Below are 72,089 nucleotides of genomic sequence, written 5' to 3'. Positions count from 1 at the left end.
CACTGAAGATCTATGAGAACAAGATTCTTTGTTCGTCTCACTGACTGGTCTATTTGTTTTCTGCACCTAAAAATGTGCCTAAACTGTAACAGGCATTCCAAGATCATACATCCCATAAATGAAGGAGTAGTTATGCTGTGCCAGGCCCTGTGTCACACATCTGTGTGTATAATCACTAATTTTTATTGCAACTGTCTGAGGTGCACCACCATCCTCCCCCACCATCAAGGAGGTTCTCGACTCAGAACAGACAGGATTCTAAGACTGTAACTCTTTACAGGAGCAGAAAGCCCAATCTTTCTCCTGAGGGGCAGCTGGTGGTTTCAAACAGTTGGCCTTGCGGTTGGCAACCCAGCAAGCAACCCATTAGGCCACCAGGACAAGGCCATCACAAACCTCCCATGTTTAAACAAAACACAAATGCCATATATGGCAAGTACAATTGAGTGAAGCACTGTAAAACCATGTGTACCTATATTCGTTGTAGAAAACCCGAAAGGTTCAAATGAAAGTCACCCAGTAGAAACCCATTTTGATCTTGGCCCTTTCAAATATGCTGGTAGAGAAATGTTTTTAAAACAAAAATCCAGCATAGAAAATAAGCTCAGCTAGTCTTAGGATGCACCCGTGGCTGGGACAACTGGTAAGCATGCTAACTGAAAACTTGTAGTTTTGAGTCCACCCAGAGGTGCCTCACAAGAAAGATCTGGTGATCTACTTCCAAATCGTCAGCCATGAAAAGCCCTGTGGAACACAGTGCTACACTAACACACGTGGGGCTCCATGGGTCAGAATCGATTTCACAGTAACTTTAGTGCTGTGGCTGATTTCTTTTAAAATCCCGAGTCTGTGGTGCAGTGTGGGACTAGAGTTCTTTCCGAGCCCTGAGTTTGCAATATCCTACCTCGGAAGTGCTATATTGTTTGGAGACTGTGCCACAAACACACCTCTCAGATAAAGTCAGATTTGTATCCTCTTCCTACCTTGTGCCTCAAAAGCAGCTCACTGCCATCTTCTCGAACTGTAATTCTCTAGGGGAGTCGAAGTCCTCTTTCTTCCCTATCCATCTCCTGAGTGGAAACTGAGGAAAATGAAGATAAGCCCACGAGAGCACAAACACCACCTTGAGTACTTCCAACTTGAGTTCAGAGAGCGTCTCAAGGACAGATTTGACATCTTGGACACCAATGACACAAAGCCAGATTCTCTGGGCAAATTACTGAAGGGTGCAGGAAGCGTCAAAAGAAGATAGAAAGAATGCACAAAATCACTTTACCAAAAATAACTAGTTGATGTCCAACCTTCTCAAGAAGTAGCATGTGATCAAGAACCACTGGTACAGAAGGAAGAAGTCCAAGCGGCACTGAAGGCTTTGTGGGGGGAGGGAGGGAGGAAGTCTCCAGTGACTAGGGAACACCAATTGCTCTCCTTTTTCCAACAAGGAGATGAAGTACTGGAAGCACTCACTCATTTTTGTCAAGGAATTTGGAAGTCAACTACTTGGCCAACCGACAGAAGAGATACATACATATTTGTTCCCATTCCAAAGAAAGGTGACTCAACAGAATAAATAAATTATAAAATATCGTTACTATCACATTCAAGCAAAATTTTGCTGAAGATGGTTTTAAAATAACTGGATCATTCTATCGACAGGGAGCTACTAGATATTCAAGCCAGTTTCTGAAGGTATGAGGGATATCATGTTGATATCAGATGGATCTTAACTGAAAGCAGAGAATCTCTGGAAGATGTTGACTTGCATTTACAGACTTTGCAAAAACATTTGACTCTGTGAAGTATAATAAATGAAAGATAACATTGAGAAGATTGGGCATTCCAAAACCTTTCACTGTGGTCATGTGAAATCTGTACTTGGGCCAAAAGGCAGTTGTTCATTCGAATAGAACAAGGGAATCACTGTGTGGTTGAAAATCAGGAAAGGTATGTGTCAGAGTTGTATTCTTTCACCATCCTTGTTCAGTCATCAAAAGAAGATGGAAACATACACAAGAGTCACTGTCTCCAAAGAATTGGTCTGCTTTTAACCACTTCAGGAGACTGCACATGATCAAGAACCAGTGGGACCGAAGGAAGAAGTCCATGCTGCATATGCGGCATTAGGGAAAGCAAGGCCCACAGAATTGATGGAATGCCAATTGAAATGTTTCAACAAGCTGATGCAGCATTGGACACACTGATTTGTGTATGCCTAGTAATTTGGAAGATGCCTACCTGGGCAGCCTATTGGAAGAGATCCATATTTTCACTCATTCCAAAGAGAGGTGTCTCAACATAATGCAAAAATTATTGAACAATATCATTAATATTATACACATGAAAAGTTTTGCTGGAGATTATTTTTTTAAAAGATGCAGCATAACATCCATAAAGAGCTGCCAAAAATTCAAGGCAGATTCAGAAAGGGACAAAGAAGGAGCGATATCATTGCTGATGTCAGGTGGGTCTTGGCTGGAAATCAGAGAATAGCAGAGATGTTTCCTTGTTCCTTGTTTTTCATTGACAATGAAAATGCATTCAACTGTAGGAATCATAACAAATTATGAACAACATTGCAAAAGAATGGGGATTCCAGAACACTTAATTGTGCTCATTCAGAACCTGTATATGGGCCAAGAGGCCGTCATTTGAACAGGATGAGGGAGTGCTGAATGGTTTAAAATGAAGAAAGGGGCGCACAGGGGTTCTATCTTTCACCATATGTATTCCATCTGGATGCCGAGCAATAGTCCGAGAAACTGGACTCTGTGAAGAAGAATGTGGGACCAGGATTGGAGTGAGGCTCATTAACGACCTGAGACATGCAGGTGACCCAAGCTTGCTTGCTGAAAGATGATCAAAGACTTCAGTATGGACCACAATTCAATATAAAGAAAACAAAAATCTTCACAACTGGATCAACAGGCAACATCATGATGACTGTAGAAAGATGGGATTTGTCAAGGGATTCATATTGCTTGGACGCACAGTCAACACCCGCGGAAGCAACAGCCAAGAAGTCAAAGGACAAATTGCCTGGGCCATAACTGCGGCCCAAGACATCTTTAAATTACTGCAGTTCCAGGATGTCACTTTGAGAACTAAGGTGCACCCAACCCAAGTCATGATGTTTTGACCCACATGCATGTGAAGGCTAGACAATGAACACGGAATTCTGCAGAAGAATTTATGCATTTGAATTATGGTGTTGGTGAAGATTATCAAAAGTGTCTTGCACTGCCAGGAGGATAAATCAATCTGTCTGGGAGGAAGTACAACTAGGATCTTCCTTAGAAATGAGGGTGATGAGATTTCATCTCATGTACTTTGGACATGTTACCAGGAGAGACCAGTCCATGAAAAAGGCTACCATTCTTGATAAAGGAAAAGGTATGTAAAAAAGAGGAAGGCCTTCAACCAATGAGACAGATTGACCCACTGGCTGCAACAATGGGCTCAAACGTAGCAAGGTGTGAGGATGGCACAGGACCAGGCAGTGGTTTGTTTTGTTGTGCACAGAGTTGCTATGAGTCTGAACCTATGTAATGGGCACCTAACAAGCAACAAGGAGTCATGATGTTGGATACCTTTGCATGGCCTTACTTGCCATCTGTATAGTTCTCTGGAGAAAGTCTGTTAAAGCTTATTGCCAATGTTTAATGGTTAAGTTAGAATTCTTTACATATTATGACTATGATTCCTTGTTGCACTTAGGATTTGCAAACATTTGATCATCTTGTTTAACTCATCTCTTCATTGCTTAACAGTGTCTTTGACAGAGAAAAGACTTCTACTTTGATAAGGGTCCAATCATCCAGTTTTTTCTTGCATGGAATGTGTTTTGTTCTCACGTCTAAGAACTTTTCATCTAACCTCAGGTCGCCTGCGTTTTCCTCTAAAAACATGAAGCTTTTCATTAGGATCCATAGTCATTTTGAGTTAACTTTTGTAAAAGATACAAAGTATAGGTTGAAGTTTACATTTTTGTGTATGATTACCAACACCACTTGTTGAAAAAGACAGTCATTTCTCTGTTGAATTGCCTATTCATGCTTGCCAAGCCTCAGTTGTTCTTTATTTTATCCTATTTTTGATCATCCATTCTGTCCCAGTGACTATATATCTGTTGCTTTGCAAACACCACACTGTCATGATTTTTGTGGTTTTATAAAAAGTCTTAAAGTTGGTAATATAATTTTACCAGTTATTTTATATATAAAAAATGTATGTGTTTTTCTAGTTTCTTTGCATTTCTCTATAAATGTTAGAATCAGTTTAACTATACTTACAGAAATAGGGTTTGATTGAATTTGCTTTATATTCATAGATTAATTCAGGGAGAAGTGGCATCTTTACTATGTTGAACCTTCCAATCCATTGCATTGAATGTTTTCTATATATTTAGGTCTTCTTTGATTTATTTTATTTGCATCTTAGTGTTTCAGTACATAGATTCTATGTATGTTTTGTTAGAATCATACATATAATTTCCTTTTGAGGTAGAGCTGTTATGCACAATATTTTGTTTTTAATAATTAATTAGTGGTATAAAGAAATATGATTAAGTTTTATGTATTTATCTTGTATCCCAGAACTTGACTAAACTCACTTACTATTTATAAGAATCCCCCACATCATATTTCTTAGGATTTTCTATATAAATAACTGTCATCTGCAAGCAGAAAAGTTTTTTCTGTCCTTCTAAAGGGAATACCTTTTATTATTCATGTTTCTTGCCATATCGCAGAGCCTAGAACATCAGTGATATGCTGTATAAGTGTGGTGAGTCTGAACCTCTATTACCTTGCTTTTTTTCCTGATTGTAGGGGGACATCCACTGCTCAAAGTCAGGTTGATGTAATTCTCCTCTTTTCATAACTTGTTAGGCATTTTTATGAACAGTTTTAAAATTTATTAAATGCTTTCTGTCAAGTGATATTCTTACATACTATTGCTTCTTTCATTTACTGATATATCGAAATAATTCTAATATGGAATTTTTGAATGAAAATTCAGTCATATACATGTAAATTACTTGGTTGTTGTGCATAATTCTTTTTATACACTGTTGGATTCTATTTGTTAACATTTTGGTGAGTATTTCTGAATTTGAGTTCATGTGAGAGATTGATCTGTAGCTTTATTGATTTTCATAATTTTTCTGGCTTTGATATCAGGGTCAAATGGACTTCGTAGATTGTGTTGGGAACTGTTCTCTCCTCCTCTAACTTTGGAAGACATTGTATATATTTACTGCTAGTTCTCCTTTATGTGAAGTAGATTTGCCAGTGAAGCAATCTGTGCCGTGTCATTTCCTTAGAGGAAGCTTTGAAACTAAAAATGCAATCTATTTTATAGTTGTAGGACAATTCAGGCTATCTGCTTCACCCTGGGTGAGTTTTGGCAGTTTGTGACTTTCAAGAAATTGATCCATTTCATCTACGCTATTGAATTTGTGTGTGTGGAGTTGTTCACTGTATTTTTTGTTACCTCTTTGATACCTGTAGGTCTGTGGTGGTTGTTTTTTGTTTGTTTGTTTTAAAGCATGCTCCACAAAAAAAGCACCTTGCATTGATTCTGACAACTCCCCCAAATATCCTTTCCTGGTCTTTGGATTTTGCCTGACTTTAGACGTGGCAGTGGGGTTTTCTAGAAGGGCCTGGATCCTACAGCCGGTTCCACAGGGATGGGGGCTGTTGGCTCCCCAGTCAGGTTGGCTCTGCCCCCTCCCTCCCAGGAGCGGATTGACATGTGCTGAATCATTTCTCTGCAGTTTACCTTCCAGGCTCTCATTTTGAAGAGAAAAAAAGATGGAAGCACAGGCGTCGTCCCTTAGAAAGCCTTCCATTCCCCCGTCATGTTACTCTCGGGCTCTCGCCTCTCATTTTGGAGGAAGCTTAGAATAAATTAGCAGTTTTGTTCTCTGCTACTAGTTCTTTCAGGGAGTTGATTATCAAACTAATTAAGCTCCTTCATTCCCTAGAATGAAGAAGGGGCTCAGTCCTTACACGTCAAGAAGCTGTGTTCTTCTCAAATGGGTTTCATTTATAAATTGCATGCAATGCCCCTAGCTGTTACCCCTATCACCTCGATGGGTAATAACATCAGGGTAGGGATTGCTATTCCCGTTTCATACACAAGAAATGGAAGCGCAGAAATGTTCAGTTCAAGATCTTTTTGTGTTTCTGTCTAGTTGTGTGACCTGAAAAATATCCCTTAATTAGTAATGAAGTCTCAGGCTCTCTGTCTATAAAATGCGAATGCGAACATAAGCTCCCTCATAGGTTTGGGGTATGTTAATATGCCTGGCACATAGGAAGAGGCTGTAAAAGTTGTCATTAGCCTTGCTGCTAATATCATAACATGCACAATTTCTTTGAAGCTTTTAATAAGAAAACCTGTTCTACATCTGTCCCAAATATTTTAATAAACTCTTAGTTACTGAATGAGGATTAAAAAATAAATAAAAGCCACTTGATAGTAATCATGGAGGTCTCTCACACCAATCCAATCAATCCTACCGGGCAAGGAAAAACTGCCTCGGTGACTTTCTGAGTGTATACTTCTTTATGGGAACAGAAGGCCTCGTCTTTCTCCCCACAGTGCCTGGTGGTTTTGAACTGCTAACCTTGTGGTTCAACGCCCAACACATAACCATGGCCCCTGGGCTCCTTTCTGTCAGTCCTTGAGTGGTGCAAATGGTTTGCACTTGACTTCTCGCTGTCAGGCTGGCAGTTCACACTTGCCACTGAAGAAAGGTCTGGGGTGGGTTTCTGTTAGGAGTACAGCAAAAGCAAACCCTCTTGAACAGCTCCACTCCACAGTGCATGTCATCTCCCCGAGTCACAACTGCGGGATGACAGCAAGCTGCAGGAGAAGGTTTGGTTTGTTGGCTTGCTTTTCAAGACCCCAAATCTTTACTAACCAGAACTTCACAAATGAGCTCCTCAATGAGCTGCCTTCAGAATAGAATAAGAAGACATGAGCAGGCTGTTTCCAATGACAGCACTACCATTCTTTGGGGAAGAGCCCTTTCTCCTCCCTGCCTGCGTTTTGGGTCCTGGGCAGCCTCTGGGGCACTCGACCCTCAGTGCATCAGGCAGTCAGTCTTACTTGGATTACTGAGATCGACAAAGGCAGGAAAGGAGGTTGGTGAGAGTCCTGTTCCATTCTTCCCTCTCCCACCCTTTGACCTTACACGCCCTCTCAGTCGAGCTGGTGGAGCGTTGGTCCACCAAGGTGGACTTGGACTTGGCCATGTGACTTGCGGTGACCAATGAAACGTGAGAAGACAGAATGCTAGTAGAGGCTGTGAAAAGCTTGCACGGTTTCCCTTGGCCTCTTAGCTTCTGTCATCTGCCAACTGCCGTGTGAAGAAAATGCCTAGGGTGGCTGCTGGTCTCACAACGAGGAGACGTGTGGAGCAGACATGAACTCAGCCTGTGGCCCCAAGCCAAGCCCAGCTGAGCACAGCAGAGTCACCAACAGCCTGCAGATTCATGAACAAGGGGGAAAACGCATGCATTGTTACACCGCTAAGATCTTGATATCGTTTGTTATGTACCAAGAAGTCACTAATTACATGAATGTTGGTGAGGCTTTCAATAATAAGAATTAAAACCTATTGTGCATGGTGATGGAAGGGGCTAGGCATTTCATGCTCAGCTTGTCAGGAAACTTATTTAACCAGGGAAAAGCTTTACATTTCCTCCATAGCACTGAGGTAAAAAAAGAAAACAAACAAAACATTGGATTTCTTTATGCTTTCTAAATATGCCGCACGTGGCTCAAAACAGCACCTTTAGAATCCGTGGGAAATCCCGTCATACTTTGAGGACCTCTCCCTCACTTGGGCTGTATGGAAACCTAGCCCTTGCACAGTGCTTACACACTCCAGAAAATCGGGCCGATGAGGAGTGCTCTTACCCCAGGATCCTGCCCATGCCTAGTGTAGACCATTTGAATGTTGAGGACCACTTTCTTCTCCCGGGGCCATGTGTGTGTGGGCATCTGTACTGCGTCTCCCAAGCAGCAAATCCTCGAGAAGTGCTTCTCTAACTGCAATGTGTGCCTGAATCGCTGGGTAACCGTGTTCACGAGCAGATTTTGATTCAGTGGATCTAGGGCGGGACTCGGCTTCTATATTTCTAACGAACGCCCAGGGGATGCTGGTGTGGACCATACTTTTGAGCAGCAAGACGCTAGAGTTCAGCACCCCCCAAGAAGCCATTACTCCAAAGGGGACACGTTGACCAATTGAGGGTTAGGCCTCTAGGACAAAGGACACCCTCTCTAATTGAGTGACTTAGTCCCACCTGGAAGGCCGTGCCAGACCTGCCCTTCTGTGCTGCAACCTTTCTCTGTTTAGACAAAGAGCCTCGCTTCTCTCTGAGCCTACACTCTAGAAAACAGAGGCTAGATCTTTCTCTTCCTTGGCAAGGGCAGCACAGATCTCTGGGGCTCAAAGGCCTACCTGTTTTTCCAGAAAAGAGGGGGAAGAGGAGAAAATGAACTGTGTCAGTGCTGGAATCAAGATAAACCATCCAGTCACAATTGTTGTGGTTACTGGTTATTGTCGAGTTGACTCTGCCTCACGGTGAGTCCCTATGTTAGAGTAGGACTGCGCCAACGGGTGGTGTTGGCCTTAATCTTCCCAGATGCAGGTGACGAGGCCTTTTCCTGCTGCAGTGCTGCTGGATGGATTCAAACCGCCAGCCCTTAGGCTAGCAAGCAAGAGCAAACTGTTTGCACTCCCTTAGGACCTCTGAGAGGAGTCCTGATGGCATAGCGATTACAGGTTGGGCTGCTAACAGCAAGGTCAGCAGTTCGAAACCACTAACATCACCATGGGAGAAAGATGGGGCTTTCTACTCGTGTAAAGAGCTGCAGTCTTGGAAAACTCACAGGGGCAGTTCTGCCCTGCCCTGTAGGGTTGGCTGTAAGTCAGGATCAACTCAATGGTAGTGACTTTGATCGGGGCTTGTTTTAGGGTCTTCTAAGGAGAAAGACGAGGCTTTTACTCCCATAAAGTTACAGTCTTGGAAACCCACAGGGGCAGTTCTACTCTGCCCTATAGGGTCGCTATGAATTAGCATTGACTTGATGGCACTGAGTTTGGTTTTTTGTTTGTTTGTTTTCCAGGGACCTTTGGCTAGAGTCCATTCCCTGGCCTACCCAGGGGCTTATTGTTCTGCGTCTTGCACTATCCATTGAGAATTCTTGGTCATTTCACTTTCAGGTGCCCTGGGGATCTGCTTTTTGTTTTGTTTTGTTACTTTCAATCCACAAACCTGCCAAGGAAAGCAAAATCTTCAGTCAACACCCGACATAATTAGCATACAAATCACATCTCAAGTCTGGAAGCCTGGCTGATAAGAACCCAGCCATCCAGGGCCGCCTTTCCAGTTCTGTAGGTTTATGGCTGGAAATCTATTTGAATTGGCTGGCTTACTGGGCAAAGGCTTTGAATTTAACAGGTTCCTTGGAAAGCTTGCATCTGCAATGTCTTTTCAGTCTCCTCTCATGCACATGGCAGCTGAACAATGAGAAAGGAAGACTGAAGGACTGATGTGTGCCAACTCTGGAGTTGTCGAGACTACTGAATATGCCACGACTCCCAGGCGACCGAACTCATTCTAAGACCACATGCCACCAGAATGCTCTTTTGACGAGAAGGTGGTGAGAGTTTGTCTTGCTTACTTTGGACCCATCATCAGGCGAGACAAATGACTAGAAAAAGGCATCATGCTTGATAGAGAAGAAAGTCAGGGGAAACGAGAGAGACCCTCAATGAGGTAATTGATACAGTAAACGCCGCAATGAATTCCAATGTGCTAGCAGATCTGTGGCAGTGGCACAGGACCCGACAGTGTTTCATTCTGCTATAAGAAAGTCAATATGATCTGACAGCAACTAACAATAGTTCTTACATATCCCTTTTCTATGACTTTCCAATGGATCATATTATTGATTAAACAAGAGTTTAAGAACCATCACTTTCCAATTATTGATCTAAGCATGAAAATATAATCTAGAAGCTTGCTAAAATGCAGGTTTGGGAGAGAGTGGATATCAAAACTCATAATGGATTAATTCCTAGGGAATCTGTAAGAATCACTTGGGGGATCTTCTTACTATGTATGTTCTGATTCAGTATATCTGTGGTGGAAAAGCAAATTCAGGTTGGAGATTGAATGGACTTAAAGCCCCTATAACAATCTTGCAGATAATTTTCTTTATCAATCTGAGGTGTGAGTGGATGCTGCTGTTTAAAATTCTAAATGAATTGAGTATATTTTTGTATCTTTTCCCTTATGTCTGAGGGAGAAAAGGGTGGGCTCTACCATCACAAATTTGCAGCTGGGTGTACGTTCTAGAGTATCATTTTTCACACCATGCTTAAAGACTTAATTCATCTTGCTACCTTCTTCCAAAGGAGCTCACCAACATTTGTTTGAGGGATCTAAGAAAGCACACCAAATTACGACAATGTAAGGACTAGTCTTTGTTAGATGACCACTTTTTGCCCCTAGGAGGAAAGCCAGCAAAGAAAGGATCTAGATCTTCATTTGATGCTGAAGGCCTTCATTTGTCCCTCTGTAATTTATGTGAACTAAATAAACCAGCAGCAACACACCCACACACATCTCTCAGCAAAATGATACCAATACATTCATAGCTATCAATAGTTATGTTGGATGTAAATGGATTCGATGCACTACTCAAGAGACAAAGAGTAGTGGAATGGATAAGAAGATGGGACCCAGCAGTACAGTGTCTGCAGGAGATACATGTTAGCCACAAGGACAAAATTAGATGAACAATGAAAGGATGGGAAAATATCAAGCTAATGGCAACCAAAAGAGAGCAGGAGTGGAACTTATTAACTTCTGATAAAATAAACTTTAAGACAAAATCTAGCATAAGAAGCAAAGAAGGCATTATATAATGATTAACGGCATTATATGATGATTAAGGGTCAATGGAAGCCTGACCCTGACGCACAACCAGGTAGAGACATCATTAAGAAAGAAAATCATAGACCGATGTCCCTCAAAAATACAAAATTCTAGTCAATAGAATCCAACAACATAGATAAAAGAATAACACATGACCAAGTGGGAGTCATACCAGGCACACAAGGATGGTTCAACATTAGGAAAACAATCAATGGAATCCATCACATAAATAAAACAAAAGGAAAGAAACGTCATGTCAATCAACACAGAAAAAGCCTTTGACAAAATCCAACACCCATTCCTGTTTAAAAACCAAATAAACACTCAACAAACAGAAATAGAGGGGAAATTCCTCAGTGTAATATAGTGTATGCATGTATACAAAACCAACAACCAATATTACTATCAACGGAAAGAAACTGAGAGCATTCCCCTTGTGAACCAGAACCAGACAAGGATGCCCTCATCACCTCTCCTATTCAATATTGGGCTGGAATATTGCCAGGACTAGAAGGGAAGAAAGGGAAACTAAAGGCCCAGATTGGCAAAAAAGAATTATAATTTCTCTATTTGCAGATGATATGATCTTACACATAGACAATCCCTGTGATGAAAAAAGGAGGGTTTAACACACACACACACACACACAAAATAAAATAACTTCATGAAAAAAAATCTCTCCAGATTTCTTCCCCTCACATCTAAATATTAGGCTGCATGGCTACCAAAAGGACAAGTGAACAAAAATGGACTTTGAGCCTTTAGTGACAAAGTAGATCATTTCATACACACACACACACACACACACACACACACACACACACGAAAGCCCCACTGACAATGAAAACAAGAAAAAGCTCACTGCCATCAATTGATGCCAATTCCTAATGACTCTATAGGATGGGGTAGAATTGTTCCCATGAGTTCTTGAGGCTGTGACTCTATGGGAATAGAGACTCATGTCTTTCTTCCTCAGAGCGGTTGGTGGTTTTGAACTGCCGACCTTGTGGATCACAGAACAATTTGTAACCCACTATGCCACCAGGACTCCTAAATCAGTCACTGAAATGTCAATACCAAAAGAAAGATCAGCAAGCTTTCTGCTTCCATAAAGATTTATAGGCTTAGAAACCCACAGGACAGTTCTACTTTGTCCATTAGGGTCCCAGGGTCACTATGAATTGAATAATGTCGCTGAGTTTCGTTTGGAGGCCAATTTCCTCGTCTATTACCCTGAAAGGGAAGTCTGGAGAATAAAGATCCACAGACAGGGCTACAGCAGCATACCCATCCGAGGTGACTCACCACCACACTAATATATTCGAATTGCAGATTATTTTCTCAATTTAACTGGTCCAGCAAATTCTGGATGGTGCTGCCATGGTTACTTCCCCAGGTGGAGCCCCACTGGAGAAAACTTCTTACTGCCTTCATTTAAGAACATGCACACTCTTCTCCAGAAAAGTGTTGAGATAGTTAGTTAGTTTATTGTGCCAGCCTGGCCGATAAACATAAGTGGGATTAATCGAAGGGCGGAGAGATAAATGGCTCCGCGAGCCTCGCCTTTCTTGTCTCTCACTCTTTGATTATCAGACCAGTGTGCAGCTGCCTTGCTTGTTCTGTGCTTCAATGTTCAGGCTACACTACCTGTGGGATGCCTAGCCTGTGGACTGTGTTGCTGTAAGTTGAGGTTCCTTTAAGATCACATGATTGAAATTTACATCTCTTGAGCTGGGGGCTGACAGTTGGTGACCTAGCTGACGGGGACCTGGCTTGCTGTTTTGCTGCCTGTGCTGGGATAGCCTAGCTCTCTCTACAGAGGACTACCTGGTGGCGCTCAAGACTTGAAGGACTGCTAGTGTCTCACAACTCTCTCACAGGAGTGAGTTGCACTGAGCCATTTGTACTGCTTTATAATTTAACTGTTCATTTCTTGTATTATATATCTATCTATCTGTATATAATTTAACAGTTCATTTCTTGTGTTATCTATCTATCTACATATATAGAAATTATCAGCAATCTGGTTTTATCTCTCTCTAGAAAACCCTATCTAATACATTTTGGTACCAGAAGTGGGGTTCTATAAAAATAAAATCATAAATATGGGCTTCTTGAATTGACTCTCCAGCCTGACTAGTCTTAACACTAGTGATGCTACTTCAACATCCCAAAGCATGGGTAAGTCTGCTACTCTTCCTAATCCATGGTGTGAAATAGCAAAAATAATACCTGAAGTAGCACCACCGATAGATGAGGTGCTGGTTAAAGGAGAGGCTTTGAATGATCGTATGTTTGATATTTTCCAAGAGTTTTATAAGGATGACAAACATAGGGAAACTAGTTGGCTGGTCCTTCTTACCATGGAAACTGTGATTAAGGAGATGGATGACCTCAGGGCCTCAAAAGCTCGCCTCAGGTGCAGACTAACAGATTTGAAAACTTCCATCTGTGCTACAAAGGAGAGCCTTCTCTCCTCTAGTAAGAGAGCTGACATTACTGAGAACCAGGTCCAGAGTCACATTATGAGTAGCCGAATTACAACGGCAGCTGAATTGCAGATCTAGAGCAGTGTCTGAAACTAAAGTAAGGGCATTGATTGGGAAAAGTTGGAACCTGAAACATGGGATGGGAACATATGGGCTGATGATCCAGAAGAGGAGGATATTGAGCCCTTAGAAACAATTTATCTGTATGTAATTTAACAGTTCATTTCTTGTGTTATCTCTCTCTCTCTCTCTCTCTCTCTCTCTCTCTCTATATATATATATATATATATATATATATATATATATTTATCAGCAATCTTGTTTTATCTCTCTAGAGGACAGTGTCTAATACAAGTGTCTACACTTAAGCATTTGCAGAAATAGCAGTATAAATACTAAGCATTTTACACTTAGGGAGTTGTTTCTTTAGAGCAGTGACTGTCTGAGGAGGAGGAGTTGATGTTATGACCTATTGAGCCAATTCGAACTCATAGCCACACCACAGGGCAACATAGGGATTACTGGGCTGCGTCTTTATAGGAAGGACCCCGGTTGAGGTCATGGGTATGGGCTCGGTTGTAAACTGAAAGGTCGGCAGTTTGAACTCACCAGCCACTTAGCACTCCACTTCTGTATAGATTCACAGCTCTATTCTGTCCTCTGAGTTCCATTTTGTCTATTCTGCTATGAGTCAGAATCAACTGGATAGCTTGATTTGTTTAATCTTCTCAGAAACAGATGGCTAGACCTCTTCTGGGGAGCAACTGGGTCTTCAGGCCACCTTTGGTTAGCAGCTGCACACTTCACTACTGCGCCATCAGCGCTCCTTAGAAGGAGGGGCACCTGCCTGTAAACTGCCCAGACTGCAAGCACACATACTCAACAGCTTATAAAATGTTAGTATAACAAAGAAAAAATATTTATGTTTTGTTCATACAAATTAAACAAAGTAAGTTTCAACAGAAGGGTTTTGGACAAATAGAAAAAACAAGCGAAACACAAAACAAAACAAAAAACCTGAAGCTCACTATCATCGAATCAATTCCAATTCATAGTGAGTAGTGGGTAGAATTGCTCCAGTGGTTTCCAAGGCTGTAAATCTTCATGGTAGCAGAAAGCCTCACCTTTCTCTCAAGGAGCAGCTGGTGGTTTTGAACTGCTGTCCTTGCAGTTAGCAGCCCGGTGGGTAATCCATCTAGTGCCATTGAGTTGCCACCAATTCATAGCAATCATTCAGGACAGCAACTGCTTCCCTGGCTTTCTGATACTGTGAGTCTTGGTGAAAGCAGACAGCCTCATCTTTTTCCCGAGGATCAGCTAGTGGGTTCAACCTGCCTATCTTTCCATCAGCAGCCGATTGTGTCACACACTTTACCAAGGTCCCAGCTTTTGCCTACAGAATCCTTGACTCTCGCAACTGAGTTTTCCTTTCAGTCCTTTCAGCGTCGGGAATGCTGCATCCATTCTTCCCTTTTGGCTTTCCAACTCCAGGTCTTTACACATTTCATTGTCATAAGAAGGGCTTCAGAAAATCACACACAAAAAACACTCCATGATCTTTTCATTGCATTTTCCCACAAATGTTTTGAAACTCCTCCATACTTTGTCTCCTTGAGCCTCCCATTGAAACCTTCTGTTCAGCCATTTAACTTCAATGTATCTTCCATTCAAGGAGTTTTGGTGGCGCTGTGGGCTAAGCTTTGGGTTACTAACCACAAGTTGTCCATTGAAACCCAACCAACTTTCCATGGAAGGAAGATGGATCTGTCTGCTCCTATAAAGAGTTGTAGTCTTGGAAGCATTATGGAGAGTCGTTATGAGTCAGAATCGACTTTCTTCCGTTCACTTTCCTATGTTAAAGAGCAAGTTTCCGAATCAATTCTGACATCCATTTTGGGATTTCTTTCTTTCCTGTCTCATAAATGACCTTCTGCTATCTTCATCTGTTATGTCCCTAATGTTATCCCACAACTTTTCTGATCTTTGGTCACTAGAGTTTAATGTGTCAAATCCATCAGGTTGGATATGTTCAAGGTTGTATTTTGGCTCTAGCTAATTTATTTGAACTTGAACTTGCATATGAGCAGTTGATGGTCTATTTCACAGTGGCCTCTGACCCTGTTTTGACTAATGAGGTCGAGCTTCTCCATTGTCTCTTTCCACAGATATAATTTATTTAGTTCCCATGTGTTCAGTCCAGTGAAGTCCACCTGTATCTCATGGCCACTAAGCAATTTCGACTCTTAACTAGCACATAGGACTGAGCAGAGTTGCCCCAGAGGATTCCACAGTTTTACCTCTTCACAGCAGCAGACTGCCATATCTTTCTCCCACGGAGCAGCTGGTGGGTGGGTTTGAGCCACTGATCTTTCAGTTAGCAGCTTGAACACTCCACCACCAGGCTATTCTCCGTGTATACTGTGCTAGTCTGCGTAGACTAGAGAAACAAGTTCGTATCATAGACACTCCTCTTCAGACTCACGCAAAACACGTAATGATGCTGAGTGCAGAAAGATCACAGGCCCAGCGGTGGAAAGTCTTGTGGATCCAATAGCAGCGGAATCATCTCAACGTTGGCAGGGGTCTCCATGTGGCTCCTCTAGCTCCGGGGCTCTAGTGTAGCTCCCTGTGTCTTGTCAGTAGAGAGTGTCTTTGTGGGTCCTGCCTCCAGCGAGCTATTTATCTCCATAGCTCCTCCAAATGAGGTCATCAAGCTATGACCTGATTGACAGGCTAAACCCCACCCCTTCACAAGTTGACGGGATATTATGTAACTGCCACATGTACATCCACCATTTCTGTTGTTGAAAAAAGGAATTTGCAATGAATAATTCCGTGGTTTTGCAAAATTCCGGCATGTGATCTCTGGCATCACGGTAGTTCCAACTACTGACAGGGTCATTATGAGTCAGAGTAGACTCAATGGCAGTGAATTTACTGTGGTTGTGGATCCTTCTTTGTTTTCAACCTTTTCATTCCAATCGCCAGTGATTATCAACACATGTTGAGTGTATGTTTGGTCAATTTCAGACCATAGATGTTGGTAATAATCTTCCCTTTCTTCATCTTTGGCATAAGTGATTGGAACCTAAAATTCGAACTACCCATATTAACTATTTCTCCTGGTAAGCATGTAGCTATCTCATCACTGACAGCGGTGCCATTCAGGGTGGATCTTGCCATGTTCTTTTTGATGATGAATACCATGCCATTCCCGACATTGTGGACCCTATGGTTGTGCCATTCAAAATGGCTGATGCCAGTCCATTTCAGCTCATTCATGCCTGGAATACTGGTCTTTATGTACACCATGTCACTTTTGATGGCGTCCACTGTTCCTAGATCCTTACTTTGTACATTGCATGTGCTGAGTGCTCCTGGATGCAGCTGTGTCTTCTCATTTTCTAGTGCGCCATCAGCAAATGAGGGTCCTGGGAGCTTTATTCCATTCGCAGCAGTAACTGGACTCTACTGTGAGGCGGCAGCTCTTCTCCAGTTGTAATTTGATTGCTTTCCTACCTGGAGGGCCCATTTCAACACTATATCAGACCATAGTTGGCTGCTATTCATAAGGTACTCGCCGGCCAATCTTTGAAAAAGTAGAACACCAGCTTCCTTGTCTTAGTCTAGAAATTCTACTGAAACCCGGCCCACCAGGAGTGACACCACTGTGCTGGCATCTGATAGGCCAGTGGCACAGTTTCCAACATATGAGCTCTCTGAGTATGCAGGTCACCACAGTATCATAAAATGACAGGCAAGCTGTGCACAAGGACGCTGAGTGAGGTTGAATAATAGAAATAATGACTGTACCAGATATAACTTGTGGTTTCCATGAATCATAGCTCTTTCCCTTGGTGTAATAACAATACAAAAACGCTGCCCACATACTTGATTGCCCTGAACTCCATGGGAAAAAAAAAACTTTCTGAGATTCCTAACTAGAAACATTTTATTATAAGTTGGTAGATAAAATAAAGCTTAAAGCAAAAGCCAAAGTTAGGCCCAATTAGTCAAGTTCTTGGAACATAACTAGTGAGATTCTCTGAAATGGTCACATCATCACATCATGGAAATTAGAAATGCTTCCCACCCCGCTCCCACATCATACCCTGGACCACCAGCTGAACCGCTCCCAAGGCAAGGCCTTCATGATTGGAGGGGCCCAGCCAGTGACAACCAGCTAGGGAGCAAGTCTCTATAGCTGCCGAGTTTCTCATTAATTACCAGAGGTTTCAGTTGGAGCCTACCCCATAGGCCACTCTGCACAAGTAGCTAGAACGTGGTGAGGACGGGGCAAGGGAGAAGAAAACCATTCCTGACACCTAGAAGGAAAAATGGAAAGTACGTCAAGCTGTGTTTCTGAAAGGGGGCAGCAGGGAGAACGGATATCCACAGCCTATGATCCCTGGTGGCTATTTCCGGCAAAAATATACCAGATGCCCAAAGGGGCCGCACCATGCTGCTGGGGATGGTGAGAAGGATGTAGATGCGGCCACAGGGCTGCTTGCTAATGGACAAATGAACCCAACCAAACGCATTGATGGGGAGTAGCTTTCAACTCATGGCGACCCCGTGTCTTACAAACAGACCTGCCTCATTCCATAGTGTTTACCGACTGCAATTGCTACGGAAGCAGATGATAACCAGGCCTTTCTTCTGCAGTGCTACCAAGTGAATTCAACCCCTAATCTCTGGGTTAATAGTCAAGAGCAAACCCTTTGTACCACCTAAGGAGCTTGCTGATGGGCAGAGGGACACAATGTGGCACTAGGTCGGGGCAGACCTCGGGTCAATCAGATAATCTCAGGGCACCAGGCCATTTGGAGCTCATGCAGCCATATTTTCCGAGGCTGTTCCAACCCCATGGTGATGGTCAGAGGGAAAGACATCTGCCCCATACAAGCCCCCTGGGGCTGTTTCCTCAATTCTCAGCTCTGTGTGTCACTATGTGTTGCCACCTCCCTAACCTGGCTTCATTCTAGACTCACAGTGGGGCTCCAGGGATCTGTCTAGGTGGGAAAAGATAGATGAGAAGTGTGGGTCCTGGAACAAGTAATTGTGGAGGAGTGAAACCCAGAGTCTTTGGTCCATTCTCTGCAACTTGTCCTATATGAAGATACGCCTCCTCTCCTGTCTAGCTGGCCTGTCTGGTGTGCCCAGTTCACTCTAAAAGCAAGGCATCATACCTGCTGGCCTGCCTTCCTCAAGCTGCATTTCTCAGGCTGCTTCTCAGACTCCGCGGCCTACCCCCCAGCATCAACATGGCGCAAGTTGTTTTTCCTAGAGAGGGGTATCATTGAAGGACTTCCTGGTGGCACAGTGGTTACACGTGAGCCTGCAATGACAGTAGTTCAAACCCACCAGCCTTCCACTGGAGAAAGATGAGGCTTTCTACTCTTGTAAAGAGTCATACTTTTAGGGCAGGAGGAAAGTAAAAGAAAAGAGTGGAAACACCTAGGAAGCCAAGCTATGGATAGAGGTATAAGCATAGGTATGTCCATATGTAAATACATTAATTCATAAAAATAAAGGTATTGGCATATGTACATATATTTATATGGCAATACACTGAGGTAGTGGATGGACTTTGGGCCTCTGCTCAAATCCTCCCTCAATGCAAGAACACTTTGTTTTAACAACCTGGCATTCTGTGATGTTCACTCTCCTAGCATAATCGGTGAAGATAAAATGGGTGTCTAAGCAAATGTGGCAAAGAAAATTGATGGTGCCCGGCTATCAAAAGATATAGTGTCTGGGGTCTTAAAGGCCTGAAGTTAAACAAGTGAACATTTAGCAGAGAGGCAACAAGCCTACATGGAAGAAGCACACCAGTCTGTGTGATCATGAAGTGCTGATGGGATCGGGTAACAGGCATCAGAAGACCCCAAACCAACCAACCATATTGTTGAGAACAAGGAGGGGGCAGAGCAGAGACCCCAAAACCCATCTGTAGACAATGGGACATCTCCTCACAGAGGGGTGACAGGGAAGGGATTAGTCAATCAGAGTTCAGTAAAGCACTGATGAAACACACAATACTCCTCTCGTTCCTTCAGGCTTCCTCACCCCCGGCTATCATGACCCCAGTCGTGTCTTTCACTGGGGGCTAGACTGGAGCATGTGCACAGGTACACATGAGAGATAAGAGCTTACGACACACAAAATCCAGGAACAGGAATGGGAGTGGCGATACCAGGAGGGTATGGGGAAGGTGGGGAGAGGGGAGGAGTAAGGGGGAACCAATCACAATGATCAACACATAAACACACACACACACACACACACACACGCCCCAGGGGGATGAACAACAGAAACTGTGTGGGGGAAGGGAGACAGTGGTCAGTGTACCATATGAAAATAATAATTTATAATTCATCAAGAGATCATGAGGGTGGGGGGTAGAGGGGAAAAAAGAGGAGCTGATACCAAGGGATCAATAGAAAGTAAATATTTGGAAAATAATGATAACGGTAACATATGCACAAATATGCTTGATTCAGTTGACGTATGGATTGTGATCACAGCTGTAAGAGCCCCCAATAAAGTGATCATTTAATTTTTTTTAAAGAGTTACAGTTTTAGAAACCTACTGGGGGAGTTCTACCCTGTCCTTTAGAGTTGCTGTGAGTCAACTCCATGGCACTAAGTGAGTGAGTATGAGCAAATATGAGTGAGAGTGAGTGAGTGAGTGAGTGAGTGAGTGAATGGACAGTGACAGTGAGTATGTGAGAGTGAGTGAATGAGTGAGTGAGAGAGGAGTGTGAGTATGAGTGGGCGAGAGAGTAAGAGTGAGTGAGAGTAAGTGTAAGTGAATGAGTGAGAGTGAGTTCACAAATGAGAGTGAGTGTTTGAGAGTATGTGAGTGTGCGTAAGTATGTGAGTGTGAGTGAGTGAGTGAATGAGAGAGTGAGAGAGTGAGTGAGAGTGAGAGTGAGTGAGAAAGTGAGAGTGAGTGAGAGTGAGAGAGAGTGAGTGTGACTGTGAGTATGAGAGTGAGTCAGTGAGAGTGAGTGAGTGAGTGAGTGTCAGTGAGTGAGTGAGAGAGTGAGTGAGTGAGTGAAAGAGAAAGTGAGAGAGAGAGTGAGTGAAGTGAGAGAGAGAGTGAGAGAGTGGGAGTGAGAGAGAAGAGCAGATGGGCGCCCTGGTGGCATAGGGGTGTGGGGCTCCTGACACACAGCAAGGTGGTTCACAGATAAGGCTTCCGCTCCCATACAGGTTTACAGCCTCGGAAGCCCGCAGGGGTTGTTCTACCCTGCCTATGGGGTAGCTGTAAGGCAGCTTGTACTCCATGGCCGGGAGTTTGCTTGTTGGTTTTGTTTGTTTTCTGAGGAGTAGATGTTATCTGCTCTGCAGGAGAAAGAGGAAATGTGCACAGGGCTGCTGTGAGTCTATGGACCCCAACCTCCGCCCCCCAGAATGAGGTGGGCGGTGCCAATGGCTGAGCACTCAGCTACTACCTGAAATGCAAACTGCCAGTTCAAATCCTCCTAGAAGTACCTAGGAGGAAAGGCCTGGCCTGCTTCTGGAAGGTCACAGCCTTTGAAAACCCTAGCGATCACCATTCCCCTCTGACACACGAGGTCATCGCGAGTCAGAGCAGACTCGGTGGGAACATCTTAACGTCATCACTAGCATTCTGCAGCACAGTGGTTATGCACCGGGCTTCTAACCACAAGGTCAGCAGTTTGCAACAGCCAGCCGTTCCTTGGGAGAAAGATGAGGTTTCTTTAACTCCTGGAAAGAGTAGCATGGTCTCAGATACACACAGAGGCAGTTTTATGCTGTCCTGTAGGGTCTCTGTGAGTTGAGGGAGGGAAGGAATGAGTGAATAAGGGAGCAGGGCAATAAACCTCTTTGCGGGGGAACTGGGGGTGTAAGAGTCAATTAAGGTTAGAATGAGGAAGGATAAGGGAATTAGGATACTAGAAATGATTGTGAAGCATGAGATTCATTCATTCATCCAATATATATGTATATAAAACATCAACCACAAGCCAGGCCCGCTTTAGGACGCCGGGACAAAGAAGCTAAATTTAAATTTAGATTCAAATTTACATAAAAACGGGCCAGCACAGATAATTGGTACAAGGTCTGAAGATGTCCAAGCAGACGTTAAAGATGCCTCTGAGAAGGGAGGAAGCTGTGAGGGCGGGGGCGGGGGAGGGCGTGGACCACAGGCACCTTTGGCAGGGCTCTGAGAAGTTGCCTCTCTGTGGAAGGAGAGGGGCTGTGTATGGATCTCTGCGGGGACTGGTGTCTGAGTCTCTTCACTTGCCCTACTGGAGGCAAACATTCAGATTTCTTTCCCGGGCACCGCGTGCAGAATTGTTCCTGTTGCCAGCTCTGCATATATAGCTGATGAATTTTAACTCAAGCTCTATACCAAAGGCAAGTTCATTTACTCGGAGACCAGACAGAAGGCTTTCCAAGTCCCGAAACCTTGTTTCTTTTAAAGCTGCTTGAAGTCTTTTGGAAGAAAAGAACAGATTTTTGCATATTGTTCCCTTTCCTGCTTCGGAATTCTCTCTCCCCTCTTTTTTTTTTTTTTTTTTTTTAATCCAAGCAACTGTCCTAATTGGAAAAGATTCTTGATCTCTTTCATCGCCGTCTGTTTTTCTGGTAAGGGTCCAGAGTACTTGGGCCCTACCCCTGCTAAGGCATCTCCAACATTCCAACTTCATTCCAGAAGAGTAGAGACCTTCACAGCATCCTGGGAATCCCCACATCGAGCCCCAGTGACATGCGTGGGCAAGTGTCCTCTCCCCCGGCCTGCCCTCAGCCTTGCACGTAGGCTTACCTAGGCTGCTGTCACTCTGGCGCATGGAAGCATGTCTCTGAGGGTCTCCTCAGCTCAGTGAGCTCCAGGCAGGGCTGCCCTACTCTGTCTGCTCTCACCACACTCTGTGCTATGTAGGGAACTGGGACGGCCAAGTGGCAAAAATCTACCTCTGAAATCAACTAGAGTCCCTGGTGGGGTGCACAAAGCCAGGCTGAACAGAGTTGCTTTGGGGGAAGACCTTGTACTACAAGAGATCTCTTCAAGGGAAAATGATTGCCTTGGGACAGGGCCCAGTGTAGGGTTGTTGGGTACACTCAAAAAACAATATTTCTTCACACGGACGGAACTCTACAAACATCAAACTCAGTGCCATCGAGTTCATTCCGACTCTTAATGACTGTAGAGGACAGAGAAGAACTGCCCGGTGGGTCTTCAAGGCTGTAATTCTTTGAAGGAGCAAAACCCTCATCTTTTTCCTCAGAGCGGCTGGTGGGTTCAAACCACTGAACTTGTTAGCACCTCAACATTTAACCCAATACACCATCAGGTTCCTGATGATACAGATGAAGTTGGCTTTCGGAATTGGTGGATGGGGGGAGAAGCTCCTCAAACAGCCTGTAGCCAGGGAGGGAAAGGGTGCCTGACAGAGAAAGATCTTAGAGGTGAGCAAGAGCAAAAATCACACAAGGGGATATACGGCCTGCTGAGATTCTCTTATTGGTACATTGTGTGTGTGTGTGTGTGTGTGTGTGTGTGTCCTTAATTGATGTTGGATGCTTTAAGATGACCCATGTGCACTTGACTTTGCTACAGTCTCCACCACTCCTGGTTGTCTTCCGGGATCTTCTTCTTCACGGAGGTCTATCACCACATTAACTGATGAAACCACAGCCTAGGGACCAAAGAAAGGGGAGGAAATTGATGGAGGAAGAACATGCCTCCAGCATCCTTGAGACTGCGCCTTACTCAAAGTCCCTGGAAGGTTAGCTTGGAAGCTTGGCATCGATTGTCCTGAATGACCAGGTTTGGAAGGACTGTGTTTGGTAGTGACTTCTCCTCATGGGAATCACATCCAGAATCCAGGAGTTTCGTTTGCACTGACTCTTATAGAGATAGACATAACCTGAACTGCAAGCCAAGCATAAGGCTTGTCAAGAGAGGCAATCTCACAGGACAAGATTCATGGAATAGGTTGGGGGCCCAATGGCAGGAGAGCTTCAAGGGTGTCCACAAGCCTACACACTGGAGGCAGAAGTGCTCAGCTGTCCCTGTCTGCACTAACTTGCGAAGGAAGCTGAGGCCCTCGGAAGGCAGCCGAAACTCAGAAACTCCTGTGTTTGATTCCGAGAGGGCAAGGAGGCAGAGCTCTCTAAATAATCACACAGCATTTCAGACAGCAGTCTGTTTCTGAAAAGAGAGAGAGAGAATTTTAGAAGGGCAGAAAACCGGCATAGAACTGATCTAGGAGGATTCCACTCTTGGGTTCTATGACTAATTAAAAAGAAAATAGTCATTTTGATACAAAAATTTAATAGACACAAAGATTGATCATTTGAATCAGCAGAAGAAAATGCACCAGAAAAAGTGTGTCCTATAGGAGTGACTGCATGGACCAAACATTTCATCATGAGCTCGAGGCAAAGCATACAAGCAGAACGAACAAGATATCCCTAAAGAAACCATCTTCTTTCTGAAGAAATTCTCAAAATGCAACACAGGAATGCAAATACAAGGCAACAGTGTGGGAAAGGTGATGACATAGACCCGATCCTATGGGATTCAGGAAAGTAGAAGAAACTCTAAGGATCACATAAGTGAAGGCAAAAGCCGAAGCAGAAATGAAGAGAAGGCGAAATCATCTTAGAGAACATTGTAAGGGAAAGGAACGATACAAAATAAGCAATGCGACTGTGATGGAATAGAGATAAGCAGTTAAAACAACCGGAGAGAAAGTAATAGTGGCAGCAAGTAAAGACATACAAACTCACCGACATCAAACCAATTCTGATTCTGATTCTTAGCAACCCTATGGGACAGTCAAACTACCCCATGGGTTTCCAAGACTGTAACTCTCGACGGCAGTAGAAAGAAAATCCCAGAGTGGCCAGTGGGTTCAAACTGTTAACCTTGTAGTTAACACCCCAACTCAAAGTCATTACTCCACTAGGGCTCCAATGATAGCTGATAGCTATTTTGGTTTCTCAGAGGGGACTCCGATTTTGTATATGTTGATTTTCCTTTGCCTAGTGATAGCAGGTAAACAAAAACAAACAAACTCACTGCCATTGAGTCCATACTGACTCACAGCGACCCTGGGTGGGTTGCCAAGACTGTCGCTGTTTAAAGGAGTAGAAAGTCCAGTCTTTCTCCTGAGGAGCTGCTGGTGGTTTTGAACTGCCAACCATGAGGATTGCAGCCCAACATGTAACCATGACACCACCAGGACTCCTAGTGAAAACAAGTAGAGAAAGGAAAATCAACATGTGTAACATTGGAGTTCACTCTTAAGAAACCAAAGCCAAAGAATACACCAATTCCTCACCATTTTCATCATTCAACATTCTGCATTTACAAGAATGTGGTAGCAATTGTACAATTCTGCTTGATGTGATTGAACAATGGAAATATATGATAAATGTATTAATTCCCAATTAATACTAAAATTTAAAATTTCAAAACCCTCTAATATCTATTTTGTACATTAACAATGTAAGTCTGGCAGTAGCAAATACCAAGCTAGGAGTGAGAGTAATGGTTAAAATTATGTATCAACTTGGCTGAGCCATGATTCTCAGTGGTTTGGCAGTTAGGAAATGATATAACTTAGGTTACACAATGATATCTGTTGTACAGTGAGAGTCATTCTCCAGGTGATCTGCTGTTGCCATCTTCCATTTTCACAGAACAACCTGGTCCTTGGAACCAAGCCTGTTGATAAGTGAGGAGTGGATGTATAACAAATATTTTAAGTACGATTGAAAAAGGTCTCCTTAAAGAAAGTAAGACATACATCCACATATTGAATATTACCATTGATGACTTGGGAAACCTGATTCAGAACAGTGATCACATGAGACATAGTCTAGTAAAATTTATTAAACTTAAAGAAAATAACTTTTAGACAATAAAGCATAAAAGATTAAGTGACTGAATTGTGAAAATCTGTTAAACAGAGCTGAAGAACTTGAAAGAATGAGCCACCGAGCATGGAGACTCCGGATTATAGTCTCCAGGAAACCAAGGTCAATTGGTATAACATAGTCTTCGAAGACAGTGTACTGTATCTTGCTTTGGCGAGTAGTGACTAAGGTCTTAAGAGTTCATGAGCAACCATATAAGGTGCAAATATTGATCTCTCCCTATACAGAGGAAAGAAGAATGGTAGAAATCAAAGATACATGGAAACAATTAGTCATTGGACTAATGGATTGCTCAAAGCTCAGAATTTCTGACCCTGAGACCAGAAGAACTAGGTGGTGCCCGGCTATCACTATCAACTCTTCCCGTGAGAAGGTTCTGGGTAGAGTGGGAGAAAATGTGGACCCAAACTCAAACTCATGCAAGGAACCAGAGTGATGGCCAGATAGAAACTGGTGGGACCCCAAGACTGTGGCCCTTAATTACCCCTCAGGTCTAGAACTGAACTCACCTCCATGCCTCAATTTTCAGCCAACCCACACACCTGCCTCAATAAAGGGCATGATCATGGAATTTTTCCATGAACTTTTAAAAACTCCCTGTATAAAAGCATATCATTATGAAAATAGCCATCAGCACATTACAAATCCTTCTAAATATCAGTACCTCTTCCTCACTTTACCCTCCCCCTTCTGTCTCTCTCCCCACCCCCCTATTTTTCTCTCTTCTCTTTTCTTCTCTACCTGTGACTCCAAGAAAACAAGCAGGTCTTCTACTGAGAGATTTTTAAAACTATATTCAGAGAACAAAATCATGTGACAGCTCAATGATCAAACATGCCCCTTATATCAATAAATGCAAATGGACTTTTACCTATTTTAAAACGTTCACCTATCAAAAGAAATAATTTTTCACACTGCATAATGAAGCAGACTCCAGTTCCGTGCAGTTTAAAACAGACACCCCTAATCAAACAAGTGAATTATCAACGTTGAAAATGAACAGAATGAACAAAGGTTCTGGGGAAATGCAAATCAAAAGGAAATAAGTGTTGCCAGTTTGCTACCTGAGAAGGAGTCAAGGAGAAAAGCTATTAAATGAGACAAAGGAGAGAATGTTATAACAGCGCCAAAGGAAACGCTTCACAATGAAGATATAATAGTTAATGAATATCTATGGGTAAAATCCATAGCAACAATATTCATGAGGCCAAAGGATCTAAGGAGAGATAGAGACATGCCTGTAGTAGAAAACTTTTCAGTGCTTTTAATGCCAGGTCAGATCAAATTGACAGAAAATTTCTATTGGAAATTTAGAATTCTCCAATGGAAATTAAGAAGGTTGATCTGATGAACTTGTGTCAAAATCCATCTCCTGAACAGGGGGAAGTTGTCTTCTTTTCAGGGATCAGCAGAACAGCTTTGTGATCTGACTCCACAAAGGGCTGTAATGAAAATCTCAAGGCAATTCTTAAAGGTAGGACAGAAATAACACAGGCGCACTCTTCTAACCAAAGCCAGGCGGTGGCTCCCCATTGCCGACCTTGACCTCGCAGGTAGCAGCCCAATCTGTGAATGCACTATGCTACCTGGGGCCCTTTCATGGTGACATGGGGTCTGTGTTAGACAGGGTTCTCTAGAGAGACAAAACCAGGTTGCTAATAACTTTATAGATATAGATATACAGATAATATATATACAGATAATAGATAACACAAGAAATGAATAGTTAAATTATATACAGATAGATAGATATATAAGAAATGAACAGTTAAATTATAAAGCAGTACAAATGGCTCAGTGCAACTCACTCCCGTGAGACACGGGCAGTTCTTCAAGTCTTGAGGGCCACCAGGTAGTCCTCTGTAGAAAGAATTCTGGCTGTCTGAGCACAGGCAGCAAACAGCAAGGCAGGTCACCAACAGTCACCTAGGTCACCAACAGTCAGTCCCCAGCTCAAGAGATGTAAATTCCAATTCTCTGGCGAGGCAGGTCTTAAAGGGGACTCAAATTACAGTGACACAGTCCATAGGTTAGGTGTCCCACAGGTAGTGTAACTTGCAAATTGAGGCACAGAACAAGCAAGGAAGCCGTACACTGGTCCCATGATCAAAGAGCAAGAGACAAGGAAGGTGAGGCTAACCGAGCCATTCATCTCTCCACCCTTCAATTAATCCCACATGTGTTTATCAGCCAGGTTGGCACAGTAAACTAACTTCCTCAGGGTCATTCAAACTTAAAAGCACAGTGATGGTGGTAGCAGTTAACCGTGACAGGGAGACCACAGTGATTAGAGGTAGGAATGCACAGATGATTGTTACAATGGCTGTCATCGAGTCACCCCCACCCCCCACCTCTGGTAAAAATTGAATTGGCACAAATTGTGTGACAGATATGTTTACAACAGAGGTTCATGTACAACCAAAAATGTCATGGGATTTAATTTCATGGTTTTGAAGTTTAGGGTCCTGGCTTGTTCATAAGACAACCCAGTTTATAATATTCATAAGATAACCCAGTTATATTTGGGATCCTCAAATGACAGTGCTGGTAACATATTTAATGTTTATGTTCCACCTCTTGCAGAGGGAAAGAGGATGGTGTCTGCTCCAGGAAAGATGTAAAGTCTCATAAACCGTAAACAGGGTTGCTATGAGTGGAAATTGACTCAATGGCATCGGGCATGCATGTTCTACTTGGTAGTGTGTTGTGTAGTCCCCAGAGTCTTCAACGTTTGCAAGCCACCATCCAACACACAACAATTGACCTCTATTTGCCTGGAGCAAGAGAAGGAAGACAGAGATTCGGAACAGGAGAGGAATATGGGATGTGTAGCCAACTGCTTCCTTTGTCATCTGACCACCTCCTTTCTTAGTCTATTGATGCTGTTAGGAGACTATTGGGAAAGATGGACCTATTTGAGAGACTTTCTAATTGGGATCCTCAAATGACAGTGCTTTCTTGTTAAAGTTACTTAAAATTAAACCTAACTCACTGCCTTTGAGTCAATTCCGACTCGTAGTGACCCTATAAGACAGGGTTTCTGAGACTGTAACTCCATGGGAGTTGAAAGCCTCATGTTTCTCCCTCAGAGCAGCTGTCGGTTTCAATCTGCTGGCTTTGTGTTGAGCAGCCCAACGTGTAACCACTATGCCACCGGGACCCCTTGGCTGTCCGCTGGACACACGTCAAAATGTTGATGCTAGAGTGCTTATGAAGGCACCACCCACGTCGCAGTCGGTGACAGACGGTCTTATTGGTGCAACTTCCTCGGAAGGAAATCTGCTGATATCAACACCCACACCTTAAACAGTGGGACTTAATTACAAATAGATACACACACACAGAAACATACCCAGGCTTAAGGACATAGCAGACAATGTTCCTTGAAGCAGGGCCATGGGCAGAGAGAGCAAAGGCCAAGAGAATAAAAGCATGTACTGACTGCCCTGCGGTTTCCTCAGGGCAGTCACACCGGAGACAGTCACGACCACATAAATCCTTTCCCAAAGTGAGCGAACTTGTTCTAGCTCACCACAGTGGGTGCACCCAGACGCCCTCCCCCACCACACACACCATTTCCTGGGTGTGGGTGTGGTGGACAAATACCAGGTGTCAGAATTTGCCAGAAGGATAAGGCAGCAAGACGTTTGCTCATCAGAAATCCCCATTATTCCTGAAAGTGAGAGACAGCCACCTCCGGAGCTCTTATTGTGAATACCAGCATTTCCAGCTGAGTCCTTCTGGAAGCCGCTGTGGCCTTCTCCCTTAGAACTCTCGTCTTCACACTGGGCTTTGTACCTCAGCTTCCGATGTTGCCCTGAGCCCCGGGCGACAGCTCCTGCCAAATCCCTAAGGTTTTTTCCTCACAGGCTAATGTCAGTGCAATGGGGTGAGGGCTGGGGGACAGGTGGGGGGGCATTGATGGGGGCATGAGGGTGATGTGTACACACTGATGGGGAAATCTGGACTTTCACCAAGTATGTTCCAGGTTTGCTCTGTCCCCAGTGGAGACCAGTTCAAAGTAGAAAACTCTAGACCAGTGGCTGAACAGAGGCCACCCAGCCCTGCCCTCTGACCAGCTCTTCAGCATCTGCACAGTTCAGAGAATGAGATCATTCAGAAACGAATGGAAGGCTATTTTGGGTGAGAATAGAGCCAAACGGATGTTGGTAGACAAAGCAGGATGGACTTCCAGTAATCCATATATTTGGAGGATTTTGCTTAGCTTGGAAGCAGAGCCCTATTTTTAGTGTCTATTGTGAGAGGCTGTGGCGGAGATGTGCAGAGCTACTGTCCTTCTGACAATGACGACATGGTAAATAGGCAAGAAGGCAACCAGGACAAAAATAATAACTATTTTCATACCTCCAAAGTCAGGGTGTTTGAAACAAGGTCTTTCCTAAAATACCAGTTGAGTAGAAGCAGCGTTTCCTTTCCGGCCTCTCAACAGATGGCACTTGGTGGCGGAAAGACCATTGGCGTCACCATTGTCCTCCTTGCGCCCACTCAGGGTCCGGCTGTCTGGTCCCCACTGTTGACTCTGTCACCCCCACAGAGCCTCTCAGACGTCAACCTGTCTCTGGAGCGAGATAAAATGCTGATTCCCTGGCCTAGGGAATTCCATTCCACCAGCCCGGAGGGAAGCAGAAAGATTGCATTGTTTAAGTGTCATTTCAGGGTCTGGCTCTTGGGGGTCCTGCGGGACCCATGGGAGAATGTTTGCCTTCCACGTGGGACACCCAGACTTGAGTTTGGACCAAGGCATCTCGTGTGTGGTCCTCACTCTGCTCAGTCAGCGGAGGCTCAGCTGTCGCTATGATGCCAAATGAGCTTTAGTGGAGCCGTCAGATGAAGACAGAGAAGGAAGAGAAGCCTGGCAAGCCAGGGAGAACCCTGGGCACCACAGGAGCCTGGTCTACAGTGGACGAGGAGGAGGACAGAGGTTTGATGTCATCATGCATGGGGACACTATGAGGTGAGGGTGGTGGCGGGGGCAGCAACTCAGTGGTAGGTAATCACAGCACGATCACTGTTAGGTTGGCAATGGTCCTTGGACTCACGTTTGAGCAAGCCTGCCTTGAAGCAAGCGCCGTGTACGTTCTCAGAGACTGGTGGAGTTGAAGGAATCTGAGGCATTGGGAATGAGAAGGCACTGGGTGCAGGATTGGAGAAGGTTTCTGGGCACCTCAGTACAATCTGGGAGCCACAGGCTGGAGAAGTGAAAGAAAAGCCAAATGCCTCTAATTGAAAGAGTGCGCCTCCCCTGTCCATGTCTTACACTGTCCTCCCATAAACGGAACTCGCTTTCATCCTTCAAACATGAGAAAGGTTTGGGCTGGGGGGTGGGAACTATTTGGAGAAGAGAAGGGCCCAATTGGCTTGTGAGGCCCAGTGACCAATGTCTAGGGTCCAAGGAGAGCAGGTGCCCATCTCTGGAGCGGCAGAGGCAGAGCCAGTTGCGTGGTGGGAACGATGTGCCAAGGAAACAGCATAGCACAGCTGGACATGCGGAGAGAGTAAAACTTGCTGGAGCGGGGGCCGAGGTGGAGCAAATACCTCATGCTCTTAGCTAATGCTCTCCCCAAAGAGTGGGAGTTGGACATTTGGAACTCTGGTGGTATAGCAGTTATGCATTAAGCTGCTACCCTCAAGGTCAGCAGTTCAAAGCCACTAACTGCTCTGAGAGAAATAGGAGGCTTTCAACTCCAGTAAAGAGTAGAGTTTCAGAAACCCACAGAAGCAGTTCTACCCTGTCCTATAGTCCTGAGTCAGAATTGAGTCAGTGGCAGTGAATTTGGTTGGGAGAGGTATAGTGGAAGAAAGACCTGGCTATCTACTTATGAAAAACAACAACTATATAACTAAGGTGGAGCACAGGGGAACTCTGATACTATGAGTCAGAGTAGACGCAATGACAACCAGTTTTTTTTTTATGTTCTAGAGCCCAGAAATATCCTAGGAGGCAATACCACCCCTACCCTCACCCCACCCTTTTTTATGTGCCTACTTAGACTTGCCAAGCAGTCGTAGGTGTAGCTGGGAATTGAACTCAGGACTGTCTGGTGCCAGACTCAAGCTCTCGGCTTCCAGTATCATCAGAAGTGCACATCTCTCCTCCACTGGCTTACCATGGGCTTCACTTTGACCAGAATGTGCCTGACCACTGACATCTTTCTTTTCCTCTTCCTGCTCCTCCTTTTAACTTATGCTATGCCCCTCCCTCCATTTCAGAGAGAGCAAACAAAGAGCCTTGAGAGGGGTTATGGGTTTTAGAGAAAATCCCTCCTGGCTCTCACACTTGCTCTTCACAGTCCCAAGGCTTTAACTTCTCCTAAGGACTTGAGGTGCCAGGAAGGCAGAGCAGATGGGCTGGATGGTGCCAGGTGGGCACGGGCTGGGCTGGCAGGGCCAGCTCTACCCTGCGCCTGTGTTTCCTCCCTTCCCCAGTCCCTGCAGCGGGGCACATCCTTCTGAATCACATGATGTACTTTCATGCTATGGCCTTCCTGCTGTGACATCAAGACTGAACTTTCATAAGGATGCAAACACAATTTCCAACCTTCAGCAGGCTTTCGCACTAGCCGAGCGTGCTTGCCTCTCCGTGGATAAACCAGTCCCACACCAGCAACTCAGGACGAGGAAATGAATTTCCTTTGTTGTTACAGAGGCTCTTGCCGGAAGCACTGTGACACGGAACAGGGATCTATTTATTCTCTTTGACACCGGAACGACCTGAAGCAGAAATGTTGCCAGCAGGCTTCCAGACCATCTGTTTCTGACTGACACCCTGGACCAGAGGCTCCAAACCGATCACCTGGGTGCTGCCCATAAACAATGGGACACACCCAGGGAGGCAAGGTGCTGAGAGGGTGTGGGTGGGAGGCCAGGACTGGCTCCACGGCATGTAGCTGGGGAGCAGCACAAGCCAAACTCCGTCCTGTCAGTGCTTCAACCTTCGTCTTGGGATCATAGTTACAGTGGCTTAAGACGCGGCTCACATCGCATCTGCTGGACTACAGTGGGGGCGTTGTCACTGAAGGCACAGAGCCCCAAACGAGGTGCTCATTTTGGAAGTAGGAAGGATGAGGGTCCTCTTCTATACTACCACATGTAATCGGGAGGATGCAATAAAAGTACCATCTTAAACAGCTTGGACTTGTTGTTCTCAGGTGCTCTTTGTAGAACAGAAAGGCCGGTGGGATACACACGCAAGGTTAGCAATGGCTGGCTGCCCACAGTAGACTACCAGGTCTTTCTTCTTCATTCATCTCCTTCTGAAAGTTCCTCTGAAGCCAGTGTGGCATCATCGCCGCGCACAGAGATGGGTGGTGACTGCACAAGGGGTACATTGGCCAGAAATGCATCCAAGGTAGTAAGAATTCTGTTCAACCTCAGCTGTCCTCCAATTTCCTTCAGCAAGAGCTACAGTTTCTGAATGATTTCTAGCCTCCAGGAAGAGCTCTCACTGGTAGTTAGAAATCTGGTGTCTGGAGCTCAGCTGTATTGGGGAAGGAAAATTCCAGACAAATATCCTGCAACCTGTAATGAGAGAGGAAACATGTTCCAGGGAAAGACGAGAGAGAGAGAGAGAGAGAGAGAGAGAGAGAGAGAGAGGAGAGTCTCTGTATGGGACTTTGGAAAGCCAGAACCATTTGAGGCCCTGGTGGAGGAAGATGGGGGGAGGAAAGCAGTCAGAGGCAGAGAGGCAGAGTGGGGCTGGTGTTTCAGACCCCTGGATATGGGAGCTTATAGTCTGTTGTGATTTTTTTAGAGGGGAGGCATTATTTCAGTCCAGAGGTCATTGGTTGAAGACGAAGGCATGCGTGGATGGAAAACAGGAGATAGATGAACACCAGTCCAATGGAAGGAAAGCACTGGTGAACCTTGGCTGCGAATGGCCGAGTCTGGGTTCTGTGTGGAAGGCCTAGGTTGTGTGCAGGGGAAGGCACTGTAACTGATAAGAGGAGCAGGTTTCTCAGGGGTACCTGTGTGCATATGTGTGTGTGCCTGTGTGTGAGGGTGTATATATGTGTGATGGGCATGTGTATAAGTTGGTACATGGATATGTGTATATGCATGTATGGTACATAGATATTTGCTTAAACTGGAACATCAATATGGTAAGGCAAGAGGGAATGACGCAATGAAGATATCTAGGTCTCATAATACTTGTACATATGGACCACATACATATATATTTACATATATGCATAAAAGGTTGACATATATAGAGAGAGGGCCATTGAAAAAGAGAAAGACCATTGACAACATGAATTGAAAAACTCAGTAAAACTCAATCCTCTCAATCACTTCCCCTTCATATCCTTCTCCCAGCCCCTGGCAACCTATAAACTTGTCACTCACCATTGGCTCATTCTAGGTATTTCACATAAGCGGGAATCACTCAGCACTTTTTTGTGTGTGTGTCTTTTTCATTCAGTGTAATGTTTCCAAAGTCCATCAAGACCATAGCATATAATAGCACTTCATTTCTCGTTTTGACTGAATGTCATTCCAAGGGATGAATGTACCATATGTTACCCATTCATCTGTGAATAGGCTTTTGGGGTGTGTGATGGGTAAGATTGTCTGTCAACTTGGCTGGGCCATGATTCTCAGAGGAAGTAATGATGTCACTTTGCAGTCATAAAACGAGGTAATCATCCTCTATGATGTTATAGGATGTGATCAGCTACTCAGTTGTAAGGGGAGTTTCCTGGAGGGGGTGACCTGCATCCAAGATGTTTATGAGTGTTCTGGAAAAATCTCATTTCTTTTCTCTGGACACGGCCTCCAGTGCATCATCATCTGACCGCCTGAGAGCCAGAAGCCTGCTGCTTTATCTGCCTCTGTTGAATTTGTCAGCTTCCACAGTCTATGAGCATCCGTCACCTGACCTGATGATCTTAGATTGGATAGCTTCTGCATCTGTGTGATTCAGGAGAAGCCCCCAACCTGGCATCTGATCCACAGGCTTCTGTCTTTCAAACCTCCTCAAGCACGGGAGCCATTTCCTTAAAAGAGAGAAAGCACCTCTCTATGCACACACACACACCACAAACCATGTGTGTGTGTGTGTGTGTGTGTGTGTATATAATAAATCTACTTCTCCCTCAATTGGTTTTGCTTCTGTAGTATGTCAAACCCAAGGTAACATTTCACCACTTTTGGGCAGAGTACTATTGCAAAGAATATTGATGTACAAGTATCAGTTTGCTTCCATATTTTTAAGTCTTTCGAGTACATACATAGGAGTTGAATTGCTGGTCATATGATAATTCTATGTTCAACTTTTAAAAATCATTTTATTGGGGACTTGTACATCTCTTATCACAATCTATCCATTCATCGTGTCAAGCACATGTGCACATTTGTTGCCATCGTCATTTCAAAACATTTTATTTCTATTTGAGCCCTTGGTATCAGCTCCTCATGTTTTCCACTCCCTCCCTCCTTAATCATTGATAATTTATAATTATTTTTTTCATGTCTTACACTATCTGATGTCTCCATTCACCCACTTTTCTGATGTATATCGCCCTGGAATATGGGTTATGTGTAGATCATTGTGATCAGTTCCCCTATTCTCACTCCATCTTTTCTTGCCCTCCTGGTATCACTACTTTCATTATTGGTACTGAGAGGTTTAACTGCCCTGAGTTCCCTGTGTTTCCAGCTCTTATCTGTACCCATGTACATGCTCTGGTCTACCAGATTTGTAAGGTAGAATTGGGATCATGATAGTGGGGGTGGGTGGAGGAAGTATTAAAGAACTAGAGGAAAGTTATCTGTTTCATCGGTGCTATACTGCACTCTGACTGACTTGTTTCCTCCCTGCAACCCTTCTATAAGGCGATGTCCAGTTGCCTACAGATGGGTTTTGGGTCTCCACTCCACACTCCCCCTCATTCACAATGATATGATTTTTGTTCTTTGGTGCCTGATACCTGATCTTATCGATATTTCGTGATCACACAGACTGGTGTGTCTCTTCCATGTGGGCTTTGTTGCTTCTCAGCTAGATGGCTTTAAGAACCCAGACACTATATCTTTTGATAGCCAGGCACCACTAGCTTTCTTCACCACATTTGCATAGGCACCCACTCTGTCTTCAGCAATCATATCAGAAAGGCGAGCATCAAGGAATGCCAGATTAATAGAACAAGGTGTTATTGCATTGAGGGAGTACTTGAGGAGAGGCCCAATGTCCATCTGCTACCTTAGTACTAAATCTATAAATATATGCACAGAGATCTTTTTCTCATCGTCATATATAAATGTATTTACATATGTACAAGCCTGTATTCAGACCTCTATAAATACCCTCTGCCTCCTAGTTCTTTCCTCTTGTCCCACTATCATGTTCAGCCTTCATTCGGGTTTCAATAATTCCTCTCGGTTATATTGCCCTTGATCAAGCCCTACCAGGCATCCTATACCCTCCTTGCCATCGATTTTGGATCACTTGTTGTTCCCTTGTCCCTGGGTTTGTTAACATCAAGGTCTGTTTATTGTTGGTATTCCCTAGGGACTTTGTTGTTCTGCTCCCCTTGCTGTTCTGTTGCAGGCCCTTAGTATTTTGCCTCAGTATGGTGGGTTCATATTGAGCACAATTCCCACACTGTGTCTCCAGTACATGTCTCCAGTTGTCCCCTGTAGCACTATGGGTCAGTGAGGGACACTGTGTCTCTTGTAGTGGGGCCGGCCATATGGTCCTCTGTGCATTGGCTCCTCTGAGCAGGAATAGTGTCCTCAGGGCTTGGTGGGCCAAGATGTGCTCCACTATCTCTTCCTCCCCCTTCATTTGCTCCTGTGTGCATGGATCAGACATGTCCCTGTCCCTGAGCTGAAGCTTCAGTGCTATCCTCTGAAGTGAATTCTTCTACAGTGAAGGGGGACTGTTCACATAGTTGGGATTGAGGCCGGCCTCTCATACCTCTCTACTGGTTCCCACTCCATGCCGGCATATTGCATTCTCGTCTTGGAGCACTGGGCTGAAGTCTGGTCCCTCTTTCCCTGTGGAGATGTAAATAATACGCTCCCCTCGGGTGGGTTAGTGCCCGGCTACCCATGTCTTTTTTTTCTTTTCGTTTGCCACAGCAGCTATATTATAGTACATTTCCATTAGCAGATAGACGAGGCTTCCACTTTCTCCACATCTTCACCAACACTTGCTATTATCCGTTTTTCTGATCATAGTAATCCTGGTGGGTTTGAAATGGTGTCTCACTGTGGGCTTGCGTTGCATCTCCCTGGGCCCCCATTTCTCAGAACTCCTTCTACGATCGATGCTGATTTAACAGTGTGGCAGAGTGATAAAGGAGGTCTTGAGGTGGATACATTCAATCAGATTGGGAAATGCTGAAGACAAAGAGGTCACGGTAAAAGAGAAAATGTCACAGAGTCCTCCCAGTTAGGATGAGGACATTGTGTAAGCATTGATGGAACATGGAACCATAAGCCTTATGGAATTTGAGACAGTGGCTAGAGAATACCATTAGCTGTTGCTGAATCAGCCCCAACCCATGCACAGTGGGAAAAAATCCTGCCCAGTCCTGTGCCATCCCACGATTAGTTATAGATCCGACCATTACGATCCATAGAATTTTCACTGGCTGGTGTTTGAATGTGTACGTCGTTGTTTTATTTGGAGCTGTCAAGTCAGTTCTGACTCATAGCAACCCCAGGTCCAACAGAACCAAACGTGCCAAGCCCTGCACCGTGCTCACAAGCGTTCTTATGTCTTAGCCCACTGTGGCAGCCACTGTGTCCATCCGTCTTGTTGAGGACCTTCCTCTGCTTCACTGCCCCCCACTTTACCAAGCGTGATGTCCTTCTCGGGGACTGGTCTCTCCTGACAACATGGCCCAGGTACATGAGACGAAGTATCACCACGTGTGTGAGGCCATGTGTTTGTGTAAGAGGTCACTTCAGGAAATCCGTGGATAATGGAATGAAAAGTTAAGGAAATGGTTCCAAGCACTTTATTGTGATTCAGGTGAAGGTTTACAAAGCAAATCATCAGTTTCACATTTTATATGCATTTTGTTCTGACTCATCCATTTCAACCCCCTCAGTGTACCATGATTGATTTTACTTTCTCCCGGTGTTTCCTGCTTCTATAGCTCCTTCTTTCTTCACCCTCTGACCCCAGTAAATGTTGCCCTCTTAGCATTAGATGATTGATTATTCTAACACAGTCGTGAGTTCACGTACAGACCTGAAGAGCGACTGAGAGCCATTGTTTTGGGGATTCCCCCAGTCTCTAGCCGACAGTAATCCTTTTAAGAGTTCTAGTTCTGGTCCACATTTTTTTCTCCCAACCCTTTTTCCAGGACCTTGAAAATGTGATCATTTTCAGAGCAGTTGGTCGTGGTAGCTGGGCACCATCTAGTTCTTCTGGTCTCAGGGTTGTGGAGAGTGATGTTTGCATGGTTCATTAGCTCATTAGACTTAATTGTTTTCAGGTGTCTTTCAACTTTCCTCACTGCTAATCATTAGATCAGCCCTTTGAATCCACCAGCTGTTCCTTGGGAGAAAGATCAGGCTTTCTACTCCCATGAAAAGCTATTGCCTCAGAAACCTACAAGGGAAATTCCAGTGTGTCCTATGTGTGGCCACTATGAGTCAGCATCAACTCCATGGCAGTGAATTTGAGTCTGCTTTCTTCTGGCAGGGAGAGCTAATATTTGCACCTTAATGGAGGTTGCTCACAAACTCTTAAGATCCTAGGCACTATTCATCACAGTGGGAGGCAGAGCATTGTCTTTGAGAACTATGCCATGCCAGTTGACTTTGGTGTCCCCCACGATTAGGGTCCTGAGCCCCCAGGACCAATGATGCATTCCCTTGAGGTATTCTGTTCTATCTGAGAAATTTTTATAATGTTAACCCCTCTAGCTTCCCCAAAGTCATGATATGTTTATAGCAAAGGTAAATACACAGCTACAAATATCCTCTGTCAGACCTCCATCTATTTGTGAGTAGATTCCTACACTCCTTCCAACACCAGTTTAGCCTGCATGTCTGTCCAAGCATCTATTCAAAGATCACCAGTATTGCAGGATTGTGTGTAGAACAGTATAAACCTCTGTTGCCTTTAATTCTTGAAAACATTCCAGTCCACGAACTATTGGAAGCCCCCTGGTATCTCCAGGCCATCCTGTCTACCCTATCTTATTCTGGATGCTCTGTAGAAACCTGTCCAGCATCATCACACATGCCAGCCTCTCCTGAGAGATGGGTATTGTTGGGAACTGAGCACAGACCTCCTGAAGGGACAGTGAGAATGCTATCACAGAAACCACCATTCCCCCACTCCAGTGCCCATGGAGGGGGACCAAAACCCCCAAACCCAAACCCACTGCCATCAAGTAGATTCTAGCTCATTACTATTCCTCACTCATTGTCATCAAGTCAACTCTGATTCACATTGACCCTATAGGACAGCGCAGAACTGCCCCTGTGGGCTTCTGAGGCTATAAATCTTTATGGAAGTGGTTGGTCTTGTCTTTCTCCAGATCAGTGGTTAATGGTTTTGAACTGCAGTTAGCAGCCCAGTGAATAACCCACTATAGTGTCATGCTACATGAGCCTGGTCCTTCCACTTATCCGAGTCTGATGCATAGGGACTCTCTACACTTAGCATTTCTGAATCTATAACAACAACATCTTTCAAATCCAAACTCACTGTCACTGAGTCGATTGCAACTCATAGAGACTCTACAGGACAGGGTAGAACTGCCCCCATAGGTTTCCATGATGGTAACTCTTTCTCTCGTGGAATGGTTGTTGGTTTTGAACTGCTGACCTTGCAGTTAGCAGCCAAACGCACAACCACTGCACCAACAGGGATGCATGACAGCACGTTAGACCTTTTATCTTTCTGTAAACCCAGAGCAGGAGCCAGAACCTTTGGACCCTAAAAACAGTGATCTCAGAGCCAGAAGTCCTGTTGGGTTTGGTAGGAATGTCTGCAGCCTGACGGTCACTGTCCACAGAGCAACAGAGAGAAGCGGGAGAGCCAGCAGCCTCGCCTGGGTGGAGTCCCCTTGCTGTTGGAGGAAATGGGAGATAAACTGAATTTACACTTGCGTGTCTAAACCCTGACAGCGAATTCTGTTTTGATTTACACACAACCTCTCTTAGCATCAGATTTAGCTCTTCTACCTGACCCAGAACATTTTCCGATTTACAAATTGGAAAACAAATGGGCTTGCACATCCGGGGACTGTCTAACAGCAACCCCCACCCCCCACCCCAATCAATTCTTCAGCAGCAGCAGCAGCTCTCAGCTCTGAGCTGTTGCCCTGAATTTGGGCTCCTCCGTAAATTGTGTGCACGGAAGGTGAATAAATCATATTTTAGAGGGCTCCATTCCAACAGCCACATTCTGCTCATTTGTCTCCCCTGAAAACACAGACCTGTGTGTGTCATTAAAATGAGTGAGAGCGTGTGGTCCGTTTGGCCGGACGGGCTTCCTTCCTGGAATCCCCTCCTGTCTGGGAATGTAGAGCTCCATCCCCGCCCACCCACCCCCCAGTCCTCTGCAACTTGTCCCCTCTTGGAAACCTTTCCTCCACTGCTTATCTGGTCCCGACACTGATCATATGCCCTGCTGCCCAGCAGAGGCCTTCTCAACAGGGTGTCCTCTGGGACCTGAGTTCCAGCTGAAGGGACTTTGCTTCCTGCTTTTGGGGTAGGCCGAGAGTTCGCTGAGACCACCTGGCCTGACACTTTCCCCTAAAGAATTCTCTCAAGACCCAAGATCTCTAGTGTTTGTGGCTTTACCACCTAAGGGGCAGGGGAGTGTCCCAGATGAACTGTGACATGTAGTGCTTGCCAGACTCCCTACCTGCCCGCCTGCTCAGTTGGTTAGCCACTGGGCTCGGAATGGAAAGCGACAAGTTACTCTTTAGTCTGGTGTGCGCCCAGGACGGCTGAAGGCACAGACGCGATCACAGAAGTCTACCTCTTCCTTCTCCCAGGCTTTCCGAGGGTTCTTGGGCTATTGAGCAGGGTGGACATCGAGGAAGCGGTGATGTTTCTAACACGGGGTCTGAGCCCATTGGTGGGTTGCAAAATCAATGTAGTGAGTCAATACATCACACACACACACACTTTGTTGCCATTGCCATTTCAGCTCTGGGGGACCCATGTGTTACAGAGTAGAATTGTTCCTTAGGGTTTTCTTGGCTCTAATCGTTGCAGACGTCGACCCCCGGGTCTTTCTCCCCAGCCGCCACTGGGTGTGTCGACACAGTCAAAGTAGCAGGAGAGCAGGAGAATGCACTGTTTCTAACATCCATTGTCTTCGCTTTCTTTTTCTTTAAAAATCATTTTGTTGGGGGCTCATACAACTCTTATCACAATCCATCCATCCATCCATTGTGTCAAGCACATTTGTACATTTGTTGCCATCATCATTCTCAAAACATTTTCTTTCTACTTGAGTCCTTGGTATCAGCTCCTCATAGTTTTCCTTCCCTCATGCACCCTCATTCCCTCATGAACCCTTGATAATTTATAAATTATTTTTCATGTCTTATACTGTGTAATGTCCCCCAGGGAGGGGGTTATATGTAGATCCTTGTGATTGGTTCCCCCTTTCTACCCCACTTTCCCCTTCCCCTCCTGGTATAACTACTCTCATTATTACTCCTAAAGGGTTTATCTGTCCTGGATTCCCCGTGTTTCCAGCTTTTATCTGTACACATCCATGTACATGCTCTGGTATTGCCGGATTTGTAAGGTAGAATTGGGATCATAATATTGGGGGGGGGGGGGAAGAAGCATTAAAGAACTAGAGGAAAATGGTATGTTTCATCGATGCTATACTGTACTCTGACTGGTTTGTCTCCTCCCTGTGACCCTTCTCTAAGAGGAGCTTTGACTACAGATGGGCTTTGGGTCTCCACTCCATACTCCCCCTCATTCACAATGATAGGATTTTTTTGTTCTTTGATGCCTGATACCTGATCCGATCAACATCACATGATCACACAGGCTGGTATGCATCTTCCATGTGGGCATTGTTGCTTCTCAGCTAGATGACCACTTGGCTTGTTTATCTTCAAGCCTTTAAGACCCCATACGCTATAACTTTTGATAGCTAGGCACTATCAGCTTTCTTCACCATATTTGTTTATGCACCCACTTTGTCTTCAGCAATCATGTTGGGAAGGTGAGCATCATGGAATGCCAGGTTAATTGAACAAAGTGTTCTTGCACTGAGGGAGTACTTGAGGAGAGGCCCAATGTCCATCTGCTACCTTAGTACTAAACTATAAATATATGCACATAGATATATTTTCCATCATATATAAATATATTTACATAAGTACATGCATATATTTATGCCTCCATAAATGCCCTTTGCCTCCTAGTTCTTTCCTCTATGCTTTTTCCTTTGACTTTCCCATTACCCCACTATCATGTTTAGCCTTCATTTGGGTTTCAGTAATTGATCGCTCCCTACCAGGCCTCCTACACCCTCCTCCCCACTGATTTTGGATCACTTGTTCCCTTGCCCCACTTCCTTTCCCCCACTTCCCCCTCTCTCATGTCCCCCTGGAACTGTCGGTCCCATTTTATTCTCCTCCAGATTGTTTATCCTGACTATCTTATCTAGATAGACCTGCAGATATAATAATATGCACAAAAATAAGACAGAACAAAATTAAGCAACAAAACAAAACAAAGCAATAACAACAAAATGACCAAAAAAAGGAAAGCCTGTAAATAATTCACAAAGCCCTGAAGACGGTGTTCCCTCTCAGATCAGCCAAAGCACAGAGAGGACCATAGGGCTGGCCCCACTATGAGACATGATGTCCCTCACTGACCCATAGCACTGCGAGGGACAATACTAGAAACACAGTGTGGGAATTGTGCCCCATCTGACCCCACCCACCAAGGGGAAACACTAAGGGTGTGCAACAGAACAGCAAGGGGAACAGAGCAACAAAGTCCCAGGGAATGCCTCCCCTTTCTATATACAGAAATACCCCATCTCTCACTGCCAGTGAGTCATTCCAACTCAGAGTGACCCTGCAGGACAGGCTAGAATTGTCCCTGTGGGCTTTCTAAACTTAATCTGATAAGAGTAGGAAGCCTCATTGTTTTCCTGTGGAGCAGGCAGTGCCTTCGAACTGCTGACTTCTCAGTTAGCAGCCCAGTAAGTAACCCGCTATGAAATCAGGTCTCCCTCACATACAGAAATGAGCCCTGCTTTCTCCATTGGGGGGCGATTTAGATGATTTCGGTTTGGCTGTCTTAAACGTATCAGGGTATAGTAGAGGAGCAGGAGCTGTGTTAAAATAGCTTGACAAGTCCTGAGTTTGGTAGAGCTTATGTTCCTTCATCACCATCGCCACCAAGTCTTTGAGTCTGTAGCATTGCCCCCATCTTTACAAATCAGAAACTTAAGGTTCAGAGCATGTGGGACTTGTCTTGCAGTAAGTGGGTGAGTTGGACATTGAAGAGAGACTTGTTTCATGCTTTCCCCACCCTCACTCTGCTGCCACCCAGCCAAGAGAGTTTAATCAGAACCAAACAGACTTTTGGTCTTGGCCAAGAGTGGTAACCAAGGTGCCCTGCTGTGTTCTTGTCCTGTTTCCCCAAGGATTAAAGAAGAGGCCAAGTGCCATGCTGATTGATCAACCCACTGCCCATCAGCCCTGGAACCAGGAGATCACTCCCTGGGCACAGCTTAATGGGCTCAGCTTTTCCTGGGGTCCAGAGGGAATGGTTCAGGGGAGGGAGCTCATAGCCAGTCTCTGGGCATCCATTGATCTTTGCACCCGGTCACAAGGAATTACAGAGGATCATTTGCATTTTAAAAGAGAATTCAAACCAGAAAGCCAGGGTCCCCCCAAATCATGAATAAAAAATGGTGGTCTTGCAGGCACCCAGTGCCTCCGTGCTGAGTAAATGATCGTAATGATCAACAATGGTGATTCAGCCTCCAGAGGACATGGGTTTTCTTTGCAGAGACTGAACCAGCATGCCATCTTGTTGAGGATGTGCACCGTGACTGTTCCTTCCTGTGCGAATGTGGCAGGCGAGTGTGGACACTTAGGGGTGCGTGTGAAAACACCGGCATTGTACAATCGGTGAAGCTCATGCTCACCCCAAACCACAGCGCCACCTCCAATTTCATCATGGCCTATGGCAAGCTAGGTAGATGCAGGGAACACACGATTGACTCAGCAGAAATGTTTTCTTGATGGGGAGTGGAATATAAGAGGAAGCAATAAAGTACTCACTTCAGGTGTTTAGGCCGTCATTCCACTAGCACTCAGGCAGGGGGGAAACTGGGGACAACAAACCAAAAAGCCAAACTCCCCGACATCTGGTTGATTTAGACTTGCGGCAAGCTTCTAGGACAAAGCACAACTCCCCCCATAGGCTTTCCAAAGCTGTAAACTTTTATGGAAGCAAACACTGAAACAGAAGAGTTCACATCACCACCTTTAACCAGAACACTTTCCCTGAAGCATTTTCCCAGCCCTCTCTGACTGGCCTTGGGCAGCCCGAGGTCATCTGTTTGAACATCACAATGGAATGCAGGTGTGTAAGTGCCCTTGGAGCAATTCTTGCTTAAACTACCCCTCTCCCCTGATCAAGAGAAGCTGTGAGTCTTTCTCCCAGGGACAGGAGCGTCCATTCCCCCCCCCCCCACTGGAGGACAAGCTAGAGACGAAAGCCAGGAATGGGGAGCATAAACCAAGGTGCCTGAAACTTTACCTAAATATACTTTTGTTTTACTTCGGTCAACATCACTTAGTGATATATGTATTTGAACTTGAGTTTTCTTCTGCCTTCTGTATTCTACCCTCCCTGAATGATATAAAAGAAAATCGGCCAGGGAAAGGGGGATTGCGGTCTGGCGAGACGTTCCTTTGAACAGTTCTGCTGTAGCCCAGGTGAGCCTGATATGAAAAACAAGACTTCAGTAATTGTAATTGGACATTGTAGTGGTCTTCTTTTATCCGACCCTGCAGCAGACACCACGCTTCCTCCCGCAGAGTGGGTGGTGGGTTTAAACAGCTGACCTTTCGGATCGCAGCCGAGCTCTCAATCACTGTGCCAAGGCCAGAAGCCCACACAGTCCAGGCACCCTCTGGTGCACTCCCTCGGCAAGGTTCCATTGGAGTGAAGTGACTTTTGCCCATCAGAAGTTTCTTTGTGATTCACCTCTCCAGTCATGTGAAGGCTTGCCTAGAAAGATTGGGGGGTGGGGGCAGCAATTCAGGGAGCCAGGGTCGCCAGCCTAGAATGGGAGTGGGACTAAGGATGCTTCTCCAAGGATTGCCAGAGTGCCCACTTCAGCATAAAATCACTTGGGGCTTCCAGCTTGTATTCATTGTGCCTATCATCGCTGGCAGCTGATGGGAGCCCTGAAGGGTAGTGGTTCCATGTTGGGCTGAAACCTAGAGGTCTGCTGTTCAAAACCACCACCAGTTCCACGGGAGAAAGATGAGGTTTTCCTACCCCAGGGAGAGTTACTGTCTTGGAAAACCACAGGGCCACTCCTACCTTGCCCTATAGGGTCGCCATGAGTCAGAGCTGAGTCTGTGGTCCTGAGAGAAAAAGAGGGATCTTCTACCAGACGTAGTTGATTTGTCTTAAAGTGGTGCAGTAGCTCTCAGAGTTGCCCAACTAAGACCAATCGGGCTATGTGTATATAATATATACAATGAGAAGAAACATAACAGCTACTTAGTCCACACAGTAATACAGAGGGTTCAGGTTAACTCACAAGGACTGCTAGTCCAAGGTCAAGGAAGCAGAAAGCAGAGTCTGTCCTCAGGCAAGACAAGGCAGGCTGGGGTAGCAACAGCCAGTAGCTCCTGGAGCTTAGCGAAGCAGGCCCTGGTGAGATTTCTCTGGAACTCTAGCAATGCACATACCAGCTGTATTTATCTCAGTCGCCTTCCAGTCAAGCTGTGAACTGATTAAACTCCGCCCACCTGTTCCTATGGAGGCCTAGTTGGCACAAGAAACCTAACTATCACAGGCTGTAAGGGTCAGAATTCTTGCCCGAGCTCTTATTTCTCCCCCTGTGCCCACTTCTCTCTACCACGTTTCAATGTACAGCGGAGCACAAGCATCCAGCCAGGGGGCATTTCCTTGTTCTTCATCCCTAGAGACCAAAACCCAAACCCACTGATATCTAGTCAATTCTGAGACTTAGAGGATTTTATGTCAACTTGAAGATGTGTACGAGTGTAGGGGTGGAATCCAACTTATCAGTCAAGTCACAGCTCGATGGGGCCTCCTTGGAGACGTGGCCTTCCTAAGGGGAGAACCTGGGAACCTCCCTCTCTCTGACCCTTGTCTTCCTGCTTGCAGTGACTCTGCCCCTGACCCCTGAGGGCCGCCGGAGCCCTGCCGTGTTTGCACCGACCTTGGATCCACTCGACTCTGTACCCACCAGCCTGTCATCTTCCTGCAGCCCTCAGCATCACTGCCTGTGGCTGTGTGAGTCTGAAGAGGGACTTAACTGACGGACTAGTATCAGACTTATGGACGTCAGTTGGACTGGGTTAGGGTGCCTTCTTCCTATATAATCACTTCGTGATATGGAGCTCTTTCTTATGCATATGTGAGTGTTACTGGATTTGTTCCTCTAGTCGACCCAGCCGGACACATACACACCCCACTGGGTTTCCTAGGCTGCATCGCTACAGAAGCAAACAGCCTCATCTTTCTCCTGAGGAGTGGCTGGTGGGCTCAAACCACTGACCTTTCATTGAGAAACTGAGTGCTTAACCATGGCGCCACCAGGGCTCCTGACTGTGACCTGTATTTGTGCCTTAACCTTTTGGAAACTTTGTACAACAAAATAAAACAGGTGGGCTGGTGGGGCTGGCAAACCTGTCCTGAAATCAGCCCTCCATCAGTGTGAACTAACCACGGTCAGATTCTAACTAGCAGTTGGTAATTAATAAACTCTTCTTTCTTTTTTTCTCTCTCTCTCTCTCTCTCTCTGTCTCTCTCTCTCTCTCCCTCCCTCTCTCTCCACCCCTCCATGCACATGGCAAGCTTGAGTGTTTTGTTAATCAAAGCACTTTGAGGCAACAGCCTTTGGCAAGTCCCTGGGTGTTATTAATATCTCTAAAACACTATGCACCTTCTATAAATACCCTGACTTCTTCTAGCTATGTTATTCGCTGCACCCCTCCAGCCCCCTCCCCACCCTGTTTGCCTCACTAAAATGGAAGTCAGCAATGAAGTTATGAATTGCCGGCACCTTTATTCTCGAATTAAGGCAGCAGTAGGTAAGGGCGAGCTTACTGAGGAGGAGGGAGGAAGGGAAGAGAGTGGGCAGTGCTGGAAGCAGGCTACCTGCTGCCAAGGCACCAGTGGGAGACAGAGCTGCACAAGCAAACTGGCTCAGAGGAGCAAAGTCAGGGTCCCCAAAGACTGCCCGTCAAGACACACTCAGTCCCGTGTAGGCTCAGACGGGGCACCAACCAGTGTTCCATCGTGACAAGGCTTTTGTTTCAGGCCTTAGCATTTCTCTCACATCTTTCTTTGCCTATGCGTGAAGCCCTACGACACTCACCCAGCCACCCATTTCAGTCAGGCACCAGGGTGTTTCCCCCCAAAGCTCTTTACAGACGTCAAAGACGCAGGGAAGACGCCCTGGCAGAGCAGGAGTCCAGCTCTGACCATGGACAGAAAGTGGCTTTAGCGCTAATACCTACTGCGCAGAAGAAATACGTTTGTGGTGATCTGTTCTCACTGGATGAACGGCGGCGGGGAGAACATCTTGTGGGCGGTCTCCTCTGCCACATGGGTCACTATGAGTCGCCTCCAAACAACTGTGGACGCTCTAGGGAAGGAGAGCTGGTAAAACTGCCCGTCTCCATCCCCTGGGTTGATCAAGAGTGGGCATATCATAAAAGGGGGACGTGTTAGGGATGGAAGAATTATGCTTTCTTGCCAAACTACCACTAGCTCTATGTTCTGTGACCAATAGACTAACATCTCTTTTTGTTCGTTAGGCTCATAGAATTAGAGAAAGGGGATGATGGGAGGAGTTAAGTCTTTTTCAGGGGTGGCCTAGAAACCTGGGAGATTTCAGCAGCCTGTGGGTTCAGATCCAATTCTGTCCTTGCTAGCTCTGTAAATGTAAGCCAATAGCTTTTATTCTTTCCTCTGCTGACAGCAGGCGGTCAGGATGGCGGTCCCATGCAGCAGGAATCCAGGTGGAGCAGTGGGTTACAGCCAGGAGGCTATCTGCTAAGGGTAGGTAGAACCTCCCAAGTCCTCGGTGGGAGAAAGATGAGGATCTCTAGTCCCATGAAACTGTACCGTCTCAGAAACCCAAAGGGGCAGTTCTTCTTTGTCCTGTCGGAATGCTGCGAGTTGGAATGACTCGATGGCGTTGGAGGTAGTGGATGGCCTTATCGGACTCTTCAGCATGCTAAATGTTCAATATGTATGTTTAATAACTGATGGTTTCATGATCATTGTTGTTACCATGGGAAAGCTTGACTGTACAAAGAAAGTTGATGTGAAGTCCTTGTTTTCAATTAGGGTTCAGGGAAGTTGCTCTTTCACTCCTTTGGGCCACCTTAAATGTTTAGATTAGAATTCAAGTTCAATTTTCTCCTGCCTGCCTTGACATTTGAGGCAGTAAAAGGCACTGCTCTGGAGGGTTCCTCAATGGTGGCCAAGGACAATGGTTGCTCCCTGTGAACTCACCCAGGAGCAAGCAGGGAGTTCTCACCCCCAACCACCTGGCTGCTGTCCAGGGAAATTCTGAGGGATTTCCCCCTCAGGATTGAAATCTAGGAATCATCCACTGGTCCTGTCCTTCTTCCTTTCCTGCCATTTTGCTGTCTGTTGCCAGAACACTGTGTAGCTTCAGGAACCCCAAGGAGCTGTTCTGCTCTGTCCCACAGGATCGCTGAGAGTTGGAACCAGCTCACTGGCAGTGGGTTCTCTAAGGAAGGCTACCTGTTTCATAGCCACCTGGATAACTGTTAGGCAAGCAGATGTCCAAATCCCACCCTTTTTTGCTGAATCAGAAACTCTGGGCCTGCGCATGCTCTATTCAAACCCCCTTCTCAGATAATTGGTGTGTATATTGAGTCTGAGAACCTCTGTGCAATTCCTTAGCAACAGTCTGAACCCCCAGCCTGGTTTCCAAGGCATTCCAAGCTCCAACTTCCTCTTTCAATGCCCATTCCCCACCCCCCTCCACTGAGCCAACAGGGCAGACCCTCCTGGCTACTGACCATAAAGCCCTGTGGTCTTACTAGCAGATCCTGGATCCCCAGTCTGTAGGCTATCCATGTTAAAAGAAAAATGAGCGAAGGAGCCTTCTCCGTTGCTACTGGCCAGTACGGGGAGGACCTCTGGCAAAGGGGCATCTGATAAAGGTGTCCCCACTTACCAAGTCAACTGAGGAATGGAAGCTCTCGCCTTGCCACTTTGCAATCCCTCACTTGTTCAGATCTGCATGCGGTTGAGCATATCTTGCTGGAGCTGTGGTGACCACATTGTAGCCTGAGTGAAGTCTGAAGACGAAAACCTACCATACTCCGGGTGGATGCGGAGGATGAACAGATGTGGAGGATGAACAGATGTGGAGGAGGAACCGATGTGGAGGAGGAACAGATGTGCTTCCCAACAGTATTATGCTGCAGGTGGATTAGCCTGGGCTTCCGCTAGCTCCAGACTTCTCGTGATGAGCTGCCACACAATGTCTTCACTGTGTAAGCCAATGAATGGCGATGTGGCCATGTGTCGGTGTCAGAGTGTGAACTCTTGCCATCTGCCACAAGTCCATATGCCTACAAGTCTCAGGTCTGGTTCCTCATCGTCCCACTCTTCATGCTCCATTTCTTTTTCCTCTCCCCCAAACAAAACCCAGTGCTATCGAGTTGTTCTGACTCATAGTGACCCTATAAGACAAAGCAGAGTTTCTCCTGAGAGTCCATGAAATGATACATCTTGACAAGAGCAGACGACCTCAACCTCATCTTTCTCCTGGAGGCAGCTCATGGGTTTGAGCCACCAACTTTGGGTAGTTCAAACACTTACTCTGTGTGTCACCAAAGGCTCCTTTCTTCCCCCTTAGCTCATCCAAGCTGCCTTAAAAGACTGCTACTGCTTAAGAACTTGGCTGACTGTTGTCTGTCCTCTCCCATGAATCTTTGAAGATGGTGATGGGGACGTGGATCTCTCCCATGTTGACTCTTATTGTTAGTCCCCATCTACATGGGCCAGTCCTGTGCCACCTTCCAGCTGGTTGGTACTCTCAAGCTCACTGTTGCAGTTTTGAGTGCCTTCCCACCTAGGTTCATCTTCCAGTGGCACCACAAACAATGTTCAATTGTAATCAATCACGTTGGTAATAGCTAATTGTCAGAAGTAGATCTCCAGACCTTTCTCCCTAGTCTCTTGCAGTCTAGACGCTCTGCTAAAACCTGCCCACCATGGGTGACTCTGCTGGCATTTCAAATATTGGTGGCATAGCTTCCAGTATGGTAAAAATAGGCGAGTCACTGCAGTATAACGAACTGAGAGCCAAGTGGCCTTTTATTGTATTTAAGGTTAGCACACCACAGAGAAATACTGAATTTTTATCTTCTTTGTGAAAATCAGTCTTTTTTTGCCCATCTAGACTTTAAGCTTCTTCTGATTCCTTTATTTAACTACATTTCCCGCGAGAGACCAACCACCGAAGAATTGGTCAATAAATCACTGACATTTGATGGGGTGATGGACTACTGACTAGGAGAACTGCAGCAACTTCTGAAGCCGTTGTTGATTTGCTTCGTAAGCTCCTCCACAAGTTACTGATCCATCTTCAGTTAGGCCCAATTCAAAGATTGCATGAATTCAAAATACGGACCTTAAAAATGAGTTTGTTATCTACTAGGGTAGAAGCATTGATTTTGCTACTGAGACTTGTATCAATCTCGAGAGAGACAGAAGAGGAAATGCTCTGGAAAGAAAGAAAAATTACCCAAACAAGAATAAACACTTAACAACTGAGTCCAGCGCTTGAACCACCTAAGGCTGGTGGTTTAAACCCTCCGGTCGCACCCCAGGGGAAAATGAGGCCGAGGTAGTCTGCCCCTATAAAGATTTGTGCTCTGAAGACCAAAAGATTCACCTGAGCATGATTGAGTAAAGACTTAAATGAGGAGGAAAGACGCGAAATCAATTGAAGAAATCCCAGTAACACATGGATGTTACTGTTCCCCGACCCTCTTCCTCCTTCCCCCCGGCCCCGCCCCCCAACCATCCCGGCCCTGCAGGCAAACTCCATGGAGATCCAGTGTAAAGGCCTGAGTAACTTTTTTTTCCCCCCCAGGGGAGAGCGCGAACGCAGTCCCCCACTACCACAAATTATGCAGTCGAGTTTCCCACATTTGGGGAAATCGCAGGGGTCAGCACATCCGGAGTGCAATGGATAAGCCTCGTCCTGGGAAAACCACCTTCGTGATCATGGTGTCTCCCCTGCCAGGTAAGTATAGCCTGAGTAACTTTGTAGGGAAAATGCATTCTACTTAGGCATCTGAGTCAAGGGAGTTTCTTTGAAGATTGCTCAAAACATTTGCTAATTTTCTAACTAGGCTCTGATAGCTTCTGACGGAACTTTTTGTGTCATTTTAGGTTCTGTCTCCAGAAGCAAGGGTCATTTTTTAACACATCTAAACTTCTTCATCTTGCCACATGTTGTGTTCCTTGAATCCAGATTTCAGTTTTATATTTGGCACCAGGGACGGGAGCTAACACTGATTGTGGTTCTATCATTTCACAGCAGTTATTTCCGCCAGCTTACTGGATCCGTTCACAGCAGTTCTTTCCGCCAGCTTACTGGATCCGTTCACAGCAGTTCTTTCCGCCAGCTTACTGGATCCGTTCACAGCAGTTCTTTCCGCCAGCTTACTGGATCCGTTCGCAGCAGCTCTTTCCGCCAGCTTACTGGATCCGTTCGCAGCAGTTCTTTCCGCCAGCTTACTGGATCCGTTCGCAGCAGTTCTTTCCGCCAGCTTACTGGATCCGTCCGGTGGCCTTGGGAGTGCGGTGGTACTGTGCTCATGTTCCCAAGGAGAAAACAAAACCACAGGCTAAATAGCTCGCACAGAGCAATGTTGGGATTTGTATTTATAGAAGATCTGAAAGACTGGCCGTCCCAAGGGACACATACCATCAGGCCAGTTAGAAATAGGATCCGAATCCATCATCTGAAACAATCGGCCCAGGAAGTTAAACTACCACCTCTTCAAGACTTGATCAGTAACTACCAGCTTCCCTGATGTTACCAGGCTTCTAATTCAGAACCAAGGGAAGAAAGCCTAATGGGTTCCTCTAACTCATTATATACAGAACATTGGGCTGGGCTAAGTGTTGGGCTGTTCGCTGAAAGGTCAGTGGTTCAAACCCACCAGCCACTTCTCCAATGAAAGATGAGGCTGTCTTCTTCCATAAAAACGTAGTCTCAAAAACCCCATGGAGTAGTTCGACTCTGCCCGATGGGTCAGAGTCCACTCTGAGCAATCATTCTCAGAAGAAGATATTGGCCCCCGGGGATCGAATCCTTGCCTTCCCCAGGGGAGAGCCTGGTTCGCGTTTCAGCCAATGCCCTTCACATGTGGCCACCGCGTGTGTGTCGGTGGAGACGTGCGTGTTGCCACGAGGGGGAACAGGCTGCATACTAAGACTACAAAGAAAGCCTTGGCAATCTCCTTTCAAGAACCAGCCGACAAAGCTTCTCGATAAGGAGCTTCCAAAAGTCCGCAGGAAAACACCATTTGTTTTCAATTCCACTTTTTCATGAACTTTTGTCCCATCTCCTCCTGCCCCCATAGAATGAACGCCCCACTTACAGTTAGCTCTCTTCCAGGCTCTGTGTGCACACCTCCTGGTGAGCTCCAACGGTCCCTTTCGGAAGCCTTCCCTCTCCTTTCCCTGCAGACCCGAGCGTCTCGGCCTGCCGTTGGCCCCGGGCAGCGCTGAGGGAGTGTTGCTGACCAGCTCTCACTTGACTCGTCTCCACTGACTTCCACAGAATCTTTTCTAAGCCAACTCCAACCGGCTTAGCGAGGAAGTGCTTTATTGAGTCCCACAGTGGAGAGGCTCAGCGGGTCCTCAGGCCTGGCTGGACTGGGAGGCTGAGAGGCTGTCCGCAGGTGTGCGTCCCAGCAACAGCCAGTGCTCATTTTATCACAGGTGGGCCCTACATCATGGGATCATGAGAGCTGACCAAATCAAAAGACCCAGACTCACTACCAGCGAGTCAATGCCCACAGGGCAGAACTTTCCCTGTGAGCTGCTGAGACTGTAACTCTTTATAGGAGTAGAAAGCCTAGCCTTTCCCCCTAGGTGGTTTTGAACTGCTGACCTGGTAGTTAGCAGCCCAACTGATGTAACCACTCCACCACCACCAAAACAAACAAGCAAAAAGCCCCTCACTGCCATCGATCAAGGCGATGCTGACTCAGATCAACCCTACACACAGGAGAGACCTGCTACTGTGAGTTTCTGAGACTGTACTGGTTAGGGAGAGTAAAAAGACCCCCCCACCCCCACTCCCCAAATGCCTTGATTCTGAGAAACAGCAGGCAAGCTATCAGAAAGCCTGGACGAAAAATCAGGGTCTGCCCTCAATCCTCCAGGGAAAGCAGCGCTGGGGCAGAAGCTGCAGTTCACCAGTCGCATAGTTGTTGTTGCTTTGGTTTTTGTTCCTGAAGCACCTCTCTGATGATACAGATTGTTCCCATGGTAATTTGAGTTACTGTTAGAAGAGGTAGCTCATCACTGCACGGTCAGTTAGAGACAGAAAATGTGGTTTTAAATCATTTTCTTTGACTACATCTGCTATCTAAACAAAACTGACACCCACATCCGGAGTATATAGATGCAACTATTTTTAAAAGTGAAAATTGAGGGAAAGTGCATCCTTATCTAAATCGCCCCTCTTTCTTCTCCTCTCCCTGTCTCTCTCCTTTGAAGCCACCCAATTGATTCAGCTCAAGGCTAAATATAGGGATGACTAACAATGATTTCCACAAGCGCCTCAGAAATTGCTTGTAAGCGAGCAAAAGGAAAATAGATTATCCAGCAAGCAGTGTTGAAGACAACAGCCGAAATCCAGTCCGTGACCTGAAATGCACAGTAATGCTATTTCCCTCAGACAGCCTGTGGGAAGCATTGCCAGCACATGAAGAAGAAAAGACAAAAAAGATGGCCCCCAACTCCCTTCCAGACGGAATCGAACTGCAGTGACGGTGTCTATTTGGAGACGTTCTCTGGAAGGGGTGCAGGTGGGAGGTGGACTCTACCGTGGGTCTCAGAGTGAGATCCTGGGGAATCGGGTCGTTCATGAGCTGTGCTCTATCAGAGAGCGTAGGACCCTCAGCACATGTTGCACCATCGAGGAGCCCTAGAATATTAGCAATAGCAGGACCCCAAACAAAGACGAAAGCAAACCACACGCCCTGCCATCTAGGCGATTCTGCCTCCTGGGGACCCTGGAGGACAGAGTAGAATGAACTGACTCTCTGAGTGTGTAAGGCTGTAAAGATTGTTTTGACAGGAGTAGAAAGTCCTGCTCTTCTCCCACAGAGCTGCTGGTGGTTTTGAACTGCTGACCTTGCAATTAGCAGCCCAACTTGTAATCACTACACCAACAGCGCACGCGCACACACACACACACACACACACACACAAGTGAGCGGGGGGGAATGACAGCTCAAGAGGATGCTACCGGCCCAGAATTACAATCCTAATAGATTTTATTGGCAGTAGAAGCTCCCCTGAGCCAACTTCCCTTATTAATTTTGGCAAAAGAAATCATTACTGCCAATTCCTGGACAAGAGTGGACCTGCCCTGGACCTGGGCCTCAGAAGGCCCTACTCCACACTGCACACAGTAAGGGACCCAGTAGTCAGTCCATGGGTCACGTCCCTCTAGAGCTCTTCCCTCACTTCCTAGACAGAGGTTTCCAAACTACAACCGGTGAGCCAAATTCCCACTGGCCTGCTCTGTGCGGGCTTCAAGCTAAGACTGAGCTTTACATTTTTTAATGGTTGGGGGTGGGGGTGGGGTATGCAATCATGTGAAAAGTGCATGAGATTCTAATGTCAGTGCCCGTAGGTAAGGTCTTGTTGGATGGCAGCTGCGATCTGAGAGCCAGCCTCCATTTACAGAGTTCTCAGTGTCACCGCTGAGACCACATGGCCTTGCAAAGCATGGCTATGTGGCTATTTACGGAAACACTTGCCAACCCATTTTAGATCCTGTTGCGGCTTCCTGGCACTCCAGAATCCCCCTGCCAAACGGTCCTAGGTCCCTGCTCAGGGTCTGTTGGTGCCTGTTCTAGGTTTTCTTCTAGAGAGTAGAGGTGATACCACCTCCTGGTGGTGGTGGTGGTGGTGAGGGGCACTGGAATGTCTCCTGGGGGCTGAAAAGGCAGATACTTACACTTTATACTGGGCATGGATTCTACTACAGAAGATTGTAATTGCCAGTGGCTGCTGAGTAATTTCCCCCCCCCCCACCCCCCGTGAATAAGTGGTTATAGGTCAACTATGTTTGGGAGCCTATGGGGTAGACCATGGCTCCCAAGGGTGGCTGACGTAGTGTGCAGGGTGTGCTCATGGCATCTACACCATCATTTCCAAGCCGATTTAATGTGTCATGAAATGGAGGGAGGTGACCAGAGGCCCCCAGCTGGCCGTGTGTGTGTGTGTGTGTGTGTGTGTGTGTGTGTGTGTGTGTGTGAGAGAGAGAGAGAGAGAGAGAGAGAGAGAGAGAGAGAGAGAGAGAGAGAGAGAGAGAGAGAGAGAGTTCTGACATTCTTGGTTCAGGAGTTCAAGCATTCTTCCTTAAAGTTCATCTGAACTTGTCAAGAGCAGAAGGTGGAATGTGTCTCTATTAGAGTGGGTCGGTCTTCAGCTTTCCCACAAATAGGAGCCTGGTATGCAGAACCCGCCCCCCCACCCCACCCCACCTCTTTATGCTCTCTCCGGGGAACATCACCCATGTCTAGAGACCCAGGTCTCGTCAGACCTCCTCTCTGCTGCTACCAGTTGACGGACTATTCTCCCAGAACTAGAGGGATTGTGCCCCAGCCCCATCTGGCAGATGCACGCCCTATGGTATTGACACACTTTAATGCAATACTTGTAAGTGAATCAAAGATGAATATGACTCTAAAGAGCTTTGTATTACAATGGCCCAGCAAATGTGAGTCTCTAAAACACAATGTTACTGGAATTAGTGTGGGCGAGACAAGGAAACTGTACGGGGTTGGAGGAAGTTCAACTATTACAAGAATGTTTACAAATCCTTCCTTTACCTTTCAAATCACAACCTGGAAGCAGGAAACCATGGCCCATTTATTATACTTGAAATTCATCTAAGAAAGAAGATATGAAATTCTAGTTAAAAGGACAACCTGAAAAGACAGTTTAATTGGTGTGCCTTTAACCATCTTATATTCAGAAAGTATAAATATTTTTATTGTTTTTGTGATGCCCCACTTAACTGCTTTGATCCATTTAGATTTCCATTCCTGTAAAGAGCTACAGACTCAGAAATTCACAGGGGTGGTTCTACCCTGTTTTCCAGGGTGGCTCTGAGTAGGCATCGCCTGGATGGCAGTGAGTTTGGTTTTGGGTATATTCGCTGCCCTCCCGTGCCTCATATTAGACGCAAAACAACATTGTAAGGCACCCAGCACCAAAAGACACACTGGCATCATTTCAGCTAATTGTCACCAAAAGCCAGCGGGGCAGGTGCTGTGATTGCCTCCGTGCTACGGTCTAGAGAATGCAAGTGAGACTCAGAGGGTTAGCAACCCGACTAACCCAGCTCGTAAGGGGGAGAGGAACTTGAATTCCAGTCTATGGAACTCAGAGCTTAACTTCATGCCATTCTCTGCATGGCGGGTGGCGAGTGAGTGAGTGAGTGAGTGAGTGAGTGAGTGAGTGAGCGAGCGCCCGGGATTGGATGTGCTGGCTGCTAGATAGACGGAGGGCAAAGCCACAGGCAAATGTAGCACAGCGACCCGGCACACAATGGAGAGCTGCTGAGAATGTGTTTGTGAGCTTGCATGGCTATGTCATGGAATACGATGCAAAACAGCATGATGTCAGTACAAAACAGAAGGATTCTGGGGGTTGCACTGGCCTCCGTCGCCCCACCCTGGGGAGTTCATTGTGTTCTGTCATTATGAGCTCCTCAGCGGAAAATTCTGAGACCTGTGGAGCCTGACAGCAATGTGCCTCCGGGTGGGGAGGAGAGGAGAGGAGCGGTGTCATCAAGAAGACGTGTTTGAGCCTTGCCTGGGATCCACAGCATTTGTTTTGACACGAGACAGGAGGGATTATGGGTCCTGGTGCCCAAAGCACTCTTGGCCAGCCCCAAAGACTGGCTCATTGAGAAACACAGGAGAGGACTGATTCTGTGCATTGAGAGGAAGAGCCCGGGATGGCCAGAGGCCATGGGGAGCTGAAAGCAACCAGAAGCTTGCTGGGGGACAGCCTTCTCCATGGGAGCTCCAATATGGTTATGCTGACTGTGACACCAAGTGGTCTCCTGGCAAAGGCAGAATACCACCACTGACCGCCACAGAATGCACTTGGCGAGGGGCAGCTTTGGAGACAGCATACCGGATGCATATCGCATTCTGTAAGAGCGAATCATCCAACTCTGGAGACCTGGGGCCACCTTTTTACCTGCGCCCTGGTCAGGGGACCCTGCTTTCCTTTAAGGTCCAGATCTCAACTTGGAACTATGGGGACTTTACGGATGACTGGCAACCCTCAGATTGTGCATGTCCCTGCCTCGTTCTGGAGAGAGGGTCCGTAACAGAGTCCCTGAAAATGCAGTGTTGTTACTTTACAGAGTCCCTGGGTGAACAGGCTGGGAATCCTGGGCTTTTGGCCAACCAGACCTGCCCTGTCCCTGCTGGGACTAGTGGGGAAGCTGTTCCAGCAGCCACCCTCACCCTCTCCTGGCATCTGCTCTGACGCGCCTTCCCACTGGAGAGGAAATGATACAAGGTGTGTAAAGTGTTTAGGATCAAAACCCACGGAAACGCAGGCAAGAAAGCGAGCCACTATTGCATTTGGGGAAATCTGCTGTAAACGGCCTTTTAAAAACGTTAAAAGCTAACCTGTCACTTTGATGGCTGAGGAATATCAGACCCAAAATGTTTGTTTGTTTGTTTTCATAAAGCTCATTACTCCCCCCCAACAGTTTTATTGGCATCTAATTCACATGCAATCCCACAGTTTGATCACCTCAAGAAGAGCTGTACAATCATTGCCACACTTTAGGAACATTTTCTTCATTTTGCACTCAGTCGTTAGTAGCTTCCCATTTCCCCCAGCCTTTTCTGCCATGCCCCCAAGGAACCATTCATCCCATTGCCATTTCTGGAGATTTACCTATGCTGCATTTCATGTACAGGAAAACATTTTAAAACAGACTAACAAGAATAACAAAATAAAACAGATTCAAAACCCCAACTGAAAAGTAAGCAGAAAAATGAAAAACGAGGACCACTTTAAAATGGATCATAAGGGAGATTGAAGGATAGAGTGTGAACTTTTTAACTTAACTGCATCTGCAACAATCCCCAGATATTTTTTCAATGGCCTCGTAAGCATGTGAAGGTGGGACAACAAACGAGGAAGATGGAGAAGAATGGACATACTTAACTTGTGATGTTGGCGAAGAAGATGGAATGGGTGAAGAAAGCTGATGGTGCCCAGCTATCGAAAGATATAGTGTCTGGGGTCTTAAAGGCTTGAAAGTAAACAAGCAGCCATCTAGCTCAGAAGCAACGAAGCCCACATGGAAGCACACCACTGTACGTAATCACCAGGTGCTGAAGGGATCAGTAACCAGGCATCGAAGAACAAAAAAATCCTATCATTGTGTACTCACCTCCCTGATACAATCGTTGAAGACAAATGGGTGCATAAGCAAATGTGACGAAGAAAGCTGATGGTGCCAGGCTATCAAAAGATATAGCGTCTGGGGTCTTAAAGGCTTGAAGGTAAACAAGCAGCCATCTAGCTCAGAAGCAAGAGAGCCCACATGGAAGAAGCACACCAGCCAGTGAATGAGGGGGGCAGTGCAGAGTAGAGACCCAAAACCCATTTGAAGGTCACTGAAGATCCCCTTACAGAAGGGTCTCAGGGAGGAGATGAGTCAGTCAGGGTGTGATGTAGCAACAATAAAAAATACAACTTTCCTCTAATTCCTAAATGCTTCCTCCCCCTCTCCCTCCCCGCTCCCCCTATCATGATCCCAATCCTACCTTGCAAGTCTGGCTACACCAGAAGATATACACTAGTACAGATAGGAACTGGAAACACAGGGAATACAGGGCGGATGATCCCCTCAGGGCCAGTGGTCTGAGTGGCGATACTGCGAGGGCAGAGGGAGGGTAGGTTGGAAAGGGGGAACCAATTTCAAGGATCTACATGTGACCTCTTCCTGGGGGATGGACAACAGAAAAGTAGGTGAAGGGACATGTTGGACAGGGAAAGATATGACAAAATAATAATTTATAAATTATCAGGGGTTCATGAGGGAGGGGGGAAGGGAGAGGGATGGGAAAAATGAGGAGCTGATGCCAGGGGCTTAAGTGGAAAGCAAATGTTTTGAGAATGATGAGGGCAATGAATGTACAAATGTGCTTTACACAATTGATGTATGTATGGATTGTGATAAGAGTTGTATGAGCCCCTAATAAAACGATTTTAAAAAAAAGAAGCGGGGATAGAGAGACTGTATGTCATGTGCCTCGGACATATTATGAGAAGAGAGCAGTCCCTCGAGGAGGACATCATGCTTGGTAGAGTCACCGTAAAAGAGGAAAACCCTCAAGGAGATGAGATTGACACAGTGGCTGCAATCACGGGCTCCGGTATAGCAGCGACTGTGGGAGTGGCTCAGGACAGAGCGGTGTTTCCTTCTGGTGTGCATCCAAAACTGTGAGTCAGGACCAACAGAATGGCACCTGACAGTGGCAACATGAATGAGGAAACTAAAGCTCATAAAGATAAAGTAATTTCCCAAACTGAAAATCACGGTGCCACGTGGAGGAAAGTCATGAACCTTCCTCCACTGGAGGAACAAAGCTGTGCATGGGGACCACCAAGGGCTTGGGGACCAACCAAGAGCAGGTCTGGGTCTTGATTAAGGACGAAAATGTTGTCAGGTATGGACTTCTAGGCCAGGGCACTCAGGTGCATGGGGGGATAGAATCTCCATTGCCAGAACCAATTCACAAGTTGCCCCCTCTTCTCAGCCAATCAGAAGCTTCCTCTGAAGTCGCCAGCCTTGCCAAGATGCAGAGTTAAAAAGCTCATAAATCAGAGAATCGCTGACTGGCAAACAAGCTCATTTCAGAACTGCAAAGAAGGAAGTGACACATCCCTAGGGGCTGCAAAGATGCTGTTTGTGAACAGAGAGACGTGAGAGGCACTTGGCACACTGCCTGCAGTGAGACAGGTGTGTTTTTACAGAGAAGCCTGAATGCCAGCCCAAGTCTGCAAGCACTTTAAATCTGATTGTGCCAAGAGTCTCTGTTTCAGCTTTGCTACCCACAGTCCTCATCATCTCTGCTGTTGCCTGGCCATGACCACTGGTCACTGTGCAGACTCAAGTTTTAGGTCAACCCGGCTGGGCTGGAATCCCTTGTAGTTTGGCAATGAGCCCTCTCCATAATGTCATCATGGGCAGGCCACTTACTATAAACAAGTCTGTGAGGAAGAGAGTTGAGCACAAGTCCTTACTCAGGTCACAGCCTGATGCCATCTCGCTGGGGGTGTGGCCCACTTTATATTGCTAAATCGACACCTTCAAGAACTCATTCTCCATTCCTCCTCTTGCTGGACTGGCTCCTGTATCTGGCTCTTGGGGACTTGGGCCAGTGACCCTCTGTGTGGCTTGCTGACACTGGGGGCTATTGGCAGCCTGTCATGTTGCCTGTCAACTTTGGACCCACTGGCCTCTGCCCCCATTGTCCTGTGGTCTCCCCACCTCTTGCTTCCTTCTCTCGCTTCCTGGTTTGTGGACCGGCAGTTACATGAGTTACGAAGGGCTTCAGCTGAGGGTCTGACCCATGGAATTGAGTTGGACTGGGCTCGCTCACTCCGTGTTCTGTTCTCTTGATATACATGTCCTTGTGTGTGTAAGTGAGGAAGCCCATGAAGAGCAATGTCCACATGTCTACCAGAATGTCTGCAATTGATTTCATTTCTTTCCTTCTCAAACTCTTGACTCAAGAGTTTTCAGGTAGACCACTATTTTTTGCCTCTCTAGAGAACCCAGCTTAGCATAGGACTCAAGAACCCAGACCACCTGGCCTCAAGCCACTTCCCCCTCCTCTTCTCATCACACGTTTAGCAGTCAGACTGGCTTCCTGGCTGTCCTGGAAAACCGTGAGCTAGCTCCTGACTCAGGACCCCCTCCTTATGTCATTCTTTGCCCTGTTCTTCAAAGAGCAGATTCTTTTTTGTTGTTTAGATTTTCCTTGAATGTTATCTCTTCAGATCGCCCAGTCCTAACCTCCCTATTTTATCCATACTCCGAGGGCAGTCACCACAACATTAGCCTTCTTCATTTCCATCATAAAACTTTCAAAACTATGAGCCCCGAATAAAACGATTTAAAAAAAACAGTCACTTAAAACTGTGTTGTTTATTTCTTTCTCCTTTTCCAGAATGTAAACTCCCTGAGGTCAAACCCTTGAAGTTCTACTCTATCTACAGGGTGACTATAAGTCAGAATGAACTCAACAGCAGTGAGTATATATTAGCTACATATATCATATTATATTCTCATTCCAACCCTGAGCACTGACCAAAGCCAGCCAGCCAAAAATCCATCATGTTAGAAAGGAACTCTGCTGTCATCTGCTCCAAATTTCCTCCTGTTGATGAGAAGAGAGGCGCTCCGGGTGGGGAACCAAATCAAAACTAAACCCAGGACCATAGAGTCAATTCCAACTCACGTTGACCTTATAGGACAGGGTAGAACTGCCCCCCCCCCGAGGGTTTCCGAGACAATAACTCGTTATGGGAGGAGAAAGCCTCAACTTTCTCCTGAGGAGTGGCTGGTGGTGCTAACCTTGTGGTTAGCAGTTCAACACATAATGGGTGGGGAGTAGGCATCAATAGTTTCAAACATTCCCCAGATGATTCTAATGTGCCGGTGGAGTTGAAGGCACCTGACTAAATGATCTTTAAGGGGACTTCTAAATTAGAGACTTTATATGCTAAGAGATCCCCTTAAAACAAAGAGATGATTGCCTAAAGTTCTTCCCATGCAGCGATGTGCTTCATACGTTCATCACTGCTTTTTAGCCATGCGTAATACTCAATCATATGTATGTACCACAGCTTTTTAATCCACTCATCAGTTGATGGAACTGGAGGAAATCATGCTAAGCGAAGTAAGCCAAGCACAAAAGGACAAGTACAACACGAGTCCGCTGAGATAAGTTTTAAAAACATGCAAAAGAGGCATAGGGAATAAGCTACTGTATACAAACATTCCTTGGGTGAGGACCAGGTAGCATGGCAGGGACCAGACCAAATACAGGGATACATATGGTAGACAACTAAAAAGGAGGTGGAGAAAAGAATAAATAAATAAATAAATAGATGGGTAGCAGGGGCATAGGGCACTAACCCACCCAAGGGGAGGATACTGTTTATACCTCCACAGGGAAAGAGGGACCAGACTTCAACCCGGTGCTCCAAGGTGTGAATGCAACATGCTGGCATGGAGTAGGGAACCAGTGGAGTGGACTGTGGGGCTGGCCCCAATCCCAACTACTACATGACACCTTCCCCTCCTACCCCCTGCACCCCCCCTCCCCCCAAAGAATTTATTTCAAAGGACGACATTGAATCTGCAGCTCTGTGAGAGAGACATAACTGACCGGAGCACACAGGAGCAGATGAAGGGGGGAAGGAAAGAGGAGTACATCCTGAACCAGTAGGTCTCAAGGACGATGTTTCCGATTAGAGCAGTCAGTCCACAGAGAGGACCACATGGCCGGCACCTCTATGAGACATGATGCCCCTCATTGACCCATAGCCCTATAGGGGACAACACCAGAGACACAGCATGGGAATTGTGCCCGATCTGATCCCACCACAACGAGGAAAAACACTAAGAGGGTGCAACAGAACAGCAAGGGAACGAAGTGACGAGGTCCCCAGGGAATGCTGAGGGTGAACTTTGGGGCCAGGGCATGGTGCCCCAACAAACTGGACTGGAAAACATTCCTAAAGGCCAACAAACAGCCTTGAACAAACTTCAAACTTTTCTTTCTTGTTGTGCTTTGTTTTGTCATTGTTTTGTTGTTGTTGTTGTTTTGTTGTATATTGTTGCTTGGTTTTGCTCTGTCTTGGGTTTTTGTGCATATTATTATCTCCACAGGTCTGTCTAAATAAGATAGGCTGGATGAACAATCTGGAGTAGAAAACAATGGGGCAGTTCTGGAGGGATATGGGAGAGGGGGAGGTAGGGGGAAAAGTAGTGGTGTTAACAAACCCACGGACAAGGGAACAACAAGTGATCCAAATCGGTGGTGAGGTGGGGGTAGCACACCTGGTAGGGCATGATCAAGGTTAATATAACCAAGAGAAATTACTGAAAACCAAATGAAGACTGAGTATGATAGTGGGACAAGAGAAAAGTCAAAGGAAATAGAGGAAAGAGCTAGGAGGCAAAGGGCATTTATAGAGGTCTAAATAAAGGCATGTACATATGCAAATATATTTAAATATGAGGCTGGGGAAATAGATCAATGTGCATATATTTATAGGTTTAGTATTAAGGTAGCAGAAGGACATTGGGCCTCCACTCAAGTACTCCCTCAATGCAAGAATACTTTCTTCTTTTAAATTGGCATTCTATGACGCTCACCTTCCCAACACAACTGCTGAAGACAAAGTGGGTGAATAAGTAAATGTGGTGAAGAAAGCTGATGGTCCCAGCTATCAAAAGATATATCATTTGGGATCTTAAAGGCTTGAAGGTAAACAAGCAGCCATCTAGCTCAGAAGCAACAAAGCCCACATGGAAGAATCACAATCACGAGGTGTTGAAGGGATCAGGTATCAGGCATCATCAGAACAAAAATTCATATCATGGTGAATGAGGGGGGCAGTGCAGAGTAGAGACCCAAAGCCCATTTGGAGGCTACTGGAGATCCCCTTACAGAAGGGTCTCGGGAGGAGATGAGCCAGTCAGGGTGTGATGTAGCAACGATAAAAAATACAACTTTCCTCTAGTTCCTAAATGCTTCCTCCCCCTCCCTGCTCCCACTATCATGATCCCAATCCTACTTTTGCAAGTCTGGCGACACCAGAAGATGTACACTGTTGTACAGATAGGAACTGGAAACACAGGGAATCCACGGTGGATGATCCCTTCAGGACCAGTGATGTGAGTGGCGATACTGGGAGGGTGGAAGGAGGGAGGGTTGGAAAGGGGGAACCGATTACAAGGATCTACATGTGACCTCCTCCCTGGTGGACGGACAACAGAAGAGTGGGTGAGGGATGATGTCGGACAGGGCAAGATGTGACAAAATAATAATTTATAAATTATCAAGTGCTCATGCGGGAGTGGGGAGTGGGAAGGGAGGGGAAATATGAGGAGCTGATGCTAGGGGCTTAGGTGGAGAGCAAATGTTTTGAGAATGATGAGGGCAATGAATGTACAAATGTGCTTTATACAATTGATGTATGTATGGATTGTGATAAGAGTTATATGAGCCCCTAATAAAACGATTAAAAAAAGAGAGATGACACACCCACACGATGCTGATGCCTTAGTTGGCTGTTAGCTGGACTAAGAAACTCTTTTGGCAAGAGACCTAAAGGGGCAGGCGGACCGGGTGGTGATAGTCTTCCTTTCCAACCCTGAGCCTGAAAATATGCGTCTCAGTCTAGCCCCAATCCTAGCAGGTTAGGAAAACCCATTGCCATCATTTCTCAGGTGAAACCAAAGCCCCTTCTCCAGAAATCTTCTTTGTGAGGGTTCGTTGGGATTTCTCAGCGAGACATTTCTGCGGGTGAGATCGACTCTAAACCACTAACCCCAGCCCCGCTCCCACCATTCAACTCAGGGCTCCAAAGGGATTGCGGGGGCAGGGTCCCCAGTCCCCTCCTCGCCAGTCTTCCTTCTTGACCTATTCCATGCAGCTGAAAAACATATGGGCCCAACTACTGTGTATGCTCCTTGCTCCTCAAACCATTCAAAGATAAGAGAAAGAAGTGTCCAGAATATGATTTGTCCTGTCTCAGGTCCTTTATACAAGAGGCATCCCTGAAGGCCACACTAAGCTCTGTATGACTGAAGATGAACGTCCCTGTTTGACAAAAGAAGTGCTCTCCTTTCCTTGGGAGGAACTGACTGCAAAGTAGGAAGGCCCATGCAAGCGACTGCTTTAGGAGAGGGGGCGCTCCAGGGGCAAGAACATGCGACCAGAAGCAGCCATGGTCCCAGCCTGGCCCCCTTCCCATGACCCTTTGGAGCCTGAAGGTAGAAGAGACCACGCAGGTTCACAGAAATCCCCCGGGGCTGGGGCGGGGGGGTGGGGTGGGGGGAGGCGGGGCGGAGTAAAGAGTAGTCCCGGGATTGTCGGAGCCCCAGAAGAGCAAGACTCTGCAGGTCCAGCCGGTTCTCCTAAACAAGGTCAACAGAAGAACACCCAGCCTTTCATCACCCATCCCTCTCTCCACACTTCACCTCAGTTTCTATTATTCTAGGAGGTGTCCTTAAAACATTTTCAGCTCACACTTATTACCATCACAAACAGAGAATCCATGCATGGTATGTAACCTGCAAGGGCAGGGGAGGCTGGACGGTGGGGGACAGCCCTTGTTTGGAGGCTTTTACCCTATAGGTTGTCTTCCCAGCTTCTCCCTCTAGTCCTCAGCACCCCCATAAGATTTCACACCGCATCTCAGCATCAGTTACAGCCCCCAAAGTCCTGAATAAAACACTCCCTCACTGTCAGGGGAGCCAGCCCCTAACACATCATCTCGGGTTCAGTAGGTGCAATTGTACAGCGATAATGAGTAAATATTATAGTAAAGTCATAGAGAATAAGAGGAGATAGAAGAGAGTAAAATGAAGGAGTCAGACACATTTTATGGTAGCATGCTTACCTCAGCCCCGCTTGGTGGTCCACGTGAGGATTTGGAAGGTGGAAATTGCATGAGCGAGCGAGAGCATTTCCCACCAAGGGAATTACTCTCCACGGCTTATATATCTTTTGGGGACATTCAAGCCCCCTAATTACAGGTAAGGACATACGTCACAGGAAGGGGTTGTGCTATAGGTAATACAGTGATTAAAAAGGGACAATCGATGTGGGGGTATACATGCAACAGGAAGGGGAGGGATTGGGGATATACATGTGACAAGATGAGTGGATCCTAGATTCAGGGAGGCAGCCTAATTTTGGATGTCACTGAGCAAGCAGGTTTGACCTGTTCTCTGGCTTTCCAAGGAAACAATTACTATACTTATCAGTAGGGTGTGAGCCCCATCTACAGTGGACCAGACTGATGTCTGAATGCCTTCAGGGAGACTATCTCTAAGCATCTGACCTCCCACCATGTGCTGGCAAGCAGCCTCTAATGTTTGGCATATCTTTGGGGGAAGACAAAGATGGGGAAAGTCTTTTTATATCCCACACCTCACATGTGATGCTCTCTCCTTTTGTGGGGTCACTGAGTTGGGTTGAATTCTTTGCACCAAAATTTTGTTTCTACCAAACACCCTTCTTTGCAGGTGCCCCTGGAGGGCCTTCAGCCCAAATGCAGTCATCTGAGTTCAAGCGATTACCTTTATTACCCTTAACACATAAGACTATTCCAGACTTCTTTCCTCAAGTCATCCAGATCTTTTAGGACCAATCTGTCACCTCATTGCTACAGAGAGGCCAGCCTGGTGAGGAATCTACAACTCTACTGATTTGGACCCACGTGGGCAAAACCTACTTCACTCTGGGAACTTCTGTTTCCATGTCTGTGTTGTGACCCAAGCCGTGATATCTTCTGTCACCTACGCACGTAAACATTGGAATATGAAGACTGAAGAAGAGTGGATGCATTTGAATTACGGTGCTGGTGGAGAATCTTGACAGTACCATGGATTAACAAAAAGCACAAACAAAGCTGTCTTGGAAGAAGCATACCCAGAATGCTCCATGCTATCAGGCGAGAACAGTCTTTGCAGTAGGACATCCTGTTTGGCAAGGTGGAGAGGCAGCATAAACGAGGAAGACAAGATGGGTTGTCACAGTGGCTGCAACAGTGAGCTCAAATATAAAAACGATTGTGAGGATGGCCTGGCTGGGCAGTAATTCATTCTGCTGTACACGGGCTTACTATACACTGGAACCCATCCAATGGCTCTAACCGCAACAACAACTGTGGGGTAGCAGGACAGGCTGGCTCAATTTCATTCCATTCAGTTTCATTCAATCCCTTTCAGCACAGCACAGTTCCATCGCGTTCTTTTCCGTGCATGAGGGCCAGTCACATGCTGGGGACTCTAACTGAGAAAACACCTCCATTCCCTGGCCTTGGGTGCTTGACCCTGAGGCAGATTTTTTACCCAAAAGGGTCAATCACACTTTTGTATAAAGAATTAGGAACCATGTCACTGGCGTTCAGTTTCAGTGGCAGAATAGTTTGGGGTTAAAAAAAAAAAACCCTTTTTCTAATGCATACTATTTTCCCGACCAGCCTGAAATTCCATAAATGTTCATAACCTAGTGACTTGGAACATTACAGCGTTTCTGAGTCTCTTCTTAAAAAGAAGATTCAAGGGTTCGTAGTTTGATGTCAAAATCATGACCGATCAAAAGGTAAAATTGATCAACTGAGCTCAATAAAAAAATCCAAAAAAACATTATCTCTTTGAATGACCCTGTGAAGAAGATGAAAATTTTACAAATGACATATTGCACAAAGGAATCTTCTAGTATCTAGAATACATAAAGAACCCTCACCACTCAACAGTGAAAACAAAACAACCCAACCAACTAGAAACGAGCAAAAGACATTCACAGACATTTTACCGAAGAGGATATATGAATGGTAAATACAAAAACTTTAAAAATAATGTCAAAAGATGTTCAACATAATTGAACACCAGAGAAATGACAATTAAAATTAGAACAGGTGATTACTGCCTACCTACTGGATTGCTAAAACAAAAAACAGTGATACTATCAAATGCTGGCAAGGATGCAGAGAAATTGGATCACTCATACACTCCCGGCCAGGAATGTAAAATGGCACAGCCGCTCTGGAAAATAGTTTTTTAAACTACCAGTTAACTTAGCATAATATCCAGCAATTACATGCTTATGCATTTATCCCAGAGAAATTAAACCGTACATTCATACAAAACCTGTGCGAATGTACAGCGCAACTTATTCATGTGCTGGGCTGCTAGCCACAGGTTAGCAGTTCTAATCCACCAGCCACTCCATAGGACAAAGATAAGGCTTTCTAGTCCCATAAAGAATTACCATCATGGAAACCCACTGGGGCAGCTCTGCCCTGTCCTATCGGGTCACTCTGAGTCAGAATTGACTCTTTAGCAATTAGTTTGGCTTTTGGTTTAACTTAAATATCTCAAAATATGCAATCAATGAATAGCATATGCTTGTTATTCTTTTTTTTATATATACAAAGTCTTCAACACCCAGTGTGTCTCTTCCATTGACAGCACATTTCAAATTGAATCCTAAATTCTCATCAGAAATACTCGATGCAAGTTTAGATTTCATAAAATTTGCATTTGGAAAACTAGATCCACAGATGTAAGTAATTCTGGGCATACTTACAGTTTTCCAGCGTCTCAGGAGAGTTAGCAGGAAATTGTCCTTGCTCTGAGCTGTCATGGCGTGCTGCTCTCAGTGGTGGGTGTTTCTGAAGTAGGGCACCAGGCCTTTCTTCTGAGTGACCTCGGGTGGACTGGGCGCTCCACCCTCTGGGTTGGCAGTAGAGCACTTAAACAGTTTCAATGCCTATGAAAACCAGTCCCAAATCGCTGTCACTGAGTTGATTCTAACAGAGACCCTGTCGAGGGTTTCCAAGGCTGTACATCTTCAGGGAAGTGGATGACGTCATCTTTCTCCCACTGAGAGCTAGTGGGTTTGAACCAACACCTTGCAGTTGGCAGTCCAATTCCAACAGGGCATGGCCACCAGAGCTCCTTCAGTACCAAAGGAAAGGGCATTAAGACCGCCGTTTTATTGAGAAAATAGAGCATCAGAAACATAACGTATTCAAGATTATGGGCTTCAGATTTGGGGAGCTCTTTGTGCTATAGTTGGAGAGCCCTCACCAAAGCTGGATTTGAGGGAAAGGAGCCTTGGGTTCAGGCAACTGAAATTCTCAGGGCTCAAGCACAGCTTGACCCAGATATGAAAACCATGTTATCAAGTAATCATCCCTCTTCATTTTAGATGCCTTCTGTTACATTAGCTTTATTCCTAGGATGGTCTTTCCCCAATTAAAGCAAAGGCACCTCACCTTCTGTCAGCTGAACTCAAAAACCCAGACCTGTTGGCACAGAGTTGACTCACAGCCACCCCGAGAAGACGAAGGAGAACTCCACCCGGAAGCAGAGGGCCCCAGCCCGCTCCCAGAGAGCAGCTGAGGGCTTCTCAGGGCCAGCCTGTCCATTAGCAGCCACATGCTTTACTGCTGGCCCCAGACCCCCTTTCCTACCAGTTTAGCAACACCACGAAATTGTCTCTCGTTTCCAAGCCCAGTCTCACTGCTTCGAGTCGATCCTGACTCACAGTGACCCTAGATGACAGGGGAGAACCACCCCTGTGAGTTTCAGAGCCCGTCACTCTTCACAAAACCAGGAAGCCTTGTCTGCTTCCCAAGGAGCAGTTGGTCATCCCAAACTGCTGCCCTTCCAGTTAGTGGCCAGCTATATAATCACCACTCCACTTCCAGAAAATTCCTAAAATCTATTCCAATTGGCCCAGGCTGAGTCACTTGCCCAGGAGAATGGACAGTTCTGACAGGCCTGATATGGCTCACAAGACCACCATCTCCCAATCCCCTGAATACAGTGTTTCTCAGAAGGAGTGCTCCCTACCTTTCCATGCTCCCTACCCTTGGGGGCATTGGAATGATCCACGGAGCTGCAAAACTTTATCCTGGATGATGGGCTATAATACAAATGCTTGTCACGGCCAAAGGGGCACTAAACTATTTTTCTTTTTTTCTGGAACTGGGGCGGTAGACCCCCTAAGTTTGGGAAGCTATAACCTAAATGTGAGTGTGGAGGAGAATGGTTCCACCAAGCAGAGCGGAAGATAGCAGGCTTCAATTGACTCCACCGAGGATGCCCAGGACGCTATGATGAATTGGAGGCCAGTCTAGAAAAGGCCTGGATAAAGAGTCCGCAGCAGACCCTTGAAGAGCACCTGGCGGTGCAGTGGTTAAAGACCCCTGTGACCGACCAAAAGATGGACGGTCCAAACTCACCAGCTGCTCTGCAGGACACAGATGTGGCAATCTGCTTCTATAAGCATTCACAGCCTTGGCAGTCCTTTAGGCGGTTCCGCTCTGTCTTGGGGGGAGATGGGGCTTTCTACTCCTGTAAACAGTGACAGTCTCAGAAACCCTCAGGGTGCGGTGGGGGATCGCTGTGAGCCAGCAGTGGCTTGATGGCAGCGAGTTTAGTTCTGAGTTTGGCACATGTGTTCTTTGACATCCGTCACTGCCCGGCTGACACTGCCCCAGCCCTCCATCCTGCTGCCACTCTGTAGTGAGAGGCACCCTCTCGGGCACATGGGACCTCAAAGTCAGGCAGCCACCCGATGAAGGACGAAAGAGTGGGACTCCAACTGCCCTAAAGCTACCAACCAGCGTGCCCTCTCCGCCCAAACACGCCATCAACCCGGAGGCTTCGGAGGGTAGACAAATGCATTAATAAAGGCAAACAGCCTTGAGGTTTGTACATAGACGGCCGTGGGTAAGCACTAAGTAGCACGTGTTCCCACTTATTGTCGTCTACCCCCCCCCCCCACAAGACCACTTAGACAGAGGAATGAGCCTCAGTATCTCCTCCTTAGATCCCTTTCCACAGAGCCACGTCCTGATCACCATGCAGACACAGCCCGGCTCCAAGCGCTTCACCACGGTGTGCTCCGGAGACTACGTTTCTCACAAAGGGAGGATTGGGGCGACCCTGCATCAAGCAAGTCTGTGGGGGCCACGTTTCCCACAGCAAGTGCTCATTTAGTGCCATTGTGTCACCTGATGTTAATCCTCATCAGAGTTGAAAATTTCAGCTTTCTACTCCTGTGAAGAATTAGTCTCAGGAGCCCACGGGGCAGTTCTACCTTGTCCTATAGGGTCGCTGTGAGTCGGCATCAACTTAATGACACTGAGAGAGAGCGCATTCTTAATAAACTACCAAAGAAAGGAAGGAAGGAAGGAAGATCAGGGCCATCCAGTCAATTGCAGCCCACAGTGATCCCATGGGACATGGTAGAACCCCTGTGGGTTTCCAAGGCTGCAAATCTTCATGGGAGCAAACGCTTGACTTTTCTCTCAGTTTAGCTGGTGGGTTTGAACTGCTGTCCTGGCAGTTAGCAGCCCAGTGGCTACACCACCAGAGCTCCTTCACAGACTACAGTGTAAACACAACTTTTCCATTCGTTTGGAAATTAAAAATGCATGACTTGTCTTATTGCAATATGCACTTTATTGTAGTTGTCTAGAACGGAACTTCATCTTCTCCAAGGTCTGCCTATATAGTCATTGTCAGCTGGCCAGGGAGTCTGGGACCTGGCTTTTCAAGAGGGAGTCTTTAGGGTTGGTACTCAGGTGGCCCCCAGGGATCACTCTTCTTACTGTTCTAAAGAGGATAAGGAGTCCCAATGGAGACCCGGTAAAATATTAACTGAAAGGTGATTGGCTGGACTCTACCAGCTGCTAAGGGAGAAAAAGGATTTGGTCATCTTCCTTAAGGGTGTACAACAGTGGTTCTCAACCTGTGGGTCGCGACCCCTTTGGCGGTGGAACAACCCTTTCACAGGGGTCGCCCAAGTCATAACAGTAGCAAAATGGCAGTGATGAAGTAGCATCGAAAATAATGTCATGGTTGGGGGTCACCACCACATAAGGAACTGCATGAAAGGTTCTTGGCATTAGGAAGGTGGAGAACCCCCGCTGGACAGCCTTGGAAACTCTATGGGACAGTCCTCCTCTGTCCTGTAAGGTCACGATGGACCAGAGTTGATTCCATGACCTTAGCTTTGGTTTTTCTTTGATCTAGACATTCCAAACCAAGCTCACTGCCATTAGTCGATTCCGACCCTCAGCGATCCTGGAGGACCCTGGGTAGAACTGCCTCTCTGGGCTTCCAGGAAGGTAACTCTTCATGGGAGAAGAAAGCCCATCTTTCTGCCTGATCGACAGAGGGAGGGTTGTTTATTCCAGGAGCTGCCAGGGATTCCGAGCTGTTCCTGTGTGTGCTTTTGTCGGGGCCCAGCATCATCCCTCACTGTCTTTCTCATTGTAATAGGTGCCTCCAGTTGACAGATTTAAAATTAATGAGGAATTTGTTCTCATCCAACTAGCTAGGTAGGGCAATGGGCCTATTTCCCCCATTCAAATGAATCTTGTAGGTAAAATAATCGAGAAAACAAAAGCA

General features: G+C 46.0%; 1 long non-coding RNA gene and 1 other non-coding gene across 2 annotated transcripts; one reads left to right on the top strand and one right to left on the bottom strand.

Moving 5' to 3' along the window:
* Nucleotides 1-47,546: 47,546 nt before the first annotated feature.
* On the top strand, nt 47,547-59,028 carry LOC142461390 (uncharacterized). Its single transcript, XR_012786889.1, has 3 exons — nt 47,547-47,626; nt 50,709-50,861; nt 51,159-59,028. It is a non-coding gene; the product is annotated as an uncharacterized LOC142461390 (long non-coding RNA).
* Nucleotides 50,706-50,869, bottom strand: LOC142461750 (U1 spliceosomal RNA). Its single transcript, XR_012786949.1, has one exon. It is a non-coding gene; the product is annotated as a U1 spliceosomal RNA (small nuclear RNA).
* Nucleotides 59,029-72,089: the final 13,061 nt, after the last annotated feature.

The sequence above is a fragment of the Tenrec ecaudatus genome, chromosome 11 (assembly GCF_050624435.1).
Source record: "Tenrec ecaudatus isolate mTenEca1 chromosome 11, mTenEca1.hap1, whole genome shotgun sequence".
NCBI classification, from domain to species: domain Eukaryota; kingdom Metazoa; phylum Chordata; class Mammalia; order Afrosoricida; family Tenrecidae; genus Tenrec; species Tenrec ecaudatus.
The sequence above is the reverse complement of the archived record's forward strand: the minus strand, read 5'-3'. Positions and strand labels throughout refer to the sequence as shown.